At 33.9% G+C, this 58,465-nt stretch overlaps 5 protein-coding genes across 9 annotated transcripts; 3 read left to right on the plus strand and 2 right to left on the minus strand.

The window, feature by feature from the left end:
- The first annotated feature begins 304 nt into the window (after positions 1-304).
- LOC107010508 lies at positions 305-1,932 on the plus strand. The gene is made up of 3 exons (XM_015209793.2): positions 305-503; positions 590-1,020; positions 1,118-1,932. Exons 1-3 carry the CDS (start codon positions 416-418, stop codon positions 1,661-1,663), a joined length of 1,065 nt encoding a protein of 354 aa, XP_015065279.1. The 5' UTR covers positions 305-415; the 3' UTR covers positions 1,664-1,932.
- Positions 1,933-2,560: 628 nt separating this feature from the next.
- LOC107010509 (transformation/transcription domain-associated protein) lies at positions 2,561-26,095 on the minus strand. Of its 4 annotated transcripts, none has more exons than XM_015209795.2 (35): positions 25,720-26,095; positions 24,876-25,633; positions 23,581-23,706; positions 23,413-23,498; positions 22,659-22,767; positions 22,033-22,128; positions 21,826-21,888; positions 21,662-21,721; positions 19,693-19,761; positions 18,947-19,028; positions 18,779-18,831; positions 18,605-18,703; positions 17,256-18,488; positions 16,025-17,026; positions 15,619-15,954; positions 14,879-15,137; positions 14,566-14,788; positions 14,071-14,461; positions 13,411-13,560; positions 13,098-13,319; positions 12,768-12,989; positions 11,331-12,017; positions 10,522-10,782; positions 10,093-10,440; positions 9,443-9,855; positions 8,908-9,337; positions 7,165-8,463; positions 6,728-6,988; positions 6,354-6,644; positions 5,797-6,270; positions 4,769-5,200; positions 4,242-4,520; positions 3,452-4,003; positions 3,159-3,368; positions 2,561-2,924 (listed from the first exon to the last, which is right to left on the minus strand). In XM_015209795.2, the coding sequence occupies exons 1-35, from the start codon at positions 25,775-25,777 to the stop codon at positions 2,805-2,807; spliced, it is 11,754 nt and encodes a 3,917-aa protein (XP_015065281.1). In that variant the 5' UTR covers positions 25,778-26,095; the 3' UTR covers positions 2,561-2,804. The 4 variants fall into 4 exon arrangements, with proteins under 4 accessions (XP_015065281.1, XP_015065284.1, XP_015065282.1 ...); XM_015209798.2 differs by having other exon boundaries at positions 2,631-2,924; positions 11,352-12,008; XM_015209796.2 differs by having other exon boundaries at positions 2,631-2,924; positions 11,331-12,008.
- A 6,430-nt stretch (positions 26,096-32,525) lies between these two features.
- On the plus strand, positions 32,526-33,907 carry LOC107009003 (WEB family protein At3g51220). Its single transcript, XM_015208249.2, has 2 exons — positions 32,526-32,751; positions 33,007-33,907. Exons 1-2 carry the CDS (start codon positions 32,611-32,613, stop codon positions 33,514-33,516), a joined length of 651 nt encoding a protein of 216 aa, XP_015063735.1. The 5' UTR covers positions 32,526-32,610; the 3' UTR covers positions 33,517-33,907.
- Positions 33,908-41,879: 7,972 nt separating this feature from the next.
- On the plus strand, positions 41,880-49,663 carry LOC107009002 (protein ANTHESIS POMOTING FACTOR 1). 2 transcript variants are annotated; one of them, XM_015208246.2, is made up of 13 exons: positions 41,880-42,078; positions 42,167-42,258; positions 43,198-43,298; positions 44,298-44,398; positions 44,492-44,558; positions 44,642-44,741; positions 44,824-44,937; positions 45,043-45,180; positions 45,271-45,355; positions 46,980-47,029; positions 47,273-47,325; positions 47,414-47,515; positions 47,605-47,746. In XM_015208246.2, the coding sequence occupies exons 1-13, from the start codon at positions 42,072-42,074 to the stop codon at positions 47,606-47,608; spliced, it is 1,014 nt and encodes a 337-aa protein (XP_015063732.1). In that variant the 5' UTR covers positions 41,880-42,071; the 3' UTR covers positions 47,609-47,746. The 2 variants fall into 2 exon arrangements, with proteins under 2 accessions (XP_015063732.1, XP_015063733.1); XM_015208247.2 differs by lacking the exons at positions 47,273-47,325; positions 47,414-47,515 and adding an exon at positions 49,147-49,663 and having other exon boundaries at positions 41,883-42,078; positions 47,605-47,911.
- Positions 49,664-53,807: 4,144 nt separating this feature from the next.
- LOC107010754 (protein WUSCHEL) lies at positions 53,808-55,261 on the minus strand. Its single transcript, XM_015210038.2, has 3 exons — positions 54,853-55,261; positions 54,642-54,739; positions 53,808-54,301 (listed from the first exon to the last, which is right to left on the minus strand). The coding sequence occupies exons 1-3, from the start codon at positions 55,238-55,240 to the stop codon at positions 53,963-53,965; spliced, it is 825 nt and encodes a 274-aa protein (XP_015065524.1). The 5' UTR covers positions 55,241-55,261; the 3' UTR covers positions 53,808-53,962.
- Between the last annotated feature and the right edge of the window lie 3,204 nt (positions 55,262-58,465).

Consider the following 58,465-nt stretch of genomic DNA (forward strand, 5'->3'; position numbering starts at 1 on the left):
TTGGGATGGATGTGTGTATAATATAATATATGTATGCTACAAATTTCCACAATCTCAATAATTACGCTACATTTGTGTGATTTCCATATTTTGTTCCTCAATAAAACAAGGGCTAAAAATGAAAACTTTGATATCGGGCTGATCCAGATAGAGGTGGGCACCAAAAAAGCCCAAGTCCATGTTTCAAATCCTAACGGCTACTTTTGCTAACGCGCTGCCTGCCTTAGTTACAAGAACGTTGTAACGGTCACTTTCCCATCGTCAAACCCTATTTCCACAACTATAAACTCCTCTTATCTCTCTCTGCCCAAATCCCATCTCATTCTATTTCTCCGAATTTCTCCTCTCTGAAGAATTTCAGTATACCAGTGACCCAAAAATCGAACTTTACTGCAATTTTCTTGATTCTTCATCAATGGAGACTCCATCATCAACAAGAAGGGTGACAAGATCACAAGCCTTGGCTGCGGCTAACAGTGCTAACAAGATACCTCTGTCAACGAGTAAGTTTTTATTCCCCTGTTTCCATTTTTCCTTTCTTGAAATTTAATTTTTGATTTATTACAAGTTAATTTCTTTTCTTATTCAGAGAAAATTGAAGATTCTGAGAAGAAAACAGTTGCAAAATCAAGAAACAGAACTGGGAAACAATCAGCATTGATTGATATAACGAATGATTCCCCCATTGTTGGTCTGGCTATGGGGAATTTGGGGACCCCATCTTCAGAGATGTCCAAGAAAAGGACTATGAGTCAAGCCAAATACTTGAGTACGCCTGGATCTGGCGAGGATTTATTGAGGGGACAAGTTAAGACATTGTTGCAGAAGGTTGAAGAAGAAGCTGTGCTCTCGAAGATTTCGCTGGAAAATAGGCCTTTCCTTCATCTTAAAGGAATTGTCAACTCTCCCATGGGTCTTCTTGCCCCAACTCCTGCAAATACACCTCTTATGGATTTCTCTGTAAATGAGTTGCCTGCTGTTACTGCATCCCCTGTTGAAGACAAGTTTGTCATTTCTCAGGTACAAATTCAGTTACCTGTATCAAGAAAGGTTCCTTCTTTATTACTTGTTTGATTTTAGAAATCCAAGATTTGAATTAGTTGATTGTATGTTACAGATGATCAATGAGATGTTTGAAGGGGGTAAACAGGGGAATCTTGAATCTGAGAAAAGTTACTTAACAAGATCTCTACTGCTGGATTTTTATGAGAAACCAGAAGGCTCGGAACAATCTTCTGTGTGTTCCTCTGTGCTGACATACCAAGGATGTGAGGTTGAAAGCAAGGAGAAGACGACCCCTTCAGACGACGACAATGCATCTGTGTGGTCGATTCAGGTGAATGCAAGTACTAAAGATGAAGAAGAAGAAGAAGAGTTAGAAGGAGGACTTGAAGAAGTTGAAGAAGACGAATATGATGATGACAAGTATGATGAAATTGAAGAGGATGGAAGTGAAGTTGATGATCTGTGTGAAGCGATTAGCAAGATCAATGTGAATTTTGAGGGGAAGCATACACGCTTTGTGTACAACAGTGATGATGAGCTTGAAGGTGCTGAAGAGTGCAATGTTGTTGAGGCTGCATCATCACCAGGAGTCTTGCACTTGAAGGGGTTGCCAACTCCGAAAGGGAAGCATCTTCGCTTCCCTGAAGAAGACCACTGAATGAAGAAAATATATTGATGTTTCTGTTCTTGACAGACACCTGCTCTGTGCTGCTATAATACTTGTCATGTTGTTTTGTCCTTGTAGTTAGTTACTTCTCTTTTGTTGCAGCTATATTGTATTCTTTTGGTTCAAGTCTGATCTGGACCTTTGAAAATTGGCTGTCAAATTGATATATTTCAAAAATCATCTCCTTCCAGTGTATCTGAATGTTGGTTATTACATTCTTTTGGTTTCATATCTAATATAGACAGTTGAAGGTTACACCAGCTACTTTCTACAGTCACTTGGCACATTTTATATGATGTTATCTGATTTTTCTTTTTGAGTTTTTGGCACAAGTAGAATTGTTTTGGCATTAGGAGGGAGTCTAATAATTTATTAAAAATCATGTCAAGAAAATGAAATGCAAAAAAGAGAGCAATTAACTTTTGATCAATAATAATATTTGATCAAATTCAATTTTACAACATACACAGATAATTCATGCAATAAAGAAGAGGAAAAGATTGTGGAACCAGAGAATTTTTCAGCATATCAAGAGATCCAACTAATGTTGCAAAGAGAATTTCTATCCTAGATGATTTGATTGGCAATTTGGCATGAAATGTTGGATCATGATGATTGTGTAATTCACTCAATGAGATTTCTTTGTTCAGCATGATTGGCTTTTAAACCAAGTTGTACATATTCCTTCCTACTGGTAGTAAAAAAAATTATTTACCCGCAATTACGGCTGTCTGTCAGCTTTGTAAACTGATTATTTTCATTCGACATTCAACTGTTCCGTTCCTCATTACTGAGTGTTTGCTACTTTCAGCAAGAACGATCACCAACAGATACAATGACAACCTTCTTCGAAAGTAGCTCAAAAAGCATCAACATATTAGGCTGCACTGAGTAAAACTAATTCCACTATTTGCTCACTAACATTGCCTCTATAAGCGCCTGGAAAGAACCAGCAGCAAAAGGGATATCATTTATATACATGAGCAGCTAGCAATAATATTTACAGTACCATCTAGCTTGCATCACCTAAAGGTAAATGAAAGAGACTATACAGTCACTAATTAAAGTTAGATTACACTATTAGACACCTAAAAGTTGGCATAACAAGAAAATTAAATTAGAAAATAATAAATCAGAACCAAGGATGCCACGTCGGATCCATCATGCACAAGTTCCTTGGAGTAAGGGCAGCTTCAACCAACTCCGCTACTCCCCTCTGCACAGATTGCGGCGGATCCATGCCATTCTCCTCCTATACAAGTAGAGAGAAGCCAAACACAACAATGTCACAATGCAGGCATTTAGATATTAACTGAAGCCAAACTTATCCAAGAATATGATTTCAGTCACACGCAGATGTCTATATAATCATAGAATACCCGGGAGATGGCTAATGCTTGATTTTATTGAAACAGGAAAGTGGTAATTACTTGATGAGGAACTCAAAAACTATATAAATAGCACCAAAAAGAAAACAAGTGGATACCTCTTCTGAGATATATTGAGGGGCTATTCCAGTGATCCGCCCAATGACATTCTCAACATTTGTAGTGACTTTTTGTTTGAAGTCCACAGGATTCAGATTACCTGCCCCTACAACAGTGGCCAGAGGCATCCCAAGAGGTCTTCTCCAAGACCAAGATAACAACTCATCTCGGAAAAACATCGCCAGATGATACCATAAGAGCTGGCTTTGCTGCAGATGGCAATTTATTTAAGTCATCAGCATTCAGGAATTAAACAAAGTAGAAATATGATGTGTGCAGAAATAAATCTTACTTTAGGAGAGACCACAGCCTGAGCAGCAGCACACATGGCAGAAACAACTAAGCCTTCTACTCCAAAATGAGAGAAAAATGCTTGCAAATTTCTGGTCAGGCGGAACGGCACTGGTTCATTAAATTCAATCATTCCATTTGCATCATAAGCAGGATGGAAATCAGTCTGGAAAATTCTTCCGGTGTTTTTAGCAAATAAAATCTTGTTTGGAGACCTTCCACCAATTTGGAGCATGAAGGACATAAAACTAGAAAGAGCCAACTGGATTGCAAACTGCTTTTTGAAAGCCCACATGTGATTGCCACTCACGAGTGTTTTGTACATATACTGTGAGAATATGCTTTCTGTGACGAAACTTTTTGTGATCTCATTATATGCTTGAAGACGGAGATCAACAACAGCATCTGGTGAGATCTGTCCAGATATGGCTTGGTTGAGTTGCTCCTTGAAAAATGTGATTGGTAAGTCGGCTTCTCGGTCATTTCTTGCACAATGGTTCTCATAAACCTCCAGGAAAGTGCTGTACATCAAATCATCCTCTACCATGCGAACCTATATCATGAATTCACATGGATTTATTCGAAAGAAAAAAGCTCAATGTTGAAAAGCTATGATAATCAGACAACACAAACAACTAGATATAAAGGTACTTACTGTGAAGAAAGCAATTCGCATCACTACAGCAATTATACTATAACTCAATAGAGCATGACTGCCTTATTTCTGGCTAATAGAGCAAAAAAGGGGGAAATGTAACTCTGGTTATGAGGTGAAGAGGATTAGTTAATACCTGTGACCACACGGGTATAATAATAGGGGTGTGAATGCAGATGTGTCGCCGCCTGGATTCCTTGTGCTTATCAAACATCCGATTCATAACACGGAAAAGCTGTAGGATCCGCTCATCACTTCTGGCATTTGGTGTTAAAGATGTCTGAACGATAAAATGGCGCTGAGAACCATCTGATCCAATCAGCGTCAAACGGCGGAAACTGCTACCATGCCTCCGCACTATTGGAATATCTGCTGCCACCCTGTCTAACTTCACAGTATGATCTGGTGCAACTTCCTGAGGAGAAGACCATAGATCAGGAAAAGGTACTATGATATCTAGTAAAGCAAGAAACAGAACAAGGGAAACCAAGAAACAAGTCCCATTGATCATCACAACAAGTCCATTATGTCATTTATATAACTAAAGCCTTGTGAATACATTTAGCACCAGAAAATTCATGTCCCATTTCGGCCATTGGTTTTACTGCAACACTGACTTTACGTTCTACTTGCATTTGTAAAGGAGAAGACTAAGATACTTACATGATCAGTAAAGTACTGTCCTGGAATTTCGACATCAACGACATGAAAATCTCTCAACACCCTACTTTCATCTTCCAGCTTAAGCACAGCTGGAAACCGGTCCTCTACATTGCTTTGCAAGACATTTTTCCAATGCTTCAGTCTTTCAGTAAGTTCAGAAAGAGTGGCCGGAAATGTTGCAGCACTGTCAGGATCGAGATCACGTTCAAAATCCTGCTTATATTCTCTTACAAAGTCAACATGTTTGTTCACTGCATCTGCTGAGAAACATGCTCTACACACACCAGAAAGCTCCTTCTTCAGAGACTGAGGAACTTCAGCTGTAGTTGCAGTCGGGTACTTGTAACAACGGTGAAGTAGCGCATTAACAACTGCCAACAGTCTCTCCTCTGGCAAAGTGACAAATCTAGATCCGATCTCAGTGAGCAAGATCTGATAAGTTATACCAGAAGATGCATTAGCAACTTTACTTGTGCATAAATGAAGAAAAAGATTTACAATGTAGGTAATCCCTTTCGATAAATCAAAACATCTACTGATACTACCCCAGTTTGTAAGGTCTAAATGTGATACACGTATTTATTAAGCCCCACCAATAATCAAAGCAATCATCCATACAAGTTCGATGATTTCTGTTGACACCAAAGGTACAGAACAGACAAGATAAGTCTTAACCATGAGCCCCTCCAAACGCTTCCTTTTTAAATATTCATTCTCTCCATAGAATCCAAAACACACAAATTATGCTGTACTTCATAACCTTTACTAGAAGAAAAACCAGAATTCGGTTTTCTTTCATATGGTATCAGTGAAAAGGTGCACAAATTCTTTATCAAAAAAAAAAAGGTGCACAAGTTAAAAGGTTCTGAGAAAATGCAACATCCAATCCTTTTCCAAGCCTCATAATGGATACAACATCCAATCCTTGCTATAGTATTAATCTTTAAGAACCATATTAAGAGAAATATATAAGTGTCTCATCTAACCAGACATTTATTTGTGAAAAATAAACAACACTAGTTACCCACCTCAAGTTCACCGGCCAGATTGGAGTGTTTGCTGCGTAAGGCTTCCATTATATCTTTGGCTGCATCAAAAGCACTGGCAGCAGATGCAACTAAACTCAGAGCACTATTACGACGTAGTGCAGCTTGACCACCATCACTGCCTGATGAACCCTGGTGTAAGGACTGGTCATTACCAGAGGGCATATTACCGTCTGGCCTTTCAGGTTCCTGAATTTGAGAACTATTGCCATCCTGTGATCCAACACCTCCACCAGACTGAGCTCCCTGGGGAGTATGATTTTCACCAGCTGATGATCCCCCACTCTGGCCAGTCATTCTAGCATTCCCATCAGCAAGGCCCATAGGAGCAGCTGCATTGGCACCAGAAACATTTTGCTGCATTCTTTGCTGTGCCATTGCCATTCTGCCATATTCAGACTTACTTGCGACATCCCGACGCTCAAGCAAATATGTTCTCAACCAGTAATACAATGCCTTCAATTACATGCAAGATGGCATCAGATCTAACGGTCACTGAGTATATGAAATGCACAAAACACCAATAAACACAACATTACCTGTGGAAAGACAGTAGCAACTTTCATAAGAACAAGCTTGCAATGTGGAGCTTCTGTCCTCTGCAAGGAAAGTAATAACTGTGGAATCCAAGAAAGCCAAACCCAGTTGGGTATCTGCTCCAGGTACTTATCAAATGATCTCCCAACAGGTTCATTTGGAGTATCAAAACTGAGAAGATATAGAACCCGTGCCAGGTGGCCTCTCGAATTAGGAATACCAAATTTGATGCCTTGTAAGAAGCAGCTAACAGAGTATTCTAACCAAATCTCTTCGTGTGTTTCCTTATAAGCCTGTCACAGGCCAAAATTTATAGCATATTAAACAGAAAAAAAATTGAACCAAAGAAATAAACCTGGAATAACTAAATACATACCATGTCACAATAGTTTCCCCAACTAATCCACCCCTTCGGCAGATTCTTGAATAGACTGATGGCATTTGAATAAGCAAGATTAGCCCCTTCACAATCATTAAGCTTTAACAGAAAGTCTCCCTTGAGGCGAAAGATTTCAGCTTTGTGCTTAACAGAAAAATACTCCAGATTAGTACTGTTTATCAAATTAAGGCCACTAGTCAACTCTCCCTTCATTTCTAAATAAGCTTTTGCTTGTTCTCTTATTTTCACAAAAGCTTCCTGCAAACATACAAAAGAAAAATGCATCAAACCATGCAACATATCAAACCATTCAACTTTGCTTCTTTTGGGTTTTTAGTTTTTCCTATCTTCTTTTTGGGGGTGTCCGGAAGAGGCATAAGCATTTAGAGCTATAGGAAAGAACCTAAGTAGACAAAATGAAGAGTATGTAGTACCTGGACTTCCATGGTTGAATGTCCATACATCTTCTCCAACACAGACACACACACCTCATAAAGACCCTGCTTACGAGCAATATGAGCAAGCTTATTGACATTCCAGGCCTTGTCACGATATCCAAGGTGATGCAACTGTGAATTTGTACTACCAAAATCCTTAAAAGCATCAATCACAGCATTATACATTTCATTCCTCCATTGGAGTAAATCATACCAAACAGACGAACTGTCCCATTCATTTGGTATCCTTAGCCTCCATGTCTCAAGGATGTCCTTAAGATCAGCATATAGGCCACCATGAACCCCAACAGCAGAATTTCCAGAGAGTTTATTTCCATTGGCAATGTCCACAATTATCCTAGCTGATTCCTGAACTTCAACTAGTTGTTGAAACTGCTGTAGAAGGGAAATTTTGGCATGAATGGACATTTCAGGTAACTGCCACCACTGTTCCAAGGCAAGATCAACACCTTTTCCAACAGTGTTTTCAGCCTCAGCCACGCCATTTGTGCTCTTCTCATGAAGGGAAAAATAGGACTGAATAATACGCAGTTTTGGACTATCCTCCACTTGAGCCTTTGGGATAACATGGTCTTTTAAATATGCCCAATCAGGCTGTTTCCACAGACTATCAAGCAATATCTCATAATTCTCAACCATCTTGCCAAAGTCGACCAATACATCCCATTGACTAAGTTGACTAGCACAACATAGCCACTGCTCCTCCCAGAGACACATTTCAGCTTTTGGAACTGTATTGTTGTAAGTGCCCTGGGTTGCTTTAACCATGGCTTGGTAGAAGAGACTTTGAGCCCGCTGCCAATAGCCATGCTGAACAAGAGAAAGTCCAGCCCGTGTCTCAGCAGTAATTGACCGTTTCTTCCACAATCCACACCTCATATCTTCTTCACTGAGTAATCGGTAAAGCTCAGCAAGAGACTCTGAACATTTCGTGTCATTCAAGAAAAGCATAACATGACTTTCCAGCAGCGCTAACGCAATATGCCATGCATTGTAAGTTTTTCCGATGTACTTGATTAATTCACTAGGCATTCGAGGCTGAGGATGACTCAGCTGAAGTCCTTCCAGAAGAGCTTGCACAACATTTGGCCGATGGGTTGCCTGCTTCTTATGATAATCCTTTGATAACAGAGTTATCATTGGCTTTGCAAGTGCTACCTGTTCTTCCTTGTGCAAAGTCACCCACACAATAGGGAACACCAAAACCCAGAGGTGATATGCAACATTTGCATCTGTGTGCGCCAGTTCTCTCAGTGGAATGACTAGATCAGCAACCTTAAACAAAGGCGACATCTCAATTTACGATGACTTATGGATAAAAGGTGTAATGCAGACGTAAGACGTGTAAAATTGCTGTAATAAAGATCTCACAAGGATAGCTAAAATTGACGTTCAAATATGCCAGAAGAGTCACAACAACCGTATTAGAATAAATGACCAGTCCAACAAGTGTATATATGATTGAAAAATGCATAAACAAATCTAAAAGGGAATTCTGCTCAACAATAGGAGCGTCGAGTTTCAAGTATTGCGGGTGGAAAATACTAAAATCCAGATACAAAATTACGGAATGACAGAAATTTGACCAACAATGATTATCAAAGAAACAAATAAACAATAAACAAGGAAAAAACAGACTGTAATTGTGATCATGAGTGGTTGTGCTAGTGACAACCTTAAAGGTATATATGTTTGTCAGCTAAATGAAGATGCGATTACCTGGAGCTTGCTCATTTCATTCAAAAACTGTGCATGTTTTGCTATAAAACTATCAACGGTTAGAGGAGCCTCTTCCGAACCTTCTGGAACATCCAAGACCATAGGTTGTGGCCCTGTAGAATCACCTATAGTACCCGCCACTACAAGTGGGGGCACCTTGGCAGAATTTGGAGCCAGCGTTATGGACTTATCTTCAACCAAAATAGCTAAAAGAAGATCAAGCCCTTGCTTCAGCCAAAATACATCACTCAAAGCTTCCCAGTCCTGAATTTGGATGATGTACTGCAATCTTGTGAACAACATTCTCCCAAGGGATTCATGATAAAGAGTAAAAAACTTCATTCTCATTTCAGGATCTTTTGCCCGTATCCCAAGCAAATATTGCCTCTCTACCTTCTGGAAAACTTCGTGCCGCAAAGAATGAGCATACCTGGAAACCAACAAGGTTGTTCCATCTCAAGCCATGGTTAAAGCAAGCTGAATTACCTCAAAAATTGAAAATGAATGAGTAAAAGTAAAAATGAAGATGGCTTACTTGTTTGAATCTGCACAAAGACCATAGAGAAGCTCAATATACTTTTTGTCCCACTCTTCTGCAGCACTGGGTGTGAAGTTCTGTTTATCCACTTGTGAAAGCCTCTGGAGGAAAGAAACAACATCTTTTGGAGAAAGAAAGGTACTAGATGCAATAGAAACTCCAGGCTTTGTCATGTCCTCTTCAATCCATCCCTTTATTACATCTAGTATACTAAGCAACACAGAAGAGTCGGTACCCTTCTCAGAAAGCAGGGAGTTCAAAATTTGGGTTACTGGTCGTTTACAATCTGGGATGGCCATGACCCTTTCACTAATAAGGCCCAACACAGATTTCAAGTTGGCAATGACGACTCCAACATCAGCACCTTGACGAGAAGAAGTGACAGCAGAATCAGGATCTGATCTCTGACCCTGTACGTGAGAGAATACCATATTTGTTGTCAACAAAACCACTACTTAAAAGAATCCTGCTTTGTACAGTTTAAAGAAGAATTGGGAAAGCTCAAACTCAAGAAAAATGTATAAAATGAACTCTAGCTTATACTAAAAGACTCTCAGGGATTACTAAATGAACACATCTCATACTCCCACATATGAATCAGCAGAAACTATTGATAATAAATACAGCATCCAAACATAATTAAATACCTGCCGCACATGGGAACCAATAGATGACCCCATATCTCGAGCCAGGCGCTGAAGAAGACGGACCAGATTTACTGGCTCAATAAAGTTTTTGTGCACCTCTGCCAAGGTTTTGATAACATAGAGCACAAAGCTCACCATGCTACCTGAATTGTCTTCTCCAGAAGTCTGAGGAGTTGCAACAGCAGCAAGGTGCTTCTGTATAAGCTCTTCTACCTTTTGATACAACATCTTCACATCTTGTGTTGTATTAGATCCTTCAGGTGGAAAAGCAACGTAAACCATTTTCAAGAGGCAACACATTGACTTCCCAGCATCTAGCACTTTGAACTTGAAGCACGGTTCTAGAATCTTTAAAAAAAATGAATATTTGAGATGAAGTGCGCCAATTGGAAGTACGGTCATAGTAAATGGTTCTTCCCAGGGACATACCTGAGATATATGGTTGATATTATTGCGGATGAACAGATGAGGTTGCTTTTCAAGAACCTTGTTCATGACATCTAGACCCTGGGCAAGTGCTGTGGAAGGGTCCTTTGACTGAGAGGGTGGTAGATTGTTGAGCAGCTTCTCCAAATAATTGAATTTGACATTAGCATTTGGCCAGACCTCCAAAGCTTGTGATAATAGATCCAAAGCTTGTTTGTACATCAAACTTGCTTCCTTATCTTTTGGCTCTATCACTAACGCTACCTGATGCCAGACGCATACGAGTTAATATCAAATCATGAAAAAAAAAATAACTTTCATTAAAATAGTATCGTAAAATGGAAAAACTAAATTGAAAAAAGAAACACAATATCTCAACATTATGAAAAGAAAACAAAGCAGGACTCCACCATGCTCAAGAAAATATAGCTGACCATCCACCCCAAAACCCACACACAAAAAAACTACAATAATGATTGAATATGAACATCAAACTGTATCTTCACATAAAATTGCATTATCTACTGAGTTCTTTTGAGGCAAGTGAACAAAGAAAGTCCATACAGAACAGAACTACTTCAAGGGCTAGGAAGGGAAGCATCTCAGGAAAATCAGGTTGAAGACCCACACAAATTTGACTTGTATACCAAAAAGTGCAAATTACAGGCACGAGTATAAATAAAACCCGAAGATTCAGAACTGTATCCTTTCAAGGAACAGGATTAAATAGCCAATTTCATGTTCATCAAATAGGAGGAGGCAAAAACAGGATTAAATAGAATGAGTATGCTCCTGCCTAGAGCTTCACAAACCATTTCAGGGAAAAACCATACTCTGATCAGGAAATTAATAATCATTTCCTCCATTGCTGCGTTTGGCTTGAACTCTTCATCAGGTTGCCCGCCAGATCCAGGAGTTTCAATATTAGGAATTGATGAAGCACCACCAGGCGACATAACACAAATGGATTGAAGACCAGGTTCAACCTTCACTCGCTTACTAGGGTCTTCTGAGAAAGAAGATCCATCTGTTGGATGCTTGGGATCAACACTACCAGCAGAAGCATGACTCAATCCATCGGCATTTTGACCAGTCCCATCATTAGCAGGTACTATTTTCATTTCACTTTGTCTTTGTCGTTCCCAGTTCACAACCAACCCAGCAAGTTCAATTGCAAGTCGTCTATTTTCAGCCGTAGTATTATATGGCAATCCCAGGCGACTCAGAGAGTTAACCATCTGAGGTACAAACTGTGCTCTACAACTGTAGAATAGATCTGAATGGCGAACTATGAGCTGGAATATGTGGATGAGATTAGGGATAGAGTGACCCTCCTCGACGAGAATCTTTTTGGTGTAACGAATCCAGATAGGCATACGGGAATCACCAAGAGGTAACCTTCTTGGAAGTGCTGGCATGAGTATATCAAGTGCTTGTTTAACCAACATTTTATTCTCCGGCTGGCAAGTCCTAAGGAGAGCAACAAATACCTGCAGTAACTAACTTCCTCTAAGATTAGGTTGCACTGAGAAAATAGATCAACACATAATTCACAGAAAGAGTTTAAGTTGTGCCAACCATAAATAAGAAAACCACAAATTCTTCCACAATCCTCACAATGGGATAAAGTAGAAAAGTAACAGACATCACAAACTCATGCAAACACAACCTACATTTTTACCCATTCATAAGCATTAAAATATACTTCAACAGAATATTTTTTGAAGACTTGCAAAGTATTGCACATTGAGAGAACAACCTGTAATCAATGTTGGCCAAATTACAAACAGCATTGTACTGGGCAATGGAATAGAAGGAGATATCTCACAACAGGAGAAACACATAAGAACTAATGCTTGTTTCATACATTTAGAGCACAAATGGATAGAACAGAGAAAACACCACTTCCTCTCTACACAGATGGCCTTTGGAAAATAACACAAGAGAATGTTACAGCAAATGCTTCTGAAGGCTAGCATAAAACATGTCACTGACGAGGGTACATCAAAGCAATGAAATACTATGTCTATTGGTACAGCTAGTATCAGTGAGGTGATTGAATCTGACTGAATATACAGAAGTCTATATGCACTACAACAAAAGTTGAATTCATCTTGAAGAGAGCTTTTATATATTAATTAAAATATATAATTAATAGAACTTTAATTAATTAAAATATATAATTAATAGAACTTTACGCCAGTTATTGCATGCAGATGGCATCATGAAACCTCCACAAATAGTGGTACCTGAAGAATAATTTTCTCTGGAGCTTGATAAGCCTCCAAGAAATGGCAGACATTTACAAATGCCCACTGTTTACTAGCACTATCTTCACGCTTCAGATGGTTCCAACCAAATTTTATAAGTTCCTTCCGGTGATGAACAAGGTCTGTCTGCAGATACTTGAGAAGCAGAGTAGCAAGTTGCAGAAGCTCTATCCTCAAAGGCTCATCATAATCAGCAGAAACCTACAAAGATAAATTAGGGAAGAAAATGAAATATAACTAAAATCAGCACAAGATTAACCGTAAAAGAAAATGAACTCCACAAGAACATAAAGAGATGCAATCATTTACCTCTTCTGGAGGGTCAAGAAGCTTGTCAACAATAGTCTTAATTATTGCAGAGTCAACTACATCCCAAGTCTGACCATTCTGAAATGCGTGGGCTAGCATTGGAAGAATAAGCATTTGCATTACAACCACCAAATGATCATGACCAAGTTGTCTAGACTGGAAAAGGTTCAAGAAATGCAGGAGCAGGGTTCTCTTCATGTTCGGTGGATAGCCTTCAGCAACCTTAATCGCAAGCCATCAATAGGTTATCAAAACTAAGATTCATCCATCTAGAGAAAATCATGATAGACAGATAGCAGCCTAACAAACATACCTCAATGATATAGAACTCCTTCAAGAAGGTAAAATCTATACGAGTACGAAAGAGAAAGATGGAAAGGATATCAAACAGAACATTGATTTCAGTTTTATCATGTCGCAAATAATTCAGGAAGCATTTGACAAGCCATTTGCTCTCTTTGACCTGAAAATTGGTATTCCATTAGTTAGAAGGAAATTCATATGACAGAAAAATCAAAAACCAATTTCCTAAATGATAAACCAAACCAAAAGCATCATCAGAACATCCTGACAAAATAGAAGAAAAGCAATACTTTTGGAACCTAAGAAATAACACAATTATCTTCTCATTAAGCAATAATTGTTTAGAGACTAGTTAAAGTAGCATGGCAACAAAAAGTAAACCATCATCATTTCCCCCAATACACTGAGGAAACTAATTATTAATTCATCAAAAACATCATGAAAGAATAAAAATCACCACAAGGCAGGTAAAAACAGTCCAAGTTGCATACAAGGATCTCAACTATCAAAATCGAAAGTCATGGAAGAATAAATTTTACACTATAAAGCAATCAAAGAGATAAAGCTTTCATGTGGAACAAGCACCTTGGAAACAAACAATTATCCCGGGATAATTATGCAATGAAGAAAATAAAAATACCAGTTATCACGAAAACACAACGTAACTTGCCTGAACTAAATTTAATTCCTGCTCATTCTGCAGACGGGAGATTCTTGCTGGTGACTTCCACATTAGTACCAGAGTATCAAAGATACAACGGTTGTTCTGTAACCAGTTGGGCATCAACTTGACCAAAGTTTTCACTAAGGAAAGACCCTGGAAATAAGCATCTTGAGGAGCCACATTAGTTGAAGCTGAAGGAATAGAAGCCTCGACTTGAGGAGTACCAAGGCCTTCATCACCAGTAGAAGTGCTTGGCCGACTCAAAGATTCTTGTCCAGCAGATGCATCAGATTTAGCAATAAATTCAGGAAAAGCACTTGCAATTATCTTTTCCGGTGATTTTGCAAGTTCTTCTCTTAAAGGCTGCCCAGCATCTGACCTTATGATGTACATAAAGCTGCAAATATCTTGAAAAAATCAGAGAACTGTGGAAGCAAAAAAGCAACATAACTGCTCGTACCACAACCCAGGGAACACAATTTCAACAAGCATAATGCCTACCGCCTGAAGTATTTAGGTTGACATAGCCGAGCAAGAAAGTAATCCACAGCAGCAGTTGGATATCGATTCAGGAACTTGGTCACTGGCAGCCTATATGGACTGTTAATCTCACTGTAAAACTGCCCAGGTGGAAGGGCTGATTCCAATTCGATAGTCAATGTCACAAGATCATCCAGAAACTTCCCAGCCGCAGAGGGAAGAAGGTGGAAGAGTTCGATAATAGCTGCAACCACAAAAAATACGTGTCAGAAACAGAAGTATATCCGCACAGAAGATACCCCATGTGATTATTAGGAGCAAAGTTGTATCCTACCAGCAGCTATTTTTGGTTCCTCTCCAGCCTTCCACGATTTCTGACACTGTGCTAGCTTTTCAGGTTCCAACCATTTCCTAAGATGCTCCAGTAACTTGCCACCTAAGGTCACATTAAACCAATTGGCCAGCAGTTCAAGCAGGCGGGCCAAACCTTGAAGAAGAGGCATGTTGAGATTTTTAGTGTGGGCCAAGTTAACCAATATAGGCCTAAGGCTACTTTGTAGAAGTTCTTTAGGCATCCTTTGCTGCTGTATGACCTACATAACAAAGACACCATGAATGAAAGAAGAAACTAAAACTAATGAAGCAAAGAATTGACGAAAAGTTATAGCAACAACAAAGAATTGACAGAAAGTTATAGCATGCAACAGAAAAACAAGCATCCAGCAAAGCATGTGCACATTATTCAAAACTTCAGTATGCCTTTTGGGAGAAGAAGATGAGAGTCTAATGCATAACATGCTCGAAAATGCCTTCAAATACAACACCCAATGTTCTACATAGGCACACAAAAATTGATTCTCTGTCCAGCCTAACTGCATTCCCTTTTCGTCTATTTGTACTTACATCCCGCAAACTGAAACAAGTTACCTTTCTCCCAACCTCAACAGTAAAGAAATGTCCAAAGGAACATGACTGTAACCTAATCACATTTCTGAAGATCCACTAATATGCCATAAACATGGAAGATTAGACAAAATCAATAAGTGAAAAAATCTGATGTAAGAGCAAACCAACCTGTCTCAACCCTTCCTTTGCAACAGCTACAATTTCAGAGGTTCTGCTTGTCAGAGACTTGAAGAACATCGAAATAATTTTTGAGCGCAGCTCAGATTGATTTTGGGTTTTAAAATCCGCCCATGCCATAGCAGTACAGAGTAACTCAATGCAGGCTGTGCGCAGTTTGTTCAACGAGTTGGCAACCTTAGGATTCATAAATTTAATAACCCACACTGTTTCATCAGCCTCAGCTATTTGCAATGCTTCTTGCAGGAAACTAATTAGCTCCTGAGTCAACTTTAGAAGTGGAGGTCTCAAGGCCAAGCAAAAGTTCAAAGCTGTAACAGTCCCCACCTGAAGATACAAAATAATTAGTTCAGATGCAAGAAAAGCATAAAGATAACTCTTATCAACAAAATTTTACCTGTTGTTCAACTGTCTTTGACCGTAATGGACGCCCTACAAGAGGCTGAAGCAAAGGTTGGTATAGGGGTTCAAGCAACTCAGAAACCTCACTACCAGTCCTGCTTGCAAGAAGTGCTAAGCAAGACTGCACAATCCTCCTCACATTGATAGACACATTAGGATTAAACAATTCCAATGCGAAGTATTCAACTACTCCCTGGAAGCTTTGCCTCCGCGCTTCACTATTTGCTTCATCAACATTATTCACCACACGAAGAACTTGTGTAAGCACCTGGCTGGTCTCCTCCTGCTCTTTAGTGGCATAAACAGGAAGTCTTTTCAGAACAAAAACAAGTCCACGCACAATACGAACTTGAAAAGCACACAAAGTTTCAACGGTGACTTTCCCAACCAAAGCACCAAGCCCGATGACTCCCCCCATTTGTGATTGCCATGTACATCCAAAGCAACAATGCAAAAGACGGGGAAGAAGCTGCTCAAAAACAGGGACACGAACACTAGGAGGTGGAGAATATACAGGACTCATTGATGGGCTAGAGACCATCATAGGTGTAGCAGGACCTCCTCTTGACATCAATACATCTGAATGTTTTGAGCGAGCAAGGAATAGAAGTGTCTCAGCAAATACATTTAGTGCATTTAAAGCTGCCTTGGCGTGCAGTCTATTTTCATCTGCCAGGACATCCACTAAAGCATCCAAAAAGATAAGAGGGTCTAACTCCTTCAGGTTGGAAGAAGTACTATATCTTGACTTTGCACTAACAATGGTGCTAGACGAAAGCACAGAAGCACCAACTGGAGCAGCAGAAAGAGTACCATGGGCAGCAGAGCTTTCAATATGAAATATGATGGCAAAATGTCGACAGACATTGATGACATAATCATCTTTGGAATCATGCAGATCTGGTTCAGCACTTGCTGCGATAATGGTCATAAGGAGAATTTTGAAAACAGATCTTTCAGCAAGGAGTTGAGTCTTTGTCTTGACGCCCAGGTCAGCCTAGAAGCATGACATTTGAATCATTACTATATGAATCAGCTGGAAATAAGATAAGAAGATAACCTGAACTCTCAAACTCTCAGGCAACTACTAGATTAAATAAATATCTGACATTGCTACAGCCCGCAACATAAAATAAAGGAATTACCACCAATGAAGTTATCAACAGGTTTTAAGGAATAAACACAGCAAATAAGTTATCAACAGGTTTTAAGGAATAAACACCAACCTTTATATCAGATGTCTCTGATCTTCTCCAAGATGGATCAACTGAGGAAACTAACAATGTCGATAGCATCCTAGAAGTAAATCCATCATCAGTAGCACTACCTGGAAGATTAAGTTGAGATGACAGGCATACACGAAGAAATTTCAGAGCTTGTTTTCGGTAGAAAGAATCCACAATAGCACTTCTTTGCATGACAGCAGCCACCGCAAGACTTATACAACGATCTAACGGCACCAAAAATGGAGTGGATGGTTCAAATGTAAGAATAACACGAAGCCCATGCTCAGGATTCTCCTTGCATTCAAGAGCAAGAGGTTCTTTGAGAAAACGCCTATTACGCCCACCTAACTTGCCAAGGAGCTGCAGAGACTTCCCACCCCAAGGATAAGGTGCGGGCCTCAAATGAGACCATAATGCCAAAATCACCTCAGACATGACATTTGCCATGCTTGGTTCCAAAAAATCAGGATTCAGACTATCAATCCAGAACTCAAGTGTTCTTAAACCAAGACTCACCAGGTCATCACTTCCTTTGAGACACATAACAAGAGGCTTCATCAGGCGAGGAAGGTAAGGTAACAGTGAACTTAACCGTGCAGGCAGAGTCAAACAAAGCTCCAGCAGAAGCTCTCTCATATCTTCACCATTAGGCCCCTCAAGCAAAGCCAACAGCATACTCAAACAGAGTTGCAGCATTGAAATCAAGTCACGCAATAGAAGTTCAAATTTTCCTCCAGCAAGGGCGCGGAACATTGTACGAAGGAGTTGCAAATAACCAATGGGTTTTTCTACCTCAGTTGCATTTTTCATACAAGTTTCCATAATAACATGCACATGAGGCTGCAGAATGCGCTCACAGTCTGAAGGAGCCTTTGCAACAGCACCAAACAAAAACCGAAAAAGATGCAAAACCAGCTTTGCTGCAGGTGAATCTGGATGCTTCAGGACATCAAGTTTGCTGCTTACAAGGAAGTTAACAAGGACATCTGCAAATGGTCTAAAGACCTTAGGTGCTTGCAATAGGCTGGAAAAGATGTGGACTAACTGTGTGTTAGAAATCATGCACTCAAACAATTCAGGCATGCACAAGGAGAACATGTCCATTAGATCACGTGGTTCCATAATAGCCAAAATCTGGGAAAAAAGATGGATCATTTCTCTCTCTTCCTCCTTCTCCTTGAATAGTGCCAAGCAATGAACACCACTTTTAAGCACACCGGAAGCTTTCCAAACCTACCAATAGTTAAAACATTAACAAAATTCCTTGGCCACAAGCATCCCCTAAACAAGGATTGAAGTGATGTAATTGAGGCCAGTAGGCAAGATCAAATGCTGCATTAGCATAATACCTCGTCTTCTCTCATTCCTTTAAAAGGTTGAGGTACTGATGAACTAGTCGAGGCTGAAGCAAGAACTTGAGGAGGCGTCCCCTGAGTGGAAGCCGAAACCTACAACCAGTTGGACCACATAAGAAAAAGTAGAAATATGAAGGTGGAACTACTGGAACAGTTAATATTATATACCTGTGATCGAGGCAAATGTGCATGGGTGATGCTCCATATTATGGTTTTCATTCCTAAAAGATGTAAAGGTAACTAGTTACAAAGAAAAAGAGCTAACTCAAATTAGGAAAGAGCAAAAACGGTTCATCTATCATTCATGATCTACAGGTAATGTTAGTGAATTGTTACCCATAACCAAAGTTTTAATCAGATGCTTGCAATCATTGACTTCCTTAGAGTGCTCCACAGGGACTTGCAAATTGAGTACCGCCTAGAAAATTACACTTCATGGTCAAGGAGAGAAGACCAAATACAAACAAAGAAATTTAATAACAAAACAATACTACTAAAATAAGCTTTCCGGCATTTCAAACATCACCTCTAGTCAGTCTATGATTGTTCTTTCAAGCAAAAAGGTAGCAACAACAGCAAGGCAACAAAATAATCCAGTAAGTCAGTAACGGTATCACCCTAGCATATAATCTTTATACTAGTGGATTCTCATTCTTTGTTCAAGAGATTCATGATCTAATTTGCACTAGAAAGGCAATCCCAATACACAGGAAGAAGTTTTAAATATGAATACGAAGTTCAGGCACATAAATGACCTTTTGCAGTTAGAAGCTTATTTTTTATAATGAGTGGTAGAAAGAGATTCTTTCTATTTTATTCAAGGATCCCAACAACCTCACATATAAAAGTTATGTCTTACTTATAAAAAACACGGAATAACAAATCAAGCAATAATGTGATTATAACTATCACTTAAACAAATTATTCAACTTACACCATTGAATATGCAAATTATCAGTACACATAAAATAAAATTTAAAATAAGGCATTAGAACTAGAAGAATCACATAATACCTCAAAAGGAGTCTGACAACTCAGAAAAGCACTGAATTGAGGAAAGCAAAGATATTCACGAAAATTACCTGCACTGGAAGTTCTAGTTTTGACCTCAATGTTGATCGACCTTTCACATCCTCCCCCTCTTCGAGTAACTACAATCCAAATATACGGAGGAAGTGTTAGTCTGAATACAGCTGATTGGTTTATAAACAGGGAAGCAGGGAATATCCGACAAATAAGCACATTTGATGCCATTGTAATCAGGAAGTCACTGTGAATGTCATTGAGCACAGTACACGTGTATAAACGAAATTCATAACATTAGATTAGAGAATATTTCATAATACTCCCATGGATACCCTAGAATAATTTATATTTATAGACTACTTAATTAGTTTTTTTAATGAAGAGAATATTTAATTACTTAATTCGAAGCAAAGGATGTCTATTTACAATAATGTGCACAACATAATACTCCTACATTATGAGTTATCTTGGACATCTCTTTTATTAAATAATAGGCAGTACCAAGATGGTACTACACAATTACAAAGATTAAACTGGATTTAGATTGCATAAAGTTGAAGGAAATCCAAACAGCAAACCAAGAACAATGAAGTTCTTGGACATCGTTACCCAACAATTTCAGAACCTATTTTTTAATTATTTTTTCTATTTGCACACTTAAGTTTCTAATGAGTTGTTTGGAAAGGGAACTAAATCATACTACACAGATTGAAAACTGAATTATGATATGATGAGATTGAACAATTGATACAAGTCGGAACTAGGATAACAAAAGGTAGAGCTAAACTGAAAATAGTAGTAGTATTTTTGTGAGTTCAGTGTTGTGGACGGCGAGAGGCGACAAAAGGCGACAAGGGCCTGCCTCGCCACGCGGCGAGGCGAGCGGCGAGGCGCTTGCCTTTTTGAATAAAGGCGCCAATTAATACCAAAAATTAAAAATATTTAATTGCATATTTTATCCAAAGTCTTAATAGCAATAACACATATTAGCAAATATTCAATTCAAAAACCAATAGTAGATACTAAAATGTCTAAAACTTTAAAGACCAAACAATTCAATTAATTCGCTGTTTAGAAATATTGGAATAAATAATTAGGAAAAGAATTTTAAAAAAAAAATTAACACTTGTTACACTTACACAAAGCAGTAAGCACTGCCTGACTGCTGCTTACCAAAATTAAAAAAAAAAATGAAGAAGAAGAACAGAAAAAATAAGAACAGAAGAAGAAGAAGAACAGAAAAAATAAGAACAGAAGAAGAAGAAGAACAGAAAAAATAAGAACAGAAGAAGAAGAGAGAAATCAGAAATGAGAAAACATTACCTGAAAACCTGAAAACAGAGAGTGAGAGTCGCGAGGGTCGTCGGCGAGGGAGAAGAGACGCCACAGCGAGGGAGAGCGAGGGAGCAGAGACGCGACAGCGAGGGAGCAGAGACGCGACAGCGAGGGAGCAGCGACGCGATGGAGGAGAAGAGAAGAGTGAATCGAGAGAGAGAGAGAGAGAGAGTCGCGATGTGGAGGATTTCAGAAATTTTCAAAAGTAAAAAAAAAAACCTTAATTTTGACTAATTTTATTAAGTCAAAAATTTTTAATCAAAAAGGCGGCGCCTTTCGCTCGCCATTTCAGCGCCATCGATCGCCAGGGGCTCGCCTTTTTCTCCTCGCCTCGCCTCGCCAGAGAATGGCGAGCCACCCTCGCCTCGCCTCGCCTCTCGCCTTTGGCGACGAGGCGAGCGCCTTTCATAACACTGTGTGAGTTTAATAATCTCCAACTTACAACCATGAAGCTATACAAGATCAAAAAACAATAGACTGCAACTAAGTTCAAAGCTACTCTGTAAGAGACAAAAATTATAAGGATAAATTATATGGTGTTCAAATATAGGCTTTTTGTTCTGCATCCAAACATAGAGTTAATAGAGCAACTGATCTTTCTCAAAAATATAAGTTAACAGAGTTACAGGAAGCCCAAAGACCCAAGAGAATTCCACATCATCTAAATGAAAGTTGAAATCGATTTATTACCTGCGGAATTGTACGTTTAAACGTGTTGAATTTGCCGACAAAAGCATCCAAAATCCGACCCTAACACAAATATAATGACATGAGTTCTAGTACACAAATATCTTAAGTAACTGTGGTTTTTCAAGAAACAAATAATCTTGAAATATGCAATAGTAGTCCCAGACCAACAAAATCCTTGCTTCATCCATGGATTGCTGGTCGACACCTTTCTCAAAAATTGGTTCCACCTGTCAAAGGAATATGAAGGTATCTGTCAAATTGAACATTGACCACTACCATCTTAAGGTCCAAAACATCTAGTTACACTACAGCCGCAATGACAGGGGAGCAGATATACACAATGCTTTCATAGGAGAAAATATGGTCCTTACCAGATTTAACATCAAACGGGCACAGGTGGTATGGATGCTGAGCGACAAAGAAGCATCATGCATGTTGCTTGAGAAAAGGTAAATTATTCGTGATAACTGCACACAAGTAAATCAAAATCTATCTTTTTCAGTAGTAGCAGAGGAAAAAAGAGCATATGCAGACGGCATTACCAGTCGAAAGATGGGAAGAAAATACAGGTCACATAAGAAATTTGATAAATAAATACTAGACAAGGAGAAGGGTGACGATAAAGAAAAATCCAACTAATAATGTTCATTTGTTCAACCTGAATATTTCAAGTTAATTAATCGAAGAAGCAAACTATCAGGCAATTTGACCTCTCCTTCCTTATCTTAAGCTTCTTTGTCACGAGAGGGACTCAACCACTACTGTTAATCCAAAGAAGTCTTTCTTTGGTAAGGCCTTTATAAAACATAATTATAACAGAATCAGAATCATACAACATTCCACTATGTTGGGAACTAGGGAGGAGGTGCAAAGGCCTTCATTCAACATAAATGATTTCAACTTAGAATCATCTTTAAGAAGTCAATAAGACCAACAGACTACCATGGAAATCAACATCTTGCAAAAAAAAGGACAAAAGTATTAAAGCATGCAATACCTGGGACAAGGAAAGATCCCCCCTGACATGGTGAACAATCTCCGCCAATAGGCTGTAAGCCAAAGGCCTCAATGTCTCAAAGCATGCACGGCCAGTTCCAACAAGGACCCTGATGGAGTTTATTTCAAACATCAAATTGCAACATCTAACCAAGAGAGACTTAATTGACTAATCCTTACTCATTCCTGAATTCCCACCGACAAAAACAAGATAAAAAATACAATCCACAATTGCAAGAAACATGCACCAAGAAGGCAAGAACTAGCAAAAAGTTACTCAAACACATATACATACTTTAACAGCGACTTAGTTGATACATTTTCTTGGAGGAGTGTTAACAGCAACAAATTTTATTAATGTTGTTGGTTAGTCACCTAATCTTGATTCCTATCAACCCTTTCCAATTGTCTGCCAGCAAAAGGCACAGTTCTGCAAACACACTTTAATACACCTACTTCCAGAAATTGCCATAAGCCCCACTGCAATCCACAAATTAGATTCTATGTGCAGTTCAGGAACTTCCTGACCAGGTAAATATATATAGAAATGCAAGACTGGGCCAAAAGGGGTAGTACTAATCCAGGGACAAGGCAAATGCATGGACACTTTTCCAGGTAATGAATGAGGAGCACTTCACAGACAGCTTTTACCGTTTAATGCTGAACAATTTTTATCAAACTCAATTAAGAAACTAAATTTCTGCAGCCACAGGAAAGCATGAGTTTTCCCAGCCAACATCTGATTGAAAGTTTACCTCTCTTCCAAGAGAGTGTCAATAAGGGGAAACAAACCCCTCTTGAAGTCTGTCCCAAGAACATGTTTGAGGGCCACCAGCAGTTCCTAAATAAACAAAGCTCAGTTTTCAACTATATGCCAAAACAATGAAAAATCAAGTCTGCAAGGAGCATGTCAAGGAGTTCACCTTTCGGATGGACACTGAGTCTGAACATGTGACAAGCAGATTCACAATGCTTTTACATATACTCTCTTCATGCGGCTTAATGTAGTCAGCAAAACTCTTCAACAGGTAAGTCAAGAAAGAAACTGTCTATAGATTCGAACAAAAAAAGTCTGTTTAGTCTTCCCTCTCAAAATGAATGGGAAAATGTAAGTAAATTAGAAAAGAATTAGAATAAAGGTGAACAGAAATCAAGCAGAAATGGACATATTTTCCAATTTATTGACGTTGGAGGTATGAATCTGGGTGTCACTTATTCTGGTGAAGTATAATCAGTGTTCAGGGAAGCGTGAAGCGGAGAAAAGCGATAAGGCCCCACTTCACGCTTTAAGCGATGATGCGCTCACATACTCATTCTAGTCTGTGAAGCGTAGAAGGCTCGCATTGCTTCGCTCGCTTTCCTAAACACCGAGTATAATTATTAAGAATCTGGGACATTCCCTCACATAGCTGCTTGTGCCCGGACAAAATTTTAAGTTAATAACCATGGTGATCATGCCAACTTGTGTGTACCTCAATTGATTCACCAATTACCTCAAGCGTCCTGCTAGTGCACATACAGGATATTTCTACCCATCAAAACTTAGAGAGATAGGAGAACTTCACCAAGTGTCACTCTTATGGCATTCTAACCTTCGTACCAAGGTTGTCACTCCAACTTTTCAACCGCTCGGCCACTTCTTTCAGGGTTTTAAGCTTGGACACACTATTAGAAATCACGAGAACGCTCCACCATTGAATTTCTTTTAAATTCTTTTGGTTGGTGGGTGGTGATGTTGAGTGGTGGATGGACTTCTGCTATACATTTTAATTTCCTTATCCTGTTGGTACTTTATGCCACAGAGTTCACAAATTCACTCAACACCATCATTTTTATCAGGTAAGGTCACTATATGATCAGTTAATTATGCCAGGGCATAGGGACAGCCTGATGGCAGAAGAAAACCCACTAGACATGGCACAGCAGAATGTACAGAAAACCAAGTTCTCCAAAAATGAGCATAAGTAGGTAATGTCGATAAACTAAAAGCAATAGATCAGGAATATGATTAAAAGAGCAAGAATAAGATTAAAAGAGCTTCTAGTTACCATAATCCAAAAAAAAAAGATTAAAAGAGCTTCTTTTCTTCGGGAAACTCGAGCAATTATCAAACAACTTGATGATCACAATTGGCCTAAAAAGGGGGTGACTTGTACCAATTTGCACAAAACTGAAGAGCTCAAGTGAAAAGAGTAATTTCAAGAGATCAAAATCTTACCTTAACCTGCGCACCCTTCAGTTCAATAAAGTGGGTCTTCAAATGAGGAGGCACCTTTTCAGGCCCCGCCACTGATATGGCTGAAACCATCAACGGCAAAAGATGGGGAATATTTGTCTGAACCAGCCGGCCATATAATTGAAACAGGAACATCACCACCAGCGGACTCTCAGTAACTATCTTAAATGATCTCGTACTGGGATTAAGCTGGCCAGCACCAAAATACCCATTAGAAGTACTCATTTGATCTGACACCTCCATTGGCTTCACATCTGCCTCACCCAAAGAGGAGACAGACGACGTGGGCATGGGCGGTGGAGGCACTGCCATTGCCCCACTCTCAAAGAAATAGCTTACAGTAGCCCTAAAATTCTGGTAAATTTTACAAACAAAGTCCAAAAAGGGTTGAACTTCATTTTCTAAAGAAGGCCTAAAGTTCCGAAGCAAATCAAAGATAATACGGATGCAAATTAAGCCATTTTCTTCATTATCCGTTGTTAGAACGTGCATTGCCACCTTCAAAAGCTCCTGTACAAATGGTCTTAGTACTTCACTATGAGGAAGCCTATTTAGTATCTCAACCACAATGTTCCTCAGCTTATGTTCAGGATTATCTGAGAACTGTGGCTTTGTAATATGATATAAAACACCAGAAAACGCCCGAAAATAGCATTTTAAGAAATTCAAATACTCCCCTGTGTGCGTTATCTCCAAACTATCCCGTACCTCCATTGCCATCTGTAGTCTTGTTTGAATTGCTGTTACACACACATATACACAGTTAATAAGAAAGAAAACAAAAAACAAAAAGACAAAACCAGTGAACTGTAAGGTAGTGAAGTACGGAGGTCGGCTTCGTAAAGGTGCCGCGAATGCTGCTCGAAATCCTGAATAGGACTCATGTTGTATAAACCCTCAAAACCTGATGCAGAAAAACACAATCTTTGAAGCAAACGGACTTGAACTGGGGTTTAAGTTACGATAAATTGAGAAGCTTTTGAAGAGAACTGATTTTCAATAATCCAGAGTTGTAATTTGAACGAATTGGACTGAAATTGCTGGCTTTGTATTTGAATTTTGAAAGGGGGATTTTGAACTAGGGTTTTGAGAAAGGATCTAATTGATCGAAACTGCACAAGACGGGGGAAGTAAATTTCGTTCTCTCCCTCTCCCACGACGGAGGATTCTAACTCCGCCAGGTTCGCGGTGGACGGGCTATTTAAGGTTCAACACTAATTCTTTTTTTCTTTTCGGTGTTTGTTATAATTGTAATTTATCCCCTAATGACTTTCATAAGTTCACTTAACTACAAATTTTATGTGCTAACTTCCTTCTTATGATCTAAATTAGTAACAACTTATCATCAGAAATGTTATTTTTATTATAATATTTGGCTCAAATTTTCACAATATATATAGTTGTATGTATGTTTGACTATATTAGTTTATTTATGTTTTATTAAAATCGATAAAATTAGCATAAATATGTGTGCTATAAATAGTCAAGATCGAATTTAATTAAGTAAATATAAAACGAATTAAATTTTATTAACGGAATCATATATTTATTACTCATAGTTTTTTAGAAAATCTATAGCCATCCGGAGATATTTTCGATGTATCAATGCAAAGAAATATACGGGATTTTTCTCTTTATTGATAAAATACTTTAAAAAAAATTGTTAATATAAAAATACTACATTCATTTTAAGTAAATATATGTGTTATAATAGTCGAGATCGCATTTAAGTTAAGAAAATATAAGACAAACAAAATTTTATTAATGAAATTATATATTTATTAGTCATAATTTTTAAGAAAATATACAGCTATCTGTAGATATTGTCGATTGTATTAATGAAAAAATTATACGAAATGACTTGTTCAAAAATATTTTTAAAAAAAAGACAAGAATGAGTTATTTTACAATAATAAGATTAATGCTCCTTTTTATTCACTGGAAGAATCTTCTAGTAATTCATTATAAATATTAAATTATAAACTTATTCATCGTCTCAAGTCTTTCTGTTGTTGTTGTTTTATATTAGAGAGAGAAGGGATAAGGGAGAGGTTTGGAGAGAGATATACATTATCGTATCATATTTTTATCTTTTTTTTTAGCTTCTATAATAATTTTTTCACTCTTAAAATAAATAAATACAAAGAGAATTTAATAATATCATAAAAGATAGATTTTTTTTCGTTAAACAAAATTATTGATAAAAAAATACTACATTCATTGCACTTTGCAATTCACAGTACTAGAAACATTTGCAAAGATGGAAATTGTAGCGTTATTCGTAATAATATTTGATTAATTGATTTTGGCTAATTTGAAAGCATTACATGCGTTATAAATATTAGTAATGGCTGAAGTGGTAACATTACATCAACAGCCAAAAATAGCATATTCTATCATATTGTTACATCAACAATAATAGAATTATCACAAAAATCTTATTTATAATGAACAATTTAATAATATCTCAATGAGTTAGTTAAAACAAAAAGAAAGTATAGTGTACTTTGATATTCCTAATAATTATATACTATAGAAACATAGGAAGATCCGCAATTTACATGAATAAAATAAAGTAGCGGACTTATTAGTCATTAGTGGAGTTTTAGTATATGGAATATATTATTTATATGGTCTTAAAATGTCTTTTATGTCGTTTTCAGAATAGAAGTAAGACATATCAAGAAATAACATGAAAGCAAATAAATAGTACTATATTGATTTTAAAAATATATATATATAAACATCTAATTTTACAAAACAAAACTAAAAACTAAAAACTATGTATTCACGTGATCTAAATTCTACATATAAATTTGGCATGTTTGGTTATTTCTTTGGATTTGGTTGATAATAATTGATATTAACTGTTGTGCAATTATTATGAGTTTATTTCAGACTTACATAAAATTCACAGTTAATTTATGAACTAATTATTTGAATATACTACAATTTGTAATATTATATATCTTACTATGTTTTAGCATGTTTAGATACGTCCAAATATGAGATATGCGATGTACAAACTAGATGTAATTTGTTATAGATATATTGTACTCAATTTAGGTATAATTTTCAAAAATATTATATCCAAGTGAATTCGCATGTATTTGTACTACATAACAAATCTCGCTTGCCACTCTACCGTGCATCTGGTATCCTAGATACATGTGAATCACACCCAATACAACATATATATGTATCTAATGTGTATCTAATATGACTCTCCTGTATCTGATATACATAATGAATCTTGCTCACCTCTCTCCATGTTTTAGTGTATTTGGTAAAAAAACATATATTTAAATGTATCTTTCTCAATATATAATTAAAAAACAAAACTGTTAATTAGTGATTGAATATGCAATATTATGCAAGTATATAGATAATAATAGTATATATAATAGTAAAGTGTGTCTAATTATGTAGTTTTTCCTTTATTTATTTACTTTCTCAAAGTTTTATAGCTTTAAATTTTCAACTACCTTTGTTATACAAATTGGGGTGATTTGAACAAATGTAGATTTTCATTATATTGTTTAAACTAGTGAAACTATTCGCGCTTCGCGCGATATATGAAATATTTATAAGATAATAATATGAAATATATAATATTTAGATTAGTATCGAATATATAGATAATATTTATATTTCTCCTCGTCTGCGATATCATAAACTTTTGTAAAACATATAAAATATATTTGTTTGTTTTGTATATGTATATTTTAGAACAAAATATTCACCGTGGTGAAGTAAATGAAATAAGGGATAATATGTTGATATAACAATATATTGTATTAGGTTGAAAATATTTTAGATGTTTTAATTTTCTCTATCTTTTCTAGGAGTAGTGATGTTCTATCCAAACTCTGATTTCGTTAAAACAATATTGTTTTCTTTTATTTTATTATTACATTTGCTTATTATAATTTTTTAAACATTAATTAAATACTTATAAGATTTACGAAAAATAAAGCACATAAAGTCATGATTCATATTTAGTATTAAACTTTACAAGTAAGATGAAGAGACATGAGTTATAAATAATTCAAATGTATAATTTTATTAGCCACTAAATGTATTACTAATTATGTATTGATTTTATTTGTAAAATAAAAAAATAAAAATAAGGTGTGAAAATACAAAAAATGAATAGAGAAAATATAATAATTGGTGACTACATAAAAATTACAAATACATTTCAAAGCAAAAAGAACGACGACAGATTGTTACATACGCAAAAAATGACATCATGAAAATAATAATATATTTTTCAATTACTTTTTATAATTTATAATAAAAGTGAAACTAATCATCATAAATTTTGTTGTTGTTAAAATGAAATAATTATATTTTCTTTTTTCATAACAAAGAGAAAATAGAATAGTAAAGGATCAAATGATTAGCATTGACAATATAATACATTTAGCTAAATTATTTTACATAAATTAAAATTTTAAAAACTCTAGCAAAAGTAACTAAGTTGCAAATAAATTTCAAAGTGAAAAAATAATCTCTAATTATGCTTCATTTTTTTTCCTTGTACCATCTTCCTTTGCAAAGAGATCCGTCATCATGTTTTGATCCATATGTCAAACTCTTCATATATGCAACCAACTGAATAAAAAAAAAAGCATATACGAATTAAAAATAATTATGTCAAAAGAAAGAACGAAATATAAACCATATTTAATATATTTATATATTATCTTTTCAATAGTAATAATAATACTAAATAATAATTATTTCTTGAAATCTAACAAATATTATAATCAAACTATATTATATATGGAAAACTAACTATTAGAAAGAGTAATTGCATACGAACAAAACATTGTTAAGAATTAAAGAGATTTTTTTAATCATACTTACTTGATAAATTATAATACAAACATAAAAATATATATTAAGAAAGCATGTCTAAGTACATAAAAATAAAAAAAAAAAGAGTTAAGAATGAAATATATCTTACCTTCATATACTTTTTTTTGTTACATGTTAGCTAATTCACAAACAAGTATTATGAAGAAGAGAAATTATAACTTTGTATGTGAATCTTCATGAAAATAAATATGAATCTATATTAGACAAAATAAAGGAAATGAAAAAATAAAGACTTAAGAATGATATATTTATTAACTTCATGTACTTTTTTTTTGTTACATGTTAATTTCCTTCACAAATCAAATACGAATTTATATAGACAAAAATAGAGGAAATAAAAAATAAAAATTTCAATGAAGTATTTCTTACCTTCATGTACTTCTTTTTTTGTTACAAATCAAACTTATATGATGAAAAAAGAAAGAATAATTGTGATGTGAATCTTCATGAAACTAATATAAATTTATAGGCAAAATAAAGGAATTCCATAAGACACATGAACTTATAAATTTAAATTGGAGGTTATGAATATAAAAATTATGAGAGTCATAAATATTATTAAAAATAAAAATTAAAGAGGGGCAAGTCATGGGTAGTAACTCCTAGTGAATAAATTCAAAAATTAAAATAAAAATACTTAAAATGTGAAAAAAAATAATACTATGATTTCATGATTAGAAGTGAGATAAACAAATAGAAAAAAAATATAGAGATTTTTTTTTTGTTATAAATGTTCATACATTAATAAAGTATTTATTTATATATTCGTATAAATGAAGTAATATCTTTTTATAATAAAATAATTAATTTAAATTAGAAAAGTTAAAAATAAATAAATTATGTTTCTCTTTTAATTATAAGTGAGATAAATAAATAAAAAATAGGAAGAGTTTTTATTATAAATGACCCACCATTAATAAAATATTTATTTGTAATAAATTTAAGTAATTTTTTATGATATATAATAATTATTTTAAAGAAAAATATGAAAAAAGATAAATGCAAATGGAGGCCATATAGAGGTGCCACATCACCTCCTCTATGGTCCTCATTTATATATATATATTGATTTGAATTCCGTTACGAGAAGTCATGGGACATACACGTATCAACAAATAAAAATTGCAAGCACACTCTTGACAAATATCAAAATAATTTATGATACTTTAATCATCATGATTTTCAATTTAATATTCGTCTAGATATGCTTTAACTAGAAATTATGGTGATTCATAAGGATTTTCGATCAATTTTTTGATGAATAATTATACTTTTATTTATTCATTTTTAATATTTTGATTGTAAATCTTAATATCTATCATAAATTTTAAAGATCCATTAAGATATGTGGCAATCACCATAATATGTTCAAGAAATTAATCAGTATATTTTTATTTAAAATTAATCAAATCAACTCAGAATGACTTTAAATTTGATATACAAGATTCCAAATCAGGTCCATCATTTTCAATAGTTAAATTTAAACATAAATCTTCAAAAATCAATAGACCTACATTGTCTTCTCTTGCCTTTAAAAAAAAAAGAAATTCAAACTCAACAAGACCCCAAAAATCAAAACAATCCAAATTATTAAAGATACAGACAACATAAGCTCAATGAAATATAAATCCAATTTCAATGAAAATGGAAAAATATGAAATGAAGGTAAACTAAAGATGAAGGCGGAGAGGAAAATTTATTCTCAAAGCTGGTTAGGAATCGATAAGAAATCGAACAGGCATTCAAGCTTGAACTCAATTTGTCTGGGATAAAGTCATTCCTACAATAATTATCATTTTTGCGTGGAAGCTCTTATTTGACTTAGTATGTGAGGATTTCAGAATGAGTTAAGAGAAAAATTCAGATGAAAGGTATAAAATTAGTAAACAAATGCTAAATGGTTTTAAGATATATATTTTTTCATCATACTGATATAAAGAAAGTTACAATTTTCTGTCGTGTTTTAAAATATCTAAAATTTAATATTAAAATATTAAATTAATGGAATTTAATTTAATTTTAAAAATTAATTAAATTAACACTCAAAAACATGATATGACAATTAAAAAAGAACCGATCGAGTGTGCCTTCTTCTGTCAAAGTGATAATCTGTAGTTATACATGAAAAAATACATATATTTTAGTAGGCTTCTCTCAAATGGGTCAGGAGGGAGGTACAACGAAATTGGGTATTAAAGGTTCACTTCTGGTTGGTACTGTAGCGGATCATCATTTATGCCCATATATTTATGTTTTCATATTATAATATTCTTAAGTTATGCCATAAGTTTGTTTTTATCTAAGGACGAATCAGTTTAAAAGATAAAAAATAAGGACTTTGCAAAATTACTTTTAATTTGTTGTTAGCAAAAATAAGGCTTTGCAAAATTTCTTTTAATTTGTTGTTAGCTTTTGTACCAAATCGATGTTTTTCTTTATTAATACTTATGTGTTTGTTTTGGGAAATTAGATAATGCACATGTATTTGAAATGGGATGGTTGAACTACCAAGCATAAGTAAATATCAGCATCAAATAACAAACAATGATTTTCATACATATGATCTTCTAGTGAAGTGAACGCGAAGAAATAAATTCCCTCCCACCTAGCTACAATAAGCTCATTCCTAAATGATTTTAATTTGATAAGTACTACTTTATTAGGTAATCCTACAATTATACTTAAGCAAACAATATATATATATATATATAATCTCTCTCTTCCTTGGTGGTTCTCATATATTTGGCTACAAGCCTACCACACCTCAAGTGGAGTTTTAATTAATTTTAGTCTCTTTTTTATCATAACACTCTGAATTAGTGATAATTGGAAAATGGAAAGGGAAGAAGGCGTAGTAGTGCGGGGGCGTGTAGAGATTGATATGCGGCAGCCTTTTCGGTCTGTGAAGGAAGCAGTTATGTTGTTTGGGGAAAAGATTTTAGCCGGAGAAATTCATGCTAAGCAACTTCAACAGGTTTTTTTTTTCCTTCTTTAATTTACTTTATAATTTGGTTAGAGTTTGAGTCTATATGCATCCACAATAAAACATGTAAATATGATTTTAAACTGTATATAAACATTTATTTTTTTTATAATTTAAGTCATTCAAAAGATATTTACAGATAAATCATGATATTTGTAATATTGAAAATAACAAGCGAAGATAACTTGTTATATGTGTATCTCTATATACTATGAAACTTATTATGATGCTCAACGTCATGTGCAGAGTAAGGCAAGTAAAGGTGAACAAAATCAATTTATGTTTGGAACAGAGCAAGTTGAGCTTGAAGAGACAAAGCAAAGCCTGCAGAAAGCTAAAGAAGAAGGAGATTTTATGGCACATTGCCTCCAATCTCTTAGAGAAGAGCTGGAACATACTAGAAGAGAAATACAACAGTTAAAGAGTACAAGAGGCGTAGTACTCGAGAAGAAAGTATCGTTAACGAATTTTGATGATGATGATGAGATTCATGAACAACTAAAGTTCATTGAGCAACCAGTTGAAGTTAAAACACAAATCGGAGAGGATGATGATGATGAGATCGAATTTGAAAAGAAGAGGTCTGTCAAGTTTGCTAGTCCTCCAATGCTTACTAAGATCATTGCTGTTAACAAGCTGGAAGAATGTGTTAAGAAAGAAACTTATGAGAAAAGCAAGAAGAAATTGAAGAGGAAGCCTTTAATCCCTTTAATTGGTGCATTATTCTCTAAGAAGAAGGGAAATCAGGAAAAATAAATCTTAAAAATAATATTCAATAAATATGAGATTAGGAAACTAGTAAAAAATTTTATTTTGTGCATCATACAACTGACCCTAATCGTGTGAGACTTCTTTTTATCTCATAATTGAATTCTGAATTCAAACGTGTAGGAATTCAATCCACTAAATCGCTAATAAAAACAAGTCTTACACAATTGCTTTATAACCTCAGTTGTATAAGGCACATGATTATTTTTTTTATTTTTTTGAAACTAGCGTATATAAATACTCTACCTGTACAAAGCTTCTGGCCTTGTTTTGAATAAGGAAAATGGTAGAGGTCTCAAAGTGATTCGTACCATTTAAGTTGTTAGCTAGTCAATGTATTTCCTCTTACGTATTAATAGTCAATTTTATTTTATTTTTATTTATGATCAACACCGTGTTCACTAGTTTGTATTAAGTACAAGAAAAATGATATATTTATTCTCTCAATTTCACAATACGTTTTCTCTTTTCTCAAAGGTCAAATTATATTAATCTTTACCAATATTTTAAAATAAATATTTTTACTATATAAATAGGAAAAACTGATGATTTACCATATGTTTATATATTTTTGTATATGTAAATTTTTATAAACATTATAGTAATCTAATCCCATTTAGTTTAAGAGTTCATTTTTTTTTCGGAAATCAAACTTTACCAACAAAATGGAAATTCAGATTACCAATCAATATAGCTACAAAGTCCATTACTTGAAGGGGGTCAGAACTTAGAACATAGCAAAATAAAGGACTTTGTATACTTTGGGCTGTCAATCCGAGAAGCCCACAAAGTGCTCTTGAATTGGCCAAGCCTAATATTATCCTTGTTTTGCACCCAAGCGAGGTTGAGGCTGAACCGATCTAACTCGTGATTACTTTTGTTATGATCCATTTCTTAACTTAGATGACACTCAATAAGTTGCCCATAAAAAATATAATCGAAAATATAAATCTAATATAAATGTAGAATATGCAATAAACATAATTTTCTATATAATTTTTTTTTATAAATATACTTGACTAGCAAATATAATTGTTTGTAGCTGATGGACTCTCTCTATATATATTTATATAACTCACCGAATAATATATAGGCGATGTAATTCTATTTCACCGACTTTAAAAAATAAAAAATTAATTTGACTCGTTTGTTGCTTTTATGCTATTAATAGACAATTTAATTGATACATGATTAATATGTCTCCAAGATTTTATGTCATATCTTTGTTTGATCTTACAAAACACTGAACACTACTTCCTTGATTCAGATTTGATTTCAGAGAAACAATATAATTTTGTCATGTTCATGAATGTTACAAAATGAAAACACACAAAAGGTAAAGCTGCAACTTCTAAATGGACATGGACTGCAATTAATTAGTATTGATTGTAGAAATCCGACAAAGAAAATCCAATTCTGATAAACAAATGAAGATTTTTCCTAATTGGTGTGCAAATCTTGTGTAATCTTTAAATTCTCACTTTCCAAGAGCCAACCATTTTTCAAAGTAATCTAATCCTTAAAATCTGTTTCTTTTTTTTTTTTGGGTCACCATATCTTGGTATACGTAAGAGAATGGGGGAAGAACATTGAATGTGGTTTAGTGATGGGATGGGACAAAAGCCAAGACAATAGGGTTATATGGTCGGTAATTGAATATGGACTTAGGACCCGTTTGGTAGGAGGTATTAATCAAAATAATTCATGGATTAAATTTAGTCTACCAAAAACATTGTTTGGTTACTTTATTTAACCTAATCCATGGATTAGTTATACCTCATACAAGGTCTTATTTTATCCCTAGGAAAGAGAGGGATAGGTAATCCAAGGTTTGTTAAACTAACCCTTTATTTGAAAAAAAAAAATCTTTTGTAATTTAATTTCCTTTTTATTTATATTAGAGTGGTTATAAATGTTCTTTTTTATTTCTCTAAATTTGTTTGGTGTAATTTAATGATTTTACTATATTTTTTTCTCCATTTTTTCTTCATTTTTTTTATATTCAAGATAATTTGTCAATTACCCACTTGAACTATTGTTTTAAAAATAAAAATAAAAAATAAGCTTTAGGCATTAACAATTTAATAGTCTTAAATCTATGTTAAGTTTAAGATATATACTTAACTCACAAAAAATTAGAAATACATTGTGCCATCACTGATCTTCTTAGTGGTACATCATACCTTAAAATTAATAACAATTTTATATATATGTATTTGATTTAACTAATTAAATGGAATAAATAATTCTTTAAAAAAATTATCCGATCGGGTAGTTATCTACCTTGACTTAGTTACATGAAATAAACACTCATAATAACACAAGGGTATAAAGGAAAGATTTTTTTTGTAGAATTATAAATTAAACACAAAATTAAGTGGAAAGTAGTGAACCAAACACTGACAAAAAATAATCCATGCACTATTAATCCCTGCATTACTAATTCCTACATTACTAATCCATGCATTACTAATCCATGCACTATCAATGTTTGTACCAAACGACCCCTTAATGGTAAAGGTACTGACTGATATTTTTTCATTAATATTGGATAATGGAGCTTGACTGATCTAGGTGTAGGACCTTATTCAGAAGGAAGTACTCTTTTTCTATATTCAGTGTTTGAATTTGAAATCTTTGATTAAAGAAATAAATAACCTTATTCACTGTACCACATCAAAAACACGATTGTTTATTTACGTTTATAAGGAAAAAAAGACTGCCCTACTATTCTCCTATCATACTAAGCTCACATGTATGCATGTGAAACTCTTCCACACAAGACAAGGATTTTATTAACTCCCATTCTTTGTCTAAGTTTTTTTAAAACTAAGGAACAATTTGAAAATAGTTTAATTAGAGAATGAGGGGACCATTGGTTTAATTAGTTGTCATTTTTCGTTACACAATTCAATTTTAAGTTGCTGGATTTCTGGAGTACGTAGTGTTGACTTCAATTCAATGTGATTCGCAGCATTTCCAGCAAGATTTTCGGCCTTAATATTACACCCCCTTCCTTTTATTTTTCATTACCATACATTTTTTCACAAATAGTATAACATTCTCTTTTTTAATTATTTATTTTATATCAGTAATAAAAACAATTTATTAGAACCCATCAGCAAAGTCAACATTAAACATGAGCTGATCATGACCTTAAACCATAAGTAACCTATAGCTTTTCTTTATATGAACATCTTTTTTTTCCAAGTATTTAGGTTGGGGCTATAAATAGTATAATATTATTATCACTTGTAATATTTTGATTAGTGTTAAAAAGTAATTGAATATTTCTCTGTCCATATTTACTTCTTCATATTTGACAATTGACATACCATTTAAGAAACAATAAATAATATGATCAGTTTATTTTATCATCACCCCTTATGTATGTAAATGAATTAAAATTAAGAACAGTACTTAACGATAAAGGTAAACTAAATATAAAATATAAAATAATATTTTGATTTTTAAAAATTGAATAAGTAAAATAAATATTACTATTTTTTAATGTAATCAACAAATATAAATAAACAAAGTTCTAATAAGCTCCGACTAAATTCGGATCGTACACTGTGGGGCCCATTCAAGGTGACGCTCCCAACATGATTTTCTCCATATCCATGGCTCAAACCCGAGAACTCTGATTAAAGGTGAATCACTTCCACTAATTATGTCTACTCTACGTGACAATAAATACATAGATAGAGGTATGGAGATCAAAATTTATATTTGAACTTTTTTTTTCAAAAATAATTTGTTAGTCTATCATACCACGCAACGCTTCCTTAATTATCATGCTTAATTTTCTTCATCTTAGTCCCTAATTTTGTGCCACCGTGAGATTGAAGAAAAAACTTTGAGATTATTGCCTTTGCGTTAATAAAAGTTTGAGCAAAGTTATTACACTTGACGACTGCGCCTTAATCATTATGCAACTTCGTCGGTAAGCAAAGTGCATTTGGACAAATTAGGTACCACTAATTTTCTGCTAATTAATTGAACAATCATGTTAGTCTTGGTAAAACAAAAAATAAAATAAAAGGAACAATCATGTTAACCACAATTTCATATTCACATTATCTTTTTAAACTAACAAATTATCGTCTTTTTCTTCATAATGATGCGGCACTTGCTCATTAGCCAAAATTCAAAATTTGCCTTAATAATAAGTAATAATAATTTAAAGACACAAACAAAAATTCTTCTTTGTTTTGATCCTTTAATTATTGATAAATTTTACTCATATATTTATCATGATATTTGACTAAACAATTTAATATTTAAATTAATCAATGCATACATTTTCGATCCATTTTGTTGTTAACACTCAGAAATTTTACCATACTTATCAATTATTCCCACATTTAATAATGAATGAGGTACCAACAAGGATTGTAGTGAAGTGATAAATAATTCTTTATCTTTAACTAAGAGGTCTCAATTCGATTCCCCTTAAATACGAAATCGTCTTTGTTAGAAAATATTTTATACCCTAATGTAAAACTTCCCAACTTACAATATTACTTGATATTTGAATTTTGACAATAATATAGTCATAAAAATATTCAAATGTAACACAAAGGGACTAAAAATATAATTTGTCATATATCAAAAGGACTAAATCAAATTTTATTAATAACAGGAGGACCAAAACTGTTATTGTCCCCTTTTTTTAATGTTTAATTTAAGCAGCTCCAACTTTAACAACAGCCCATTCTCTACGTACTATATATGAAACAGCATGTGCTTGGAACATTGCTAATAGATTCCTACACATATAACATCTAAAAAGGCAAAAGCATCAATCATTTATTCATTTTAATGGAGAAATCAAAAGGAAGAAAAAGAAGAATGAAGAATCCATTTTGCATGCCCAAAGTCAGAGGCAATAACTGCAGCCGGAAAAGTAACCGGTTATCGCCGATGACGTTGCTGGATCGATTCCGGGAAGCCGTTTTCCGGTTGATCATGTTATCAGCTATGTCGAAGGCTGCACAACCACAAGAACAACGATCTAATTCATCGCCGATTTCACAACGGTCTTATTATTCCCATGAACATCATCACAGTGAAGCTGTTGCGGACTGTATAGAGTTCATTAAAAAGTCCACCATCACCGATGACGGCACCGACGGTGATTCATCGGAAATTGTATTTTCTGTGCCGGTAATGTAATTTTATATATTTGTGCATCATTAGATTTTTTTCTCCTTTTCCGGCGTTATTCTAAAGGAGAAATAGAGGAGACGATTAAAAGGTGGGAAATCAGAGTCCGCAATATTATGATTCCACAAATCTTTTTCTTTTTTCCTTTTTATGTTTTAAATATTTTTACTTTTTTTTTTTTGGTTTGTATTTGAAAGTTTGGAGGCTTAATTTGCCACATAGATATTGTAAATTGTTGTGTAATGGAAAGCTACAGAGTGAAATTTAGGATCTATTCTACTTTGTCAATATTTTTTTTTTCAAATATTGTATTTGTGTATATTAATTTTCAATAAGGTGATTTGAGAAGTAGCATGGGTATCTCAATTCCAATTTTACATGTAAGAATTTTTTTGGTTCAAGACAATCAAAATAGCGTGAAAATTTAGAATCAATGATTTCTCAAAAGTAAGTATGGAGCATTAACAACCCTCCAAATGTTCAAAATGAGATTCACGTTTGTCTCTTTAAGATTTTATCACAAACGGCAAAAGTCACAAGTTCACATGTTTCCTACTCCTAAACGTAAATAAAATTAAATATAAAAAGTCATGTGAACTTGTTTGTATTATCATCATCTACAAAATTTCAAAGCTCATAATAGTCCCTAATTGTATGGCTAAATTCGCATTAAAAGTTACAATCCAAGTTTAATCCCTAGTTGGGTCAGTAGAATTTGAGATCAAATGATCCTAACTCGCGAGGGGTCGTTTGATCATGCATTTTGAAATTTAAATTTAAAATTTAAAATTTAAAATTTGTGTTTCAAACCTCAAACTCATTTTAAAGTTTAGAATTATAATTGCAAAATTGTGATTTCTATTTTTTAAACTTATAATTTTACTCATAAACAAAAAACAAAAACAATTCAAACTTTTATAAAAGAACTCATGCTCTGTATGAAAAAGAGTGTATAATTGTATAGAAAAATAGTTAGTTAGTCTTTTTGATTTTATTAAAGAGAAAAGGGTAAAAAATATGTTGTACTATGTGAAATGATAAAAATGTCAGCATTTAATTTTGATCCATTTATATCGTCATAATCAGTTAAATGAGCTAAAAACGCCTTTAAATATAAAAGAAGAAAACGGAAAAACTTTAAACACTGATTCGGATGGCATTTATGCACCCATTCGCATATAATGCTCAGTGCAAAAATATTTTGACTACCACCACTTTGTGGCAACTAATTATCAGCAATAATAATACTTTTTTTCCAGCATTCAAACAAAGAGTAGTATCGTTATTAATTGATGAAAATTCATGAGAAGATGATGATGTAAATATTAGATAATTCTCCATTTTATAGGGTAAAAGAGAGTTTGTATAAAGAAAAATAACAAAAAAAAAAGTGATTTTGGAGGTGATTTTATCATTTAAGAGTTGGAATCTAGTGGCTATGGTGGCTACTATTCATCTTATCTCATCTTTAATAATGTGGAAATTACCCAAAATAGAAGAAAATTCTACACCTACTTGGGCATATATGAGAAATTTAGAAGAGGAGGCTAGGGTTTTGAAGGATGAGGAAATAAAATTTGGGAGAAAATATTTTTGGCTTCAGATGAAGAGATGGGGCAAACAAATTAAGGCATTATTTGTTTATATTTAATGGAGGTCTGAATTTTAATCATTCAGATTCAGTTCATAAAGTACGTTTGTTTTTTAAGTGTGAATTTGAATCATTCAGATCTAACTCATTAAGTTCATTTTAAAAAATCTCTTAATGGGTTTGAAGAGGTCTTAACGAATCAGATTTGTAGGACTCTTAACAACATTCATACTCGTTTGATAAGTTATCAAATAATAAATCATATTTTCTCTGCTTTGTGTGTGTCTTTTTATCTCATAACTAAAAATTTTCTTTCTCACTTTTTTTCAATCAAACATCTTTTTTTCCAATCGGTAAATTTTCATAAATCCTGTATTTTTTTTATTTTAACAATTTTCTTGTATTGATGTGTGTCAAGAATACTGGTTGCAATAATATTTTGGTGTATTATTGTTTATCAAGATTTTTGAATGAAAAAATATTACTCAAAATCATGATTATTAAAACTTTTTTTTAATCAAAAGTGATATATTTTGTTGAAATGAAAATTAATGAAAATTTTATAATATTTTATTAATATAATGTTCAATTTCACTTCCACATTCAGATATTATAAAAAACTAAATTAATTATTTAGTGTTCAGATTTAGAGACCGTGATCTTAATATTCAGATATGTATTCAGATCAAAACACTCAAATCTTAATACAAATCTTAATATTTAGATGTGTAATCAGATTTAAACCTCTTAATTGTAATGAAAACAAATGAGGCCTAACACTATTAGTGTCTAAGTTTTTTCGTTTGCTTCCGTTTCATTTAAGAATATTTTTGGTCCATTTCGCTAACTATAAAGGCATAGATGGATTAAAGTATAAACGAAAAACATTTTTAATTATTCACATAGTCTAAGAATATTTTTGACTATTTTCCTTTATTAAATATTTTATGTCTATCTAAAATTATATAATAAATAGATGATATAACATGTTGTATGTGTGATTCTAACAAAGAGGATTTTCCGGCTGCATCTATTATTTTTGAATGGAGGTGGACAATAATAGTGCAAGAAGAACTGGAAATATGGTCAGGATGCAGAGTCCATAATGAAGTTGGATAAAAGAGCAACATTAGAGACAACTCAGAAAAGAGTCGATAGCATCATTTTCAAGGGTAAGAATCTATCATACATGAAAGATAAGGAATTGAAAACACTTCAAGGGAGTAAATATATCCACAGATATAACTGTTGCACAAAAAAGGAAGGAGATCAGTGAAAACGGATAGAATAAGTAAAGACTCTAGAAAATCGAAAAAACACAGTAGTTTAGTTCAGAAAATGTGTAAATAGCTTATTATGTTTTTTTACTAGTTCTGAGGCTCGAAATCACTAATATTTAGGTCATGATTTCTTGAAGTGTCTAAACACTGATTATTTGTGGTAACCTTTCACGATAAAAATATAAATAAACTATAATAACATACAATAGCAATATTTATTAATTTATTTATTTATTATATAGAATATAAAAATATATGATTTATTTAAGAAGATGTAATGCAAAATTTTAGTATACATAGCTTTCACAAATAGTGAAATTTTCGTATTCAAGAGAAAAAAAGCAGGGCTTGGACTAAGCCCAATTCTAACGGGTCCAGAATTATCCTAGTCCTAGAGAAAACTCGACATTCTCCCCGCTCGAGTTCTCAGTTGTAAACTTCCGTCGCCGCCGGTGAAATACAATACAAAAGAATCTGCAACACGCTTGTTATCGAAGAACACCATGGCAGGTACAGTAGAAATTATGAAGTAAATTGAATTATCTTTGTGTTACTTGATTATTTTCTGTTGCTTCTTGACGATTTCAGTTTTTCTCAGGTGGACCAACTGACAGAGAAGACAAGGTCTCACTGGAGACCACTGAAGAAATTCTACAGAGCATGGAAGTCGGCATGACATTTCGCGACTATGTAAGTTTGGTAATTTGGATAACTCTTTCGTTTAAGAATTCATAAGCTACAGGAAACCGAATTTTAAAAGCCGTAAAATTGTCCTCGTTTTTTTGTCCCTTCCTTAGTAGTATTGTTCACACTGGCGCTGTTGATTACTTCAAGGGCAATATTAGGTTCAGAAGGAACAGTGGTGTAATTGATCGCAGTATGTGTTATCTGACTGCCAAATCTAATTGAACAACCCTAGCAGAAGTGCCGCTTGACCTTTAAATGGGGAAAAACTTGTTTTTTTTAAGCTAATTTTAGCTTTACTTGGTTTAATACAGTTGCGTTGTCATCATTTATGATTTCGATGATAGCTAATACTTAAGAGAAATATACACCTTCTTTTAACTTAAAGTTTTGCATTTGTATCAGTTAAAGTAGTCGGAGAAGCAAAAAAAACACTTCTATTACTTGTTCCATTTCATGAAAAGAGGAATATACATAGGCATGCATAATGGATGCACAAAGTTTGCTTCTATTTGACAAGAGTAGTAAGACTCTTTCAATTATTGTATTGAGGGTCGTTTTCTTCATGCAACGATTATAATATAGTAGTAAATTAGAGTTGTATTAGTAATACAAAGTTCTATACGTAAAAGCAATCATTGTACTGGTAATATAGAATTAAACGGGTGGTTATTTTTTCCTTATACAACAAATAGAATGAGCTCTAAAAGAACTTTGTAGTCGTATGATCTTTTTTTTTTTGAGACGTAACAATATGATCATTATCTGTTAATTAATGTATATTCTTGTCAACACCTTGTGTCTAAAAAGGTTGACTAACGGTATCATAGACCAACTATTAAGAGCTATGGTGTGATCCTGGCTAAAACAGCTGTTGTTCTTCTTCACTAAAGTGTGTAGGCTGTGTAAGCATTTAATATTGACATAGATTTTCTCTACATGCAGAGTGGTAGAATCAGTTCAATGGATTTCCATAAGACATCAAATTTTCTGGTGACAGCCAGTGATGATGAGTCCATACGTCTATATGATGTTGCAAATGCAACGTAAGCATCTTTAATTTTACTTTATTGGCAGTAAATTTAATTAAACGATTCATACTTTCTTTATTGTTGTTTCTTGGTACTTTTAGCTGGCAGTGCTACAGTTCTGTTAACCTCTGTATAACTGATAAATTAGAAAAGTTAAAACTTTGTTCTTCCAAGAGCTCAACTTACACTATATTCTTATATTCTTTCCCAGCTCAAAAAGAGCAGTGTTTAATAAAACGGCGTATTGGTTGTCAAATAATGATGTGCTGCTGCACCCATTAACCATTTAAATTCCTTACAGAGCTATTAATCATTTCCATTTGGGGCGTGATGTAATCCTCTTTATACTTATGATGCACTAAATTAGCAAGTACTCAAAAAGACTCTCAAGCAGGTTGGCTTCTCAAAAGCACACTTTGCCCTGTAATCATCTCCTCACTATCAGTGTCCTACTTTAGATGATCATTTGTTGAGAAGCGTAAAATAATTTAAAACAGAAGCTTGAGATCATCTGCTGAGGTGGGTTTGAGGGCTAGCTCACTTGGTGAGCTCCCTGCCTTCCACCGTTGAGGTTTCCAAGCCCCATCACTAGCGTAGCATCCCTCTCCCTGATGTAATCAAATTAAAAAGGAAAGGCACATATAAAAAAAAAAAGATCATTGCTGTATATCTTCTTCTTTACAATCAAGCCTTACAAAGTGAATTTTGAACCAGAATTTGTTATTGGACTCAAATATGAGCTAAGATCCTTATGGCCTTCTCATTCATCATGTTTGGCATCATAAAATAACTTCACATTTTATCATTATTAACAAGGTGGCTCCCTATAGAAACATCTTTTCATCAGAAAGAGCTTCTATTAGAAAAACTTGGGAAAAATGCTCTTATTCTGTCTCTTCTCCTTCCGTGTTTTTTTTTCATTTTTGTTGGATATTTCTTCTTTTCATTAAATGTTATCTTGATGCCTTCTTCTCATGTTGTTGGGGATGCTATGTAATATATCCATCATTGCAGGTGTTTGAAAACTATTAATAGCAAAAAGTACGGGGTCGATCTGGTTAGCTTCACTTCTCATCCAACAACTGTAATATACTCCTCCAAGAATGGTTGGGATGGTATGCACCTTATTCTAAGATGATAAATTCCGGTGTATAATCTTTGAAAAGCAGAACAAGTGAATTACTAATTTGTCTGATGGACTGTTTCAGAATCTCTACGACTTCTTTCATTGCATGACAACAAGTACTTGCGGTATTTCAAGGGCCATCGTGACAGGCACACTTCTAAGCAGTACCAACTTTGTCAGACTTCCATTGAATATCAATCCTCAGTACTAAGTCTGTATTTGTCATTTGCAGGGTCGTCTCTCTTAGCTTATGCTATAGAAAGGAGTATTTTATCTCTGGCTCACTTGATCGAACTGTTCTACTTTGGGATCAAAGGGCTGAGAAATGCCAGGTAAAGTCCTCATTGACATTATTTGTTCTTATCAAATGTTTTCTTCATATATCTGATTAATTAATAAGTTTACTGTTCTTAGGGCCTTCTTCGAGTGCAAGGAAGACCAGCTACTGCTTATGATGAGCAAGGCCTTGTATTTGCTATTGCTTTTGGAGGATATATAAGGATGTTTGATGCACGCTATTTCGACAAGGTTTTGCATTTGATACATGAAAATGAATTACTTGTTTGACATGCGTAATATTTGTCAATTGGATCTTTAGCTTTCATTAATTTGTCGAAAGTTAACTCTTTGAAGGGACCTTTTGAAATTTTCTCTGTTGGTGGAGATGTCTCTGATGCTAACAGCGTTAAGTTCAGTAACGATGGGAGACTTGTGCTTTTGACAACTAAGGATGGGCATATTCATGTGCTTGATTCTTCCCGTGGCACACATGTGAGTTGTTTCCATCCTTCAATTCCAAAAGCATTTGGTTTTACTATTGTGACTAAATAAGCTCTGCATTTACGCTGATATTTCCTGCAGTTATCAACGTATAATGTACAGCCCGTTTCAAGTAGTTCAACACTGGAGGCATCTTTCAGTCCAGAAGGGATGTTTGTTATATCAGGTAATGGTTTTGTCATGATATTCATGCTGGGCTCCCGTAGTCTAACACTTCTCTGATTCACCCTTTTTGAACTTCCCAAAATATTTGTTGTATTGCCCTTTTTGAACTTCCCAAGAAAGATTGCTTGAATTTGACTGCTGCTTGGTTGATATCTGGAGATCTCCTATAATAAGAGTTATCATTTTGTGTTGCAGACCTAAAATAAATAAATATAAGTTTCCTTTTTCCAATATTTTAAGCTTTTAGATGAGGTTCTCCCATAAACCAACATGGATGAGCAGAAAGAGATTGTGTTCAAGTCTCATTTCTAATCATTAAGAAATTCTTCCCGAGTGTTTGACTAAAGAAAAAGAATGACGCATAGCATGCCCAAAATATATAAATAGAAGTATCCTCTCTAATATTTCTAGTATTTTGATGAGATGGACACATACAGTATTGCTCATGCAAGATGGATGGTATTAGGAGTGATCTTCAGCAGAGGCAGCAAGTAGGACACACAGGATTAACTGATAGAAAATCACTCAAACGGTTGTCTTGTCCTCCATAGATCTCAAGAATACTGTATGTAGGCCTCAAATGCAGTAGTGGTAAGTGTAACTCTGTAATGATTGAAAATGCTAAAAGCACGTTTGGTAGACCTAATCACATGTAAGGTAGTTGTCTCAAGAGATGTAAAATCTCCGGGCACCAATGCAAACTTAGCTAAGATAAGAATATAATAAAAGCAAAGGATCCATATAGGCGATAAGTTGGGATTAAGCTCACTGTTTCTGTAGGGAAATGTGTGAGGTTTAAAGAACCCTTAATTTGCATACAAAGACAACATTTAGGATTAGAATAAATGGACATGAGTAAAGCGGATTCGATTGTAGCATACACCAACAGATTTACGATTGAGTCTTACTTGATTTATTGACAAAAGTGTGAATGCTAATATGCTATTGACTTGCATGTCATGAGTTCTTACTGGCGGAATATAAGCATTTGCTCAAAAATTCCTTCTCTTACTGCATTTAATTAAGATCATCTTTATCTTGCATCTTTCAGACTTGTTAATTCATACATCTAAAGAAGCTTAGAAAGTACCCCTAATGGAAGTGTGCACTAAAAAAAAACGAAAATTTTGTGTTCAGTAGTTAGTGGTGAGATGATCTTCAGGCTAACCTGGGGAAGTAGTTAAATCTTTCTAGAAGAATACCATTCAGCTTAAGAGAGAGGAGGAGAAAAAGAGAAGCTTATTCATTTATTGCTTTAGTTAGCAACTTGTCATTTAATTGGGAAAGCAAGAATCACTTGATATATTAGAACTCGTGAAGCTGCATAATGAGAAACCAATGAGTTAGGGCGGAATCCAAATGCCAAAGGGTGTATGGATATCAGTTTCTTTTGTCCCATTAATGCTTTGGATACATAAGTTCAGTTTGTCTATAGCCAAATTAGGGTCATTTTGTTCTTCTTAAGTCTATCCTCAGATGCATATCCTAATGAAATGAGGACATATTAGAGTTTTATAGTTACAGAATTTTTTTTTACCAAGCAAATTTATTTATTTATGCCATTCGTTCTCCCAAAAGACAGAGAAGGTAAAATTTGTAACATGTTGCTTTGAATTACCTTGCAGGATCAGGTGATGGTAGTGTGTATGCTTGGAGTGTCCGGAGTGGTAAAGAAGTATGACTAGAACCCTATGTCTGCTACTATCAAATATTTGCATGTAAAGATGGTGTTCTCTTGCTGGAAACTTTAGTTGTAAATAAGAAAAGGAGTCTTCTTAGAAGGAAATATAATGCTTTATGGATCAGTTCTTTTGCTTTTGCTAGTTATAAAGATCAGTCAAGTACTTTCTCCTTTCCTCACCCCCTCACTTCTCTATTGTTGCTCTTGCATGTGCGTTCCCGCCCTACTATCTGGAAGTTCACTTCTCTTGGTATCATGACACACTTGCGAGAATGGGATGCAAAAATGTTGTATGTTGTTAGAATTAATTTTTAAGCTAAACACTTGTTTATTATTAGTGATAAATAGCTTTAGAGAGCAAAAAATGATGTGAAATAGGTGGAGATTCATAGCTAGTTGTGCAAGGGAAAATGTATCACTTAAAGATAGAATTGGAAAAAAAAGAAGAAGATCTCAAGCAGCTGCTTCAATACATATGCGGTGAAGCTTCTTTGCTTAGTAGAGATCTTTGTATATTGTTTAATTTTGCTTGTATTGACTCATCTTATTATTCTATTTGCATATCTTAGGTAGCCAGTTGGATGAGTACAGATACTGAACCACCTATGATCAAGTGGGCTCCAGGAAGCTTAATGTTTGTGACCGGTTCTTCTGAGCTTTCATTTTGGATCCCGGACCTGTCAAAATTAGCAGCTTATGTCGGAAGAAAATAGTGGAATTTCATACTGTACTTCATGTGTTGGGAAGTGATAGTACAAGGCCACCAAAACCTATTGCATTGTTCCTCCTGAGCATTGGCTGTATGATGTTAAGATTTCACAGATCATAATGTATGCTCCTCAGAGTGCTTTATGAAGTCGAGCACTGGACGATCAGGTACTGAAATTTTCTTTATGTAGAGCCTAAAATTTCTTCTATGTCTAACTTTCCACTGGTTAGTTGTTGCATGTTATCAATTTGTTTTATGTTGAGACACTGCTGTGTACTGATGCGACTGGTTCTTACTGCTTAAAGACATTGTTGAATGATTATCCAATCCTTTATTTTGGTTACAGTGTGTGGAATTGACAGGTTTTTTCTGCAGTTGTGTTTATAACATTAGGTGGTGGTTAAAATATTTGCTAAATGCTTTGACCATAACCTTATTTTTAAAATATGAACTTACATGCTTGACAAGAAATTGTTCAGCGCTACATTGACGACCTTTGATGACCTTTATGGATCACACCTCTGCTCTAAGTATTTTTGTGATAACTTCATCATTATGGTGATGTATTTTGTTCAGCACAACCCCCTTCAGTGCTACATTGGTGACAATTATGGATTACACCTCTGCTCTTTGCGATAACTTCATCACTATGGTGGTGTATTTTTGTCAGGAAACCCCCTCTTTCTCTCTCCCTCTCCCTTTCTCTCTCTTTTTCTGACCCCGTCTTCCTTTGAAACATGCTATAGCAGCCTATGCGGATTTTTTTATGTCCATAGTCATCGAAGGAAATGGTTGTATGATGATACTGGAGAAAGAATATGAAAGCTGTTAAGAACACCTGCCTCAATTGAGTAGCCTGACAGAGGGTAAATGGTGAAGTGTTTAGGTGTTTCCGAACAGTTCTCGAGTTTGAGCGCTGATCATGTTTACTTTATCTGGTTGAAGGGGAGTGTAGATTCCGTAGAAGGTAGGACAGCTTTTGGTTAGTTTATTCTTAAGCACTTAGCTTTAATATGTTATATGTCTTATGTGCTAGGGCCTAGTGATCTATGAAACATAAGGTCTAGGGTTCAAATACTAGATGCTTTATTCACAGTTGACAGAGTCTTGGTGGGAAGGCACTGTGTTAGTGGGAGGTAGTAGGTACCCGGGGAATAGTCGAGGTGTCAACTGACAACACCGTCATCCAAAAAAAACTTGTGTCTCCAAGGCAAGCTCGTGAAAGATAAATATACCTCTTTTTTCGCTGAATGATGCAATTTAGAGAATATAAGTCCCCTTATGGATGCTGCATAGTGTCTAGGTTCTGTAGTATAAATATGAATTCAGCTTGTTGAAAAATATAGCCTAGTTGATATCATTGATTTCTGCATTTTACTGATGTCCTTTCTAACATTTGCAGTGTTGGCTACACCAAAAATCAGTAGTTGGGAGGTCGAAGGAGTGGTCTAGCTCAGAACTGTGGTGGTATAATTCTATTAGTGAATTGATTTGTCATGAAACTTTATTTGATTGTATGAAGACCACATTGTGTTTTATCACAAATGGAACTTCTAAGTCTTAAGCTCTCATCTGATTAATGAGATTGGACTTTTGGGTTCTCCGCTCCTAGTAAGTCTCGATTCATCCTACTGTCTCTAGAGAAGCAGCATCTAGCATTAGCTGACTGTCCTCTTTACATCCGAGAAAAAAGTAAAAGAAAAGAGGAAATTGAAATTATCAATATCAGGTATAGTGCTGAAGATAAATTAGATGGTATCTCCATATTTGCTCGTTGTAAATTACTTGATCTAACTCATTTATTTTCCTGATGTTCCGTGCCTATCTTTTGTTTGGAATATGTCCTGTTATGTAATGCTGATATTTTAGGATGTATGTGTATTTTCTTTGTTTGGAAAGTGGTAAGTGAGTTTGAATTATTTCAAGACGATTATTGATTGGTTTAGAGTTGGTAAGCGAGTGACCATGTTAGTTGAGTTGTGTAGTTGATGGAAAGTATAGGAGGTGTATAAGTGAAATGTGGCCAAATTGTATGTTACTCGTAAAGGACATTACGTACAAGTAGAAGCATTGGCTGTGTTTTTTCCCAAAGTCATGGTGGTGAGTATAAGTTCAACTGGAGAGTGCTCCAAAGGGAATGAGGTTCATGAAAACCAGTAAAGCATGAGAAACTTGTCAACCCATATATGGGAAAGCATCGCAGCGAAATCTTTGTGATTGGGACTTGCTTCATATAATTAATTATTTTAGAGAAGAAAAAAGAAGCTTTTGCTAGGGAGTGGGACCAAGGAAGCTTTTGATGGAAGAAAATTCACTACAATGTGAATGAAGTGTTATATGTGCCCATCACCATAACTGGCCTGGACCATCGACGTCAGTGGCCCACTTGTCAGTTACATAGCTTTGTCTCTTTTTCTTTCGAGTCTGGTGACTTGCTTCTTCATGACTCATTTTCTTTACCTATCATAATTATCTCCATTTTTTGGAGGCTTGCTTTCCTGGGAGTTTGTTTATCGGTAACTTCATCTAATTCCTTACATTAAATTTTTTAAAAGGGGTATTTTTTTTTATTTCCTTTTGGACAACTGGAAGATATATATATATATATATACATTTTATTAAAATAGTAAAAGATGATTCGGGATATAAAATTTGTGGATGTACTATTCTTACGCCTATGGATGAGAAGGGATATCCAAATTATAGATGTACTCCTATGCAAGATCAGTTTTAGGGGAATAAAATGGTATTTGCCTTCACATACTCTAAATATAGATAGAGTAGAACACTTGCATTATCCGATTTATATAATTCAGATTACCACTTATTAAATTTATCTTTTTCCCGTAAAGTATATTTCCTATGAAAAAAATGAAAATGCAGATAAGAAGGAGCATGTTTGTATGAGGAGACATGCACATTAAAAAATATACTACTAGTAGTGACTGTTTAAGCTCCAAAATAACGGCCGCATTATAGTGGGGTGCAGATACTTTTTGCTGAAATTTTCTCAAAGCTCATGATTTTGCTATTGCAGTTTACGATGAGCAAAAAAAGAGAAGAAGAAAATGATGATCATTGGAAAATCTTTTATAAAGTGTACTATTTGGATTGGATGACTGTCACTGACTGCCTTTTTTGCTCCATAGACTACTTAGGATTTCAGAGCTAGGGCACCGCCTTGGTATGTCTGTCCCCTATAACAATCCTTCAACATCACGCGCCCTTCATTCTCTAAAATAATTCATTTTTATTTCATCGTAAAGTTTAAAAAGACTTATGAATTTTATGATAGTATTAACCAAAAATACGTTGAGCCTTGTTAAAATAGGAAAAAGATAACTATTTCAAGCTGATATTTTTCGTGATATGTTTAACTCTAAAAAGAATTTTAAAAACATTTTGATACATTAAACACAATTTGAATTTAATAAAAAGAAAATTAATATTTTGAAATGGAGAGAGTATAAGATATTACTACGTAGGAATCGTCTAATTTAATGATTAAAATATTCTGATACATATTCTATTTTGCAATTTAATTATGAGGCTGCGAAAAGTTGAGACTGTACAAGTTTACGATTCTCTTAGATGTTATGAGGTTATGCACGCACTACATTTATGTATTTTACCTTGGCCAATACGCTCATCAATGAAAATAAAGTTGATTAATGACATTTTACATTAATTATGTTTTATTTTTAATATAGATAATGTTCATCATACTCATTCCTCCATCCATCATCTCCACCACACTATCATTTTACATTAATTAAGTTTTGTTTTTAATATAGATAACCTTCACCATACTCATCCTCCATCCGTCATCTCCACCACACTATCTTTCTATTAGCGCCTCATTTTCTATAGTATTTGTCTAGATTATACGTATGAAAAATTAGGATAATATGTTTTATTTATATATCAAACACATAAAATAAGCAAGGAATTGACAAAAAATTCTGAAAAACACTTCCCAACCGGCAGAACACATCAATATTTCAAACCAAATGATCCCTTTTAGTTGTGAATAAAATAATGCCTCGTGTCCATTCTTAAAATCAAGGACAAAACAATAACCAGAATTTAAGTAGTTTTAAATATAAAAATAGTGTTTTGATCTTCAATATTTTATAGAATATAATGTAAAATATGTCAAAAAAAAAATGGAATGCTATGAAATGTATAAAGTAGTACGAATTGTCCAATTAGTAAACATCATGCCAAATCTTTTAGGAAAAGGAAAGCAGGCAAGACAACTTATTGGTAAGATAAAGTTTGGAAAAGTCATTTCGAAGTCTCTCATGTCGTCTAAATCTCCATCTCAAACACAATCCTAATTCATGTCATTCAAATAATACTTTTGTATGAACATGTGGTCTTGTAAACATGCCATTCTGACGAGACGTGTGGTTCAGAAGATAAACACTCTTCACTTTCAACTCTCAGATTGTGAAGATTATTCGAGAGTACGAGACGTGGTGGTTCAGATGATAAACACTCTTCACTTTCAACTCTCATATTGTGAAGATTATTAGAGAGCGATTTTAAAAAAAAAACAGGCTCTTTTTTCTTGCTTCAAATCTACTAAACTAGTTGAAGTACCTAAAGTGATGGTCAAATTGGAGAGATGTCCTAATATACATCTTTCTGGTTAACGTAATTTGTACTTGGATTTAATTTACAAGGTAAAAGGTCTATGCCAAATCTCTGTCACTATAAGGTGATATTAATTAAACAAGAAAAAGTTATAATAGGAAAAATTGTCCACTTTCAAGTGCAATAGTCATCATCCAAGAGACCAAGACCATGATCAAACCCTAAATATAGACTACTAACTACTACACGCATATTATTTCCTTTGGTTCATTCTGATTTGTCATGTTTCGTTTTAAGAAATTTAATTAAACTAATTTAAATTAAAATAATCACTAATTTAAATTTGAAATGAAAAAATATATACATCTTAAAATGTTAGTCAATGCAATTTAACTTTCAAAAAATATAACGTGATATAAAGATAGACGGAGAGGGTAAAAGAATAAAAATACTGAAATTATTTCAGAAAGGAACACCACAATATATCTGTTATTCCACGTGAAAGAGATGTAAAACAGAAATGTTCAAGACACGCATGAGATGATAATTAAATTCAATGATATAGACACTTTGTTGACCAAAATTCTAAGAGCAATAAAGACAATTCTAATAGTTACATGTTATATGTGGTAAGTGGTAACCAATACTATATTACTACTATATCTATATTCTTTTTATGATAATATATTGAATGATTTAATTATCCTCTATTCTTCAACTTTAGATTCATTCTGTCCTATTCTACTCTTCCTCCTTAAAATCATGTACACAATTATTGGTTTTATTAATTATCAATTAGTGTTGAAACTACCCGTAATTAGGGTAATTATTAGTAAGTACCTAGGAATTAGGATACATATATTCCCAAACATTTCTCTCACTGACCCAACAAAATTAACATTCATACCCTAACGGTACAAATAATTTCTAAACTATTATGTTTATGATAGCTTTTAACTTTATTTTCTAGGTTGCCATATTAAGTATTAACATATACAATTAATACATGATGTTGTAAATGAGGTAAAAAAGACTAAATTTTCATTAAGAAAATTTAAAATATAAAAAGTAAATACATGAAAAAGCGAATGAATTTTAATAGTTACTGCTCTCAAGCTCCGCCCCTAGTCATATATAACCTTTTTGTTATTGATGTGACTTTTTTTTAAAAAAAAAAACATTATGAGAGCACAATGTTAAAATCTTCCATTATTAATCATCTTGAATTCACAATCTCAATTAATGTTTTGGCTTAGAAACCCCATGGCATGTTGGTTTTATATTACCATAGGTGTAGGTACGAACAGTACAATATTTGCTTCGTACTGTCTGCTAGTGATTACTGACTAGTTCCTATCAAAACTAAAATTCCTCCATTCGTAGTAACTTAAAATTTTACGTGATACGATTTGATTAGGAATAAAATATATCGCATAAATTGAGACAGAAAAATTGAGATAGAAGGAGTAATAAACTTTTCCATACTTTAATTAATAATATTAGTACAACTTAGATTAAGATTAATTAACATTACCATAAGGTCCAATAGCTTAGCACACACCAAATTAGTTTAGTACTTACTTACTACAAACATAAGATAGACTAATATATTTCATAATTTAGGGGAAAGAGTTGAGAGTAAGTTCAAGAGCAGCCAAATTGTTATTATCAGAATGGTACCATCCTCCAGAAGATTCATGATGTTTGATGCAGAAATTTGAGATGATGTTCTCTTCATGCATGGGGAAAAGTGACAGAGTTTCTAAAGCAGAGTTACCCCTTTGGTAATTTTCTTCTTCTTGTTCTTCATCTAGGGTTTCTTCATAATGTTTGTTGTTACTTTTTTCAAGAAAAGGGTAAGTTGCTGGAGAAGTAGTACTCATACTGTTGTAAGGATCAACACCAACCCATGTCAAATTTTGATGATAACTACCACCTGGTGGTGATATTGAACACTCCTGTTTCAACCATTCATCAACAACAATTACAAAATTAGGGTTCAATTTCAAACATCTTTTTTCTTTTTTCTAGTTCAAATCTTATATAATAGATGTATAGAATAAAGGAAAATTTGACATATGACAAGTTGAGTAGTTGTTTTTATGGTGAAGAAAAGGGTATTTAACTCATAAAGTTTGGGGAAAATGTTGTTTTGATAATAGGACTATATATATATCCTTTTTTTTTTCTTCATTTCATGTGTAGTTGGAAAAAAAACATAAGCAACATAGAGTATTTAACTCTAAGATTGGTGGATGAAAATGGTTCAAAATGTTGTTTTATTTGGCCAAAACTTACCCTAAAGCTCTTCTCCATAGCCAAAGTTCCATAACCATAGTTTCCAGTCTGTCCCACAGCTAATACCCCATGTGAAGATGGTGATGGACACTGAACACCTGTATATATATAATCGTAAATTATTAATGTATTTTAACATGTTATAGCAGGTAGTCCGCTTTATTTTAACCAAGACAATACTAAAAAGTAAATTAAAAAAAAAAGAATTTACCTGGATTAGTAGTAGTAGTGTTGTACTTGTGGTGATCATCAGGAGATCTCCAAAGATGTGGAATCATTTGCATGGAAGAGATATTATTATTATCAGTGGCAGAGGCAGCAGCAATGAGCCTCTTCTTTTGTCTTTCACGAGCTTTATGGTTCTGAAACCAATAAAACACATTTTTGCCTTCAATCTTACCGTACTGTCTCAACTTAGCAGATATCCTCTGAATCTGTTCAGCAGTTGGAGACCTAACTCCATTGTTGTAGTAGAGATCCTTCAATATTCTTATCTGATCGCTTGTTGGCGTCCAACGACTACTACTTTGCCTACACATGAAACTGTTGTTATTATTTCTCCCACCATCTTCTATGTTGTGTTGCTGCTGTTCCATCATAAAACAACTACTCAACAAATGTAAGTAAAACTAAGAAACACACTGACTTATTAAGAGAATTATAAAGAAATTTTTTTGGAAGTGTTAGGGTGGGGTGTGGGGTACATGTAGGAGGATGATAAATAGAAGAAAATCAAGAGGGATATCTGGAAGAGAAGGACTGAAATTGACAGAGCAAAGGGTAAAAAGGAAATAAAAAGTATGGGACAAAAGAGGGACTAGATAAAAAAAAATGGAGTTTGCTTGGATGAAAAGGCAAATGATAATACTATATGTTATGATTATTATAAAGTTTTTTTTGGAGATATATATATATATATGGGAAAGAAAAAAGTGTGCTTTATGAGAGGACAGTAATTAGATATATAGCTTCTTGTTAAATGAATGAATGAATGTATAATATGTTCATTTTGTGATTTTTAGACTTTCATTTAGGGGAATTCTTATTTAATTTGTCTTATGCCATAAATTTTTTATATTCTTTTGTACTTTATCTAGTTAGTACTTACAAAATGGTTAATAGGGTAGTGTTGTAAAATATGAGTGGTAATTGTATATAAAAATAAAATAGAGAGAAAAAGATTCAAAAAGTTTACTAATTTGCAAATGATGTGTGGTCATTTGCATATAAATGCAGCTGCTATTGGTAGGCAATTATTAAAGCCACATTCTCACAAGTAGCATTAATGTCAGAGTTTTCTGCTAGTTGAAGAACTTGTAAATATCCAAAAGATCATTAGTGAACTTCTTCAACAATACAAAATATTATATTATTTCCCTATTTTTAATGTTTCATTTCTTCTCTATTTTTTTTTTCAAAAAAAAAACAAGTGTATATCCACATCTTCTAAGAAACTAAATGAACTTCCCCATCCTTCATTTACCCATCGGTACGTACTGCCCCGAAAGAAATCCTATACAAGAGCCACCAAATCATACAATATATTCCTACGGTGGAAGAAGGTTGCAGGTAGCTCTTGAAATAATCATCGTTCGTTATGCCAAAAAAAGAGAGAGCAGTAGTTAACTTTATAAGTATCATTATATTCTTAAATTTGAGCGTTTTACCAGAATACAAAATTTATCTTAATTTATGTGATATTTTTTTATTTAAAATATTTACATGATATATGTATAAAAAATAGTTCATTACATACATAAATCTGAAAATCGTCTTATAAACTGACGGCGGAAAGATTAATATATATCAATCATTCATCCTATTGTATAATACTTCTTATGTTCACTAGTCACGTCTCATTTTATACGAATCAATTTGATTTATCTTTTTAGTTAAATCAAATTTCATTAATTTAATATTTTAAAACTTTAAATATTTACGTAAAATATTATATATTATAAAATTTTCTCATATTTGACAAATAAAAGTAAACGAAAAAAAAGTATTAAATTGAGATGGTAATAAATAGGTTACGAAAACAATAGACATGAGAATAGAAGGCAGAGCATATATGATGAACTTTTTAGGGAAAGAGCAAGTACAAATTAAAGGTAAAGGTAGTGAGAGAGAATTAGAAGAGTAAAGTGATGACAGAAAGACCGGACATTGAAAGCCATGGCATATATCACGTCTACATAATTCATATTCTGCACCTACACCACGTTACCCAATATTAATTGCCAAAATATTTTTACCTTTTATGTGTTCGGGATACGTACGTATTAGAGTTCAATTAAAAAAAAATATTTTATTTTTAAATTTGATATACATTATTAGTTTATTTTCGTGCTTTATTAAAAATATCATTTTACTTAGCTAATTAAATTTAAATATATCTCAATCTCGTAACATGAGTTAAATAAATTTTTATAGTACTTTTTACGTAGTTTATAAATCATAAATATAAACTTAAACTATTGAAACATAGGGAGTATGTAATATTCTAGGAGAAGTAGAAGTACAAATTTCATATTTATATTAGAGAAAAGACATAAAGTTAACATTGAAGTTGTATCGAATTTTCAAAGAGACATCTTAACTTTGCTTGTGTCCTATTACCCCACAAAACTATCTAAATTCACAACAAACATATTCTTTTGACTAATTTTAACGCCACTCGTGTTGTCACGAAATTTGGGCAAGGAGTGTTCATACAGCTTCAGACCACCGCAAAATTGTCATGTAGCACTCTCAATTTGACTTATTTTGAAAAGAATATAAAAATCTATGTCTTGATTTTTCTAAAGCTTTATTATGAATAGTTTTTACTTTTCAATTCTTTTTTTTCATTTTCCTATCATGATTAGCTTACCCACATTTCTTGGACGTCTATGTCTTCCTCCGTTTTTTTTTAAAAACTAATGTTATTGTGTTCACTTTTATTCTTCTTTTTTTTTTTAAAAAAAAACACAAATTAGTTTAGTGATTTTATTCCTCCTACAAATCAAGTTTTAGATTCAGGAATAGCAAAATGATGAAAAACTCGATTTGGAAGTAAGAAGTTGAAGAAGGAATTCATTTAAATGTCATATTTTAACTTGGTGATATTTTGAGTATTTAGATTTTGATTATTTACGCAACGAAAGGAATAACAAAAGTTAAGAACAAATAATGTGGGTGAAGAAGAAAGAGAAACAGGAAAAAAGAAAAGAAAAAGAAAATTAAAAGAAAAGCAAAGAAATTAAATAAAAATAATGTAAAATTACTTTTAACACGTGTGTCAAGTGACTATTCATGCGTGACTTACAAATATTTTTATTTAAGTGGTACTAGGTAAAATATGGGATATACATACTATTATGAAGTTATTCAATGAGATAATAGAACACCCGCAAAATTAAAATGTCTTTTTAAAAATTCAAGACAACTTCAATAATAATTTTATGTCTTTTCTCTTTATATTAAGAAACCCGTATAATTTAATCTAAAGGATTTTTATTTTTCTTTGGTCCTGAATGACAAGGAAATAATGAAAGAAATTAAGAGCAAGAGTTCACAGATTTAGTGGGTGTTTAAAAATAACAATTAGTGTGCTGCGTGCACATGTCATTCATAAACTAATCACAATAAGTTGATAAGTTTAACTTATTATCACATGCAACAACAAATGTAAATTAATTAAATCCTTAAAAAGAATCCGTCACTTTCAACGAATTGCTTTCTATCGCCGCATTTTATTAAATTATATGTTCAGCTCACTAGACTACCCATTAATTAATAAGCTGTCTCACTTTTTTTCTCTCGAAATATATATATATATATAT

Source organism: Solanum pennellii, chromosome 2 (assembly GCF_001406875.1).
Source record: "Solanum pennellii chromosome 2, SPENNV200".
NCBI classification, from domain to species: Eukaryota; Viridiplantae; Streptophyta; class Magnoliopsida; order Solanales; family Solanaceae; genus Solanum; species Solanum pennellii.

Excerpts from the sequence above, each read along its gene's own strand:
- LOC107009003 (XM_015208249.2), top strand. The coding sequence starts at position 32,611 with ATGGAAAGGGAAGAAGGCGTAGTAGTGCGGGGGCGTGTAGAGATTGAT. Across the intron at positions 32,752-33,006 it reads ATGCTAAGCAACTTCAACAG|AGTAAGGCAAGTAAAGGTGA; the intron begins GTTTTTTTTTTC and ends CGTCATGTGCAG.
- LOC107010754 (XM_015210038.2), bottom strand. The coding sequence starts at position 55,240 with ATGATGGAACAGCAGCAACACAACATAGAAGATGGTGGGAGAAATAAT. Across the intron at positions 54,740-54,852 it reads CACTACTACTACTAATCCAG|GTGTTCAGTGTCCATCACCA; the intron begins GTAAATTCTTTT and ends ATATATATACAG. Across the intron at positions 54,302-54,641 it reads CTATGGAGAAGAGCTTTAGG|GAGTGTTCAATATCACCACC; the intron begins GTAAGTTTTGGC and ends TGGTTGAAACAG.
- LOC107010508 (XM_015209793.2), top strand. The coding sequence starts at position 416 with ATGGAGACTCCATCATCAACAAGAAGGGTGACAAGATCACAAGCCTTG. Across the intron at positions 504-589 it reads CAAGATACCTCTGTCAACGA|AGAAAATTGAAGATTCTGAG; the intron begins GTAAGTTTTTAT and ends TTTCTTATTCAG. Across the intron at positions 1,021-1,117 it reads ACAAGTTTGTCATTTCTCAG|ATGATCAATGAGATGTTTGA; the intron begins GTACAAATTCAG and ends TGTATGTTACAG.
- LOC107009002 (XM_015208246.2), top strand. Across the intron at positions 42,259-43,197 it reads GCATGACATTTCGCGACTAT|AGTGGTAGAATCAGTTCAAT; the intron begins GTAAGTTTGGTA and ends CTCTACATGCAG. Across the intron at positions 44,938-45,042 it reads ATGCACGCTATTTCGACAAG|GGACCTTTTGAAATTTTCTC; the intron begins GTTTTGCATTTG and ends AACTCTTTGAAG.
- LOC107010509 (XM_015209795.2), bottom strand. The coding sequence starts at position 25,777 with ATGAGTCCTATTCAGGATTTCGAGCAGCATTCGCGGCACCTTTACGAA. Across the intron at positions 9,338-9,442 it reads CTTTGTGCAGATTCAAACAA|GTATGCTCATTCTTTGCGGC; the intron begins GTAAGCCATCTT and ends GTTGGTTTCCAG. Across the intron at positions 2,925-3,158 it reads CTCAATATATCTCAGAAGAG|GAGGAGAATGGCATGGATCC; the intron begins GTATCCACTTGT and ends CTACTTGTATAG.